General features: G+C 38.1%; 1 protein-coding gene across 2 annotated transcripts; it reads right to left on the reverse strand.

Annotated features, from left to right (window-relative positions):
- Positions 1 to 24,334: 24,334 nt before the first annotated feature.
- On the reverse strand, positions 24,335 to 28,196 carry LOC145165390 (uncharacterized). 2 transcript variants are annotated; one of them, XM_079084119.1, is made up of 8 exons: positions 27,883 to 28,196; positions 26,391 to 27,467; positions 26,212 to 26,302; positions 25,966 to 26,123; positions 25,820 to 25,871; positions 25,659 to 25,735; positions 25,493 to 25,586; positions 24,335 to 25,193 (listed from the first exon to the last, which is right to left on the reverse strand). In XM_079084119.1, the coding sequence occupies exons 1-8, from the start codon at positions 27,892 to 27,894 to the stop codon at positions 24,607 to 24,609; spliced, it is 2,148 nt and encodes a 715-aa protein (XP_078940245.1). In that variant the 5' UTR covers positions 27,895 to 28,196; the 3' UTR covers positions 24,335 to 24,606. The 2 variants fall into 2 exon arrangements, with proteins under 2 accessions (XP_078940245.1, XP_078940246.1); XM_079084120.1 differs by having other exon boundaries at positions 26,391 to 27,490.
- Between the last annotated feature and the right edge of the window lie 43,893 nt (positions 28,197 to 72,089).

Consider the following 72,089-nt stretch of genomic DNA (forward strand, 5'->3'; position numbering starts at 1 on the left):
TAGTAACATGAAGAGGGTAGTGTTAGTTGCGGGTGCTAGGCGCATAAGTGGTTGGTCATCGGATGTTCAAGAGAATTGTATTTTCGCATGGGCTGTGTTCGGTTAGAGTTCGGTGGTACTGCAAGATTGGAAGTGGGAACGAGGATTCGTCAGCCAGAGTAAAGATTGAGACCTTCAATTGACAGCATGGGAGATGGATTGAGGTGTCAGATTGGACCAGATTTCAAGAGTACTCTTCAAGATTTCAGAGGATGGGCGATCTTAAGGTTTAATCAGTTATTAAACGCTAGCATTGGTAAGCACAGGTCGTCATCAGTGGGATATTAGAAAGCGAGACGGATTGGGAATCCTTCAATTCTCGCATGCCGTGAAGACTTAGTCGAATCTAAGTGGGGGAGAGACTTTTTATAAAGTTCTCCAACTGTGAGTTCTGGTTGCGCAAGGTGCAATCTCTTGGGCACCTTGTCAACCAGAAGGGTATTCTGGTCGATCCGGCCAAGATAGAGGCCGCGATGCAGTGGGAGATTCCGAGATCTCCAACTGAGATTCAGAGCTTCCCGGGTCTAGCGGGATATTACCGGAGATTTATACGGGATTTCTCCGAGATTGAGGTTCCTTTGACCCGACTGACCAAGAAGTCGGTGGCCTTTCGTTGGGGGCCTGAGCAGCAAGCAACCTTCGAGACTCTCAGACAGCGGTTGTGCGAGGCATCGATTCTCACCCGGCCAGAGGGTGTAGATGATTTCGTGGTTTACTGTGACGCTTTGATCACGGGCATGGGTACGGTACTGATACAATGGGATCACGTGATAGCAGGTTTCAGGAACCAGGTTAGAGTTCTGGTTAGGACTCAAGTTCAGTTATGTGTTAGGTCGAGTGCGTGTTCGACCCAGTATGGAAAGTGTTGTAAGACTACGGGGGGTAGCCGTAGCATTCACTAGTAGTCAGATAGTTTGGAAAGTGTTGTAAGACTACGGGGGTAGCCGTAGCATTCACTAGCAGTCAGATAGTTTGGAAAGTGTTGTAAGACTACGGGGTAGCCGTAGCATTCACTAGTAGTCAGATAGTTTGGAAAGTGTTGTAAGACTACGGGGGTAGCCGTAGCATTCACTAGTGGTCAGTTAGTATGGAAAGTGGTGTAAGACTACGGGGGTAGCCGTAGCATTCACTAGTGGTCAGTTAGCATGGAAAGTGTTGTAAGTCTGCGGGTGTAGCCGTAGCATTCACTAGCAGCCAGATAGCGATAGAGTGTTGTGAGTCTGCGGGTGTAGCCGTAGCATTCACTAGGTTGGTAGATAGCATGAGTGCGTTGTTAGGACGCGAAAGAAACAATAGTACACACCAGTTCGGGTGCAGCAGTGAGGATATGGAAATCCACGGATTGGATTTTGGGATTACCCAATGGATTAGATCTGGTTGAGCCAACGATACGACAGTTGGAACGTCACTGCAGTTATGAGATCAGGGAAGCAATGTATTGCTTAGGTTCGTGTATGATATAAGGCTACCACTGGTCAGGTAGCAATCACTTTCAGTGTTGGATTTGATGATGACAGGATTCGATGCATGGACCCGATCGTTTAGATCAGGAGGTTGTTAGAGCCATAACGGTAAGATAACTAATGGTAACCATTGACAAACAAGGATATCGTTCAGAAGTCGCGTGGAGCGACTGCGTGTGGGTCTTCTGACTCCGCAACCGGGTCGGGGCCCAGTATTTCAGATGATTGGCGATAGAATTGAGACCAGTCAGGTCTCGTTAGATTCTGGAAAGCAGCCATGTGGCAACATACTGCTTCAGGCAGTTCAGCGTTCGGGCAGTTTCAGCATTTGGGCAGTACTAGTATTTGCATTCTAGGTTGCAAATTCGGGCGGAATAGCAGATTGTTTGGGTCATGCAAATGACTGGCAAGGATAATTGGGTCTGTGATCTCAGTTGTCTAGTGGGGACCACAAGTTATCAGAAGTTGAGTAGACAGTTGATGGATAAACAGACTGGATTCGTCGATGATGATTCAGTATGAGTGGCCTGTCAGGGAATCAGACCATCTCGAGACAGTAGATTCAGACGAAGTAGATGCGATCCTGTTGTGAGGAATTCATTCATATGAGGATATTAGGGCTTTGCGAAGATTGGTCACAGCTACCCTGGGAAGGCTAGGATGTGCCCAAGACGGTGATCATGTTACTAGAAGTGGTTTGGCATATAAGAAATAGTAAGGAGTGATTTCGAGGACGAAATCTAATTTAAGTGGGGGAGAGTTGTAACACCCGTTTATTTATTAGTTAAATAAATAAATTAATGAACGAATGGTAGCCTAAAATAAATAATTATATATGCAGGGTGTTGGGTTCGAGGAGTTAATTGCCACTTTTTTTTTAGAAGTCGGGGGTTAAAAGGGTGAGTTTGGGACTCATTTTATGAATATTTATGAAGACAGGGGCTTTGTGGTAATTATCGAGAATTATTTTAAAAAGAAATGAGGTGGAAGGGCTGAAAATGTCATAACTGAGAATTAGGGGTTAAAAAGATAAATTATGGATTGATTTTGAAAAGGATTTGTTGAGAGAGGGGTTGTTTAGTAAAATTTGGACTTAAATTGTAAAGGAATTGAAGGGGCAGAGTTTAAATGGAAATTTATAGACTCTTAAAAAAAGGATTTATGGAGGAGGGGCCGGGACTGCCATTATGGCGAACTTAGAAGTGGGATCGGGTATAAAGCCTAGCATGTGCCGGTTACCACCAAAAAACCCTAACCCTAATATGAGGGCAGCCGTCACCCACCCTTATACCTCCCTCCAGCCGCCACCATTCACCCCCTTCGCCGGCGCCGCCGCTGTGTCGTCTCCGATCAGCATCCGACGACAACGCCTTCAGATCTCCATTCATCTCCTCCTTCTCCTTTCTTTAGTCGCAACCACGTGAGGGTTCACCCGCCGCCAGCCACCTAGCAACCGGAGCGCCGCCACCATTGCCGATGTGCCAACGACGCCACAGCTCCTCCTGTTCCGTCACCGGCGATACAACGATCCATGGTTGTCGTTGCTGCCGTTCGTGGTTATGGAGAGCGAACCTCTCCCATTTTTCCCCTTCCTTTTTTGCTCCGACGAAATGCGCCGCTGTAGCGCTGCTGCTCCGGTCATCGTTTGCCGCTCCGTGTCCGTGTAAGGAGGCTCCAGACGAGTTGGCCGTGAAGAACCACCATGGCCGCCGGCCATGGTGGCTGCTGCCGCCTTCCTATGGTGCTGTCGCCGCCCTTCACCGCCAGGTGGGTGGTTGGTTTCTATTTCCGAGCAAAGGACGTGAATATTCATGTGTTTCAGTGTTTGGGCGTGTGTAAGTTGGCCGGAGTCCTCGGAAAAAGGCATCACCACCACCATAGGGTGGTGGCTACCGCCATGCGCCACCGCCAACCACCATTAGGTGGTTGTGTGTGTGTGTGTGTGAGATTAGCTTAGTGGGTGTGTATGTGTTAATTGATTATTTTTTTTGTAAGATGTAATTAGAAATTGAGATAATAAAAGAAATTGAAAACCACCACCTTAGGGTGGTCGCTGCCGCCTCCTGCCGCCACTGGCCGCCGTGTCGGGTGGCGGTGTGCCTCGTTGTATTGTGACTCGTTGGTAATATTTGGACAAGGGACATAAACCCTAATGGGCCTAATAAACCCTAATGGGCCCAATGAAGCCCTAATTGACATTAAAGCCCAAACAAGCGTCTAATGGGCTTAATGGACCCTAATGGATCTAAAGACTTAGCTAATGGGCCTATTGGGCTAAGATGGGTTGGAAACCCTAATAAGGGCTTGGAAAGCCCTAATGCCATGAAACCCTAATTTGGGGTTTATCGGGATCGCATCAGGATTAATTAATGAACTCAGAATATTAATTAATAATCATTTGCAATCAACCTAAGTCAACATTGGACTTAATGGATTAAGTCCTTAATGGATTAAGTCCTTAGTGGGTTAAGTCCTTAATGGGTTAAGTAGGAAACTTAACCATAATCGTCATTTTATGTGAAACCCTAATTTCACTTGGGTTTATTATTGGGCCTTTCAGTTGGGCCTTGATGATTGGATTACTAATGGGCCATCCAAGAATAACCATATGGACTAGAATACGTTGATGGGCTTAGGGTAAGGCCCATATGAGGGTTTGGGCCCAAGTTGGAAAATTAGGCCATAGATGGGCCATAGTTGGGCCTTAATGAGTATGTGATATTAGGCCATTAGAATGTTGAATGTTGGACTGGACTAAATGGTTGGGCCTTGTGGTAAGACCTTGTAAGGGTTTGGGCCCAATTTGGAAAATTGGGCCATATGATGGGCTTTGACTCATAGTTGACTTTTGGGCCTATGGATTGGGCCTTGGGCTTGAATAAAGCCAAGCATGGGGTAATGTAGTAATGACCCAAGTACGTACTTATGATTATGTAGTGGAACCCAATTATTAATTGGGTGATGTTTGATATTGACAGTTCGAGAATCTGTCATCCAGCAGCTGGGGTTGAGTCTGCGGGACTTCAGCAGTGTGGGATTGTGTCTACGGGACTTCAGCAGTGTGAGGTGAGTTACCTTCCAGTAGGGGTGGGTCTAAGGCCACAATGTCGGCCCACCAACAGGGGTAGTTGGTAGATAATTGCCTTTGTGATAATTATCTTGGTATGCTTATGTGATATGCTTATGAGATATGCTTATGAGATATGCTTATGAGATATGCTATGTGTGTCAGTGGTAGTAGCAGGGAATAGTTCTTCCCTGACTCGGTCGTTAGGATCGAAGGGTAGGTCAGTACCCCAGATATGCCTGACTGTATGATTATATCCTGTTAATAAATGATAGTGGTAGGGGGTGAAATAGTCCCCGGTTACCGGTTGAAAGATACCGATGTCGGATACCAGTTGAAAGATACCGATGGTATTATGTGGTATGTGGTATGATGGGGGAACTCACTAAGCTTCGTGCTTACGGCTTACAGTTTTCGTTTCAGGTACTCGTTTTCAAAGGAAAGGAGTCGGCTTGATTGCAGCGCATCACACTATGTTTTCCGCACATGAGATCTTTGGGATTACACTCTGATATGGTTTTATGATAAAATGCTTTGATTATTGACACTTTGGTTTTGACATGAGATATGAATATGAATGTTTTATTAGTGATGGTTTTATATTATAACTTAATCAAAACGAAATTTTTGGCCTTGAATTTTGGGATGTTACATATAGAACAAACGCGTGGTCGGCTGCCTACTTTTCATTTGGACTGGACTTGCTTTCGTTGCAATGGATCAATAATTGTATTGCCCTAAATAACATATTGAAAGAACCCCTTTCTATACTTTCATATTTCTGAAAGACCCAAACTTTCATACTTGACAATATAGGTATTCTAAAACATGCTACATGCATATTAATAAAACAATATTTTATATTGATAAAGCTGTTACATACTACTGGATACAAACCCACTATTTCATAGTGTTATATATTACATAACTCCCCAGGATACTATAGTTTTATACATATGGGAGTGCAAAATACAATAGTTTCAAACTATTCGAAAATCTTCTATCAAAACAATAGTTTCAAACTATTCAAAAATCTTCTACCAGTATATCACTATACTGGATGCTTATCTCCTGCAAATTAGTTAAACATTGAGAGGGGTAAGCGGTGACGCTTAGTGAGTTCAATAATAGATACAATATAACGTTATGCCATATATATACTTCACTATGGCAGAGGCAAGGAGGATCAAGGAACAACAAAGGCATATGTGAATCATGTAACAAACTTTCCATATCAATCATTGATTTGATTCAAAGATATACAATCAATGAGACATAACAATTTCCATACTTGATATACATCAATAAAGCTTTGGCCCAAATGGCACAGAAGACATACAACTTCGGATTAACCTTTTGGTAGATTTTAGGTTTATAGCCCTGTCTAACCTTCTGCCAATACCACAGAATAGAAATCATTCTCTTACGGAGACATGTTCTACATGGCCAGAGGCTATGTACCAGTACCAATATGAATCTAAGTCCTTTCACTGATCACATGGTCAAAGGTATTACTTTGCTATTAAACATAGCGAATAAAAATTAACACTGGAAAATAAACCGGAATAATAACACTGAAAAGCACATAGCACATATAACACATAACATACAATTGTTCCTATATATTAAACTCACCGAGAAATAACCGGGGGTCAAAATAGTAATTCGGGCAGCACTTCGGCTCCAAATATGACTTTCTTCGTTGAAAACCGGGAGTTTTCTTGAAAACCGGGCTCTAAGAAGGTAGAGCTTTGAAACCGAAAAGATAAATTTTTCGGGCTTCTCAGGAATCTCGGGGTGCGCTTCGGGCTTTGGAATAAGTATTGGGGCTTCGGGGGAAGTCGGAATGTAAGAAAATGTTGAAAAGGGGTGAAAAAGACCAAAATTCAAACATCTAACCGGGAGGTCTCGCTCCCCTTATATAGGTGCGAGCCTCGGATCCGAAGCGAGGAGAGGGGGGCATGTGTGCGAGGCTCGGAACACGCGGCAGCAGGGCGAAGCTTCGGTCGGAGAGCTGGCTGCTTCAGATTGGGCCTCCTCCTCGGTCGAATCAGGAGCTTACACGCGTGTCGGATCACGTGGGTGCATGCGAGGATCACGTGGCTTCCTTCGGACACCTGTGCGACACGCGTCGCTTCTCGGACCTGCCACGCAGCAGCTTCGGACACATGGCCAGCTCCGAGCGAGGGTGACGTGGCAATCACTATTCATGCGATTTTTCTCGAAAATTGTGCCAAATCTTGTAAAATCCATAACTTTCTCATAGAGTTTCGCTTTTGACGTTCTTTATATGCACGCGTAGAGAAAATTATGCTCTACAACTTTCGTTTAGACTTTGTCTGAAAATTTTGACTTTATTTTTATATTATTATTTTTAACAGACCGGGACTGGTAAATCCGTTAAAAATTCATAACTTCTTCATCCGACGTCCGTTTTCGTCAGACTTTTTACCGTTGTACTACTAATGACGAGACCTTCGATTCTCGTTTAGGTTGTGTCGGCTAAAAATCACTCGATCTAAAATTCGAGTTTTTAGCTGTCTACTGCTAAGCTGAAACTTGTAAAAATCATAACTTCCTCATACGAAGTTCTCGGTTTAACGAATACTACGACTTTCATTTAGATCACTAAGGCTAAAAATTAGTTTATCAAAAACTCACTTTTTACGTCATTCGGCACCGTGACGGTTTTATCGCGGATCTTCGATTGGTCATAACTTCTTCGTTACAACTCGGATTTCGATGAGGTTTTCGCCTATATGTTTCTAACGAGATTATCTACAACTTTCAACAATAAAATTTTACTTATTTCAAATTTTATATTTTCGCTAAATTTCACTATTTAGCTTTTAATTGGAATCTCATAAGACTTCCAATAATTTATGAGTGATTCTAAACATAGTTTTACCTTATTTCTAGTAAAAACTATCTGTTAGAACTCAATACTCAATATCACATAATATTTCATAATATTATTTATATAAAACACGATCTCAAAACGTGTATGTTACAAATACCTCCTCCTTTTGAGAATTTCGTCCCCGAAATTACATCGATTAAAATAAATGGGGGTATTTCGCTCTTATCTCATTCTTATTTTCCCAAGTATAGTTCGGGCCTCGATGGTGTTTCCACTTGACAAGCACCAACTCTACTTCTTTATTATGTAGCTTAGTCGTTCTTTCGTTTACGATCTCTTCAGGCTCTTCTACATAAGTTAACTTATTATCCAGTTTCACCTCGGATAATGGAACTGCTTCATCATAGATGCTCAAGCATTTACGCAGATAACTTACATGGAAGAGATCATGAATACCTACCAAATCTTCAGGCAATACCAAGCGGTATGCTTGTTTACCAATCCTCTAGAGGATTTTGAAAGGACCAACAAATCTAGGACTTAGTTTTCCTTTCTTTCCAAATCGCATAAGACCTTTCCATGGGGATACCTTCAACATTACGAAATCCCCCACCTGGAATTCTATTGGTAGCCTCCTCTTTTCCGTATAGGACTTTTGTCGATCCTGGGCGGCTTTCATTCTTTCTCGTACAATTTGAATCTTGTCGGTGGTGTCTTGAATCATTTCAGGGCCTCCAAGGATTTTCTGTCCTATTTCACGCCAACATAATGGAGTACGACACTTGCGACCATATAATGCCTCATATGGTGGCATTTTAATTGAAGCGTGGTAACTATTATTATACGAGAATTCGACAAGAGGTAAGTATTTATCCCAGTTACCACCGAACTCCAAGACAAATGCACGAAGCACATCTTCTACAGTTTGGATTGTTCTCTCCGTCTGACCATCTGTATGGGGATGATAGGCTGTGCTGAGAGCAACTCGAGATCCCAATTCACGTTGCATACTCGCCCAAAAGTGAGAAGTGAAGTGAGTATCACGATCGGAAACGATCTTTAGTGGCACACCATGTCTTGCAACAATTTCATCCAAGTATACTTGTGCGTATTTCTCCATTGGAGCCGTTTCACGCATGACAAGAAAATGAGCGCTTTTAGTCAGGCGGTCGATGATTACCCAAATGTTATCATGCTGCCTAGCAGTCTTAGGCAATTTGGTAATAAAATCCATGGACAGTTCTTCCCATTTCCATACAGGTACACTAAGGCTTTCTGGGGTTCCGTAAGGCTTTTGGTGCTCTGTTTTGACTTGTAAGCATACTAAGCATTCTTGTACATATCTTCCAATGTCTCTCTTTAATCCAGGCCACCAATAATCAGCTCTTACATCATAGTACATTTTACTTGTACCATGATGTATTGACAGTTTAGACTTATGGGCTTCATCTAAAATTTTCTTTCTTAATCCACCAATCATCGGAATCCATAGCCGATTCTTGAATACCTTCATTCCTCGTGGATCATCAAGTAAAACATCGGTGTAATGTACCATTCCTTCTTTCTTCACATTTTCTGGCTTTAAGGCCTCTACTTGCCATTTCTATAGTTCATCTAGAATAGTGAACTTTACTGTGGTGTGAGTAATAGCATAACACATACTATCACGATAAACCTTTCTGCTAAGTGCATCGGCAACTACATTAGCCTTTCCAGGATGATATAGGATTTCACAGTCATAGTCTTTGATCAGCTCCATGGCTCGTTGTTGTCTCATATTCAGAGTTTGCTGACTGAATATATACTTGAGACTCTTGTGGTCAGTATACAATTGACATTTTGTACCAAAGAGGTAATGTCTTCAAAGTTTTAGGGCAAATACCACTGCAGCGAGTTCGAGATCATGAGTGGGATAATTCTTTTCATAATCTTTCAGTTGTCTTGAGGCATAGACTATCACTTTACCACGTTGCATCAACACACAACCGAGTCCTAATCTTGAAGCATCACTATATACAGAGAAATCATCATCACCTTCTGGAAGTGATAAGATCGGAGCATGAGTAAAGAGATCTTTTAAAGTCGAGAAAGCTTTTTCTTGGGCTTCACCCCATTCGAACTTCACTTCCTTTCGTGTAAGACTCGTGAGAGGTACGGCTATACGAGAAAAGTCTTTAATAAATCTCCGGTAATATCCCGCGAGACCCAAGAAACTACGAATTTCGGAAGCATTACGGGGCACTTCCCAATTTTGAATAGCTTCAATTTTAGTAGGATCTACGGATACATCGTCACCGGAAATAACATGGCTGAGAAATCGAACTTGGCGAAGCCAAAATTCACATTTCGAGAATTTAGCATAAAGTTTCTCCTTTCGAAGAAGTTCTAATACCGCACGAATATGAATGGCATGATCAACTTCAGATTTGGAATAGATTAGAATATCGTCTATGAATACGATGACAGATTTATCGAGCATTGGGCGGTATACCCGATTCATCATATCCATGAATATAGCAGGAGCATTCGTTAAACCAAACGGCATAACAAGGAATTCATAATGCCCATATCGAGTACGAAAAGCAGTCTTCGGTACATCCTGCTCGTGAACTTTCAACTGATGATAGCCAGACCTTAGATCAATCTTTGAGAAATACTTAACACCCTGAAGTTGATCGAACAAATCGTCGATGTGAGGTAGTGGATACTTGTTCTTGATAGTCACCTTATTCAGCTCACGATAATCAATGCACATCCGCATCGATCCGTCCTTCTTCTTGACAAACAATACCGGAGCACCCCAGGGAGAGGTACTTGGTCGGATAAAGCCTTTGTCAAGTAATTCCTGCAGTTGGATCATCATTTCTTTCATCTCAGCTGGTGCAAGATGATAAGGAGTCTTAGCAATCGGAGCAGCACCAGGCACAAGGTCAATTCGAAATTCTACTTGCCTGTCTGGAGGAAGTCCAGGCAATTCTTCGGGAAAAACATCTGGATATTCCTTAGCAATGGGAACATCATTCACCGTTTTCTTATCTTCTTTTGAGACATCGACCGTGTAGGCCAGATAGATAGAACACCCTTTCTATATGAATTTACGGGCTTTGAGGAAAGATATTATTTTTAAGGTTCCTTGTTCACCATAGACATAGATAGGATTCTCCCCTTCAATGGGAATACGTACTATCTTTTCATAACACAAGAGGTCTGCGTGGTTCTTTGACAACCAATCCATGCCGAGAATAATGTCAAAGTTGGGCAAGGAGATAGGAATTAGATTAGCAAGAAAATTGTAGCCTTCAATTTCTATAACATAATTCCTATAGACTTTATCGGCAAGTAATGATATACTTCCAGCAGTCTCTACGTGAAAAGGTTGCGCAAGTGCATAGCAAGCAATTTGAAAAGAATGCGCAAATTCATAAGACACAGAAGAATCTGAGGCACCAGAATCAAATAAGATGTGAGCAGGTCTAAAGTTAACAAGAAATGTACCCGTAACAACATTGGGGTCCTCGCGTGCCTCTTCTGTGGTGATCTGGAATGCACGACCCTTAGCTTTTGGAACCTCCTCCTTTTTAGTTGGAGTACCCCTTGATTGTTGAACAGAAGCTTGACTTTTTGTCGGTTGTTGAACAGAAGCTTGACTTCCCGTCATCTGACTAGTAAGAGTGGGGCAAAAACGCTTCTTGTGGCCAGTAATACCACATGCAAAACAAGTAACATCCTTTCTTGGGCAAGCTGGCTTTATATGACCCTTTTCTCCACATCCAAAACAAACAATGGATTTCTTGTCTATTTTGCATGGGCCCGGATGATTCCTACCACAAACACGACATGAAGGCGATTGAATAGAAAAAGATTGTGATCTACTGCGTCCACGAGAGGCATTTTGAGTTTGCACTTGATTACCAGGCTCAGTCCGAACGGATTGAGCTGGTAGAAAAGAAGGAACCGGAACAGTTCTTTCAGTACGTGGATGCTTTGGAGCAGTAAGAGTGGCACCATGTATCTCTAAGTCATGCTCACGCCTTCGAGCATACTCAACAGCTTTATCGAATGATAGAACCTCCCGATTGGCAACGAAATCATGGATTTCGTGCCGTAGTCCCTCCATGAACAACTGAATTTTTTCGTCTTCAGTTGGGATATAATTTGTAGCAAACCTTGCTCTTTGATTAAACTGAGTTTCATACTCATTCACAGTCATTCCTCCCTGTTTAAGCTCGAGGAATTCTTTCTCCAACCTCCTCCTCATGTCTAGAGGACAGTACTATTGGGTTTTGAGCATTCTAACACTCCTATGGTGTACATGCAACCCTATAAACCTTGGATCTATGTTTTCTCTATTATACATGCAAATATTAACTATTCCAAGGTTTCATCCTAACTAGCATATTATGAAGCACCTATACTACAAAGTTCTAGTTAGATGACATACCTTTTGATGTAGCTTGATGTCTTCAAGCTTTAAGAGCTTAGCCCCAATAGTATGGAAGCCTCAAATGGACTCACAAATCACCAGAACACCTTGGAAGAACTTGAGAGAATATGTATGCACACTAAAATCGGCCCACTCTTATTTTCACACACTTGTGCCAATTTTGTGAGCCAAGGACCCCTTTATATATTATGGAGGATTAGGGTTACATCCATGTAAACCCTAATACCCATGACCTTTCATTTACATAGGATCCATGGGTTAAAAGCTCCATGGACCATCCATGAAAGCTTAGCCCAACCTAAATGAACTTGGCCCATTCCATATATATAAGAGTCCATATTTAATTAGTTCTTTTTGATCACTTAATTAATTCTAAATTAATTCTTGATCAATACTAATTAAATAATATGATTCCATATTAATATATTAGAACTTATAATATATTAATATAAATCATAAATATACTATTCTCAAAAGACTATCCATATAAATTATGCATGTGAAGTGCAACCCAAATGGACCATGTCGGGTCGGGTCAAGTACATACCAAATATAGTTATGGACTTAGACATTAATCCAACAGTCTCCCACTTGGATAAGTCTAAAACTATTATTGAGTATGACTTCAAAACCTAACTGGCAGTCATAGCTCTTAAAGCCGCTGTCGAACTCTGACCTTGTCAATGACTTGTCCATTAGATAAGGGATCATATATTCCTCCATTCTAGATATCATATGGACTGAGACATGGATTATAATCATTCTCTCTGTCCATTTGTTGTTTCCCGATTTTCGATTTATGATGACTGACTGATTGAACAAATCAAATCAGTCCTGGCTTGGCCAAGCACTCACATGTGTCATCGCTAAATCATCGAGGGGCCCACAGATATCGCTTTTATCCCGAAGGTAAAAGGAATGGATAAACCTCGACTCATATGGCTTGTTCTACTACTTGTTGAATCATACACAAAGGCACGTTTTATAACATCGAGTTACCAAATGCGTTTTCGTGCAATCAATGTATAACCAACTCATAGTAACAACTCATATCTCTAGGTTTGAAGAATATAAGATATTATCGTCTCATGATCACTCGTGATAAAATCCATGAAGTGATTCAAATGAGCGCGGGTTGAATCCAATACTCAGAACTTATGAGCACTCATGAGTGTTGTAGCACCACTTTGTCCACCAACTTGGACCTCTACAAACCAACCCATGACAGTCTTGATTCATATCTACTTCCAACATATGACCGACTGTGGATGGTTTGAATAACTTAATCATTCAGGAAGAGCGACTTAGTTATTCTGGAAGTCAAAACATGCAAAGTGAAACACAAGAATAAATGAATCAAATATGGTATCAAACCCTATGGATATAAATAAACACTTTTATTTATCACCATACTGATTACACATTATTCATTGTTTCGGTTTTATCAACTTTATACTTGAATTAAAAACACTAGTTGTCCCATGCTCCAAGCATGTACACTATGTTTTTCTTAAACAATAGCTTTGCCATACACCAAGTATGCACTCTATGTTTGTCTATGATCCTTACTTTGTGAAATAAACCAATTGAACATACTTTCAATGATTCTAATTTCACACTCCCAAATCCTTATCGAAAAATGTGAGAAATTTCAAATTCCTATCATTTATCGAAATCTGTTTAGATTTTAAACTTATATGCACTGACCCTCCTGTAATGAATATGTACAAAGTCACAAAGACTTGTCAACAGTCATTATAAGGTATTCCAATGGAGATCAACTCCATGGAAACTAAGTCTCATATTCAAAGTACATTGCTTTGGACATTCTTCTTGCATTAAGTTTTCTAATCTTACACAGATAACTTCCACCTATGGAGACAACTCCATATTCTCATTTTGACTATCACTTCTGATAAGAGATGCCTCTTTTCAGAATATGTCAATATGGTCCTTCCAAAATTAGCACTATACTTCCAACTGTCCCTGAGCAACCAATCTTTGGTAAACCTCAGATTGTCCTCGACAATTGCTTAATCATTTTAGTCATATCCAATTCTAGACCTTTTCCCTTCTTAATGCCTCTGGGCATTTGGAAAAATTTAGAAATGACAAATATTATAGCACATGCAATCGATCCTGTACCCAAAGCAAATGGTACACGATTCATGATGTCTCACATAAAGACATGATTCTAGACCAGTCTTTTGCTACAATATTTTTATTTGCCATGTTTTCAAAATTTGACTATGAAGAGGGATGCCGTAATCATAATCGAATTTTGAGAACGCAATATATAGAATTTCCTTAAGTTGAACCAATCCAACATGAAATTCATATATATATTCTTGACTAAAGATGATTAAGGTCTCAATCTAAGCCTTTAGAATTGAAATGAAGTATATCCTCTCCCTTAATTATAGCAAAACAACTTTTTCAATCCCTGCAGCCTCACGAATTGAAACTTTTGTTTTCTATAATTAACATTGCTAACTTGCAACACTAACAATAATTATCATGCTCCCACTAACATGATGATTATTAGCATAACACTTATGCTCCCACTAGCTTTGACATGTACTCAGAAATCAGCTGGACTTCTAGAAATCAATACTTTATTGACTTTCTTACCAAAGTTCAGATTTCTGATACGAGATGCTTTGATAAAACTTTATCAAAATCATACACCTTTCCTTAGATAGCAAGCATGTGTGTCTAAACAATTTCAGAACTATGAAAAGGGATGCCGTAATCATAGTCTCAATTGTTTAGACCTTTTGCCATCTGCTTCAAATCTACTTGGTGGAAGTGTTTCCTCACCATCATTTTCATGAATCGGAGAGAAACCTTATGACCCTTAGATTTTATGGTGTATGTGTTCTTATCCATGTGAATCGTCAAAACCATAGTCACAAGACAAGGATAATGACAAATCCAAACTCATATGGACTGAACTTATGCAATCTTAACTTCTTGCCACCTGGCAGTACAGGGCCTGCCATTGCTTCCAAGTTGTTATGCAACCAATTGAGAACTTTTAGAACTCCTATGCAAAGCCAACTTTTACTGGAATGGGCACAGAATATGTCAACACGATAGGTTATAAACCTCAAGTCTTGTGCTAGTGAAGAACCTCAGGTTTTATTCTTGATTAGTTCTTGAAATTCTTTTTAGGATCTTTAAGACTCCCACTATCCTCTTGACATATAATACTATTTTGCCAAATATTCAAGAGATAGTGCGGATTCTTTATCAAGACAAACACTTCACACAATTGGCCTTAGTGGGTCATTGTTTTATCCAAAACATCACAACTTACCAATTTCAAATGTACAAGAGTAGGAAACTTTTACTCTTACATTTGACAAGTGTTTTAAACCTTTCTTTAAGATATGTCACTCAAGTTACAATCTTGGAGTATGACTCTAAGAATTGTTTTGGAACGAAGTATGACTCATCTTCCTGATCTAACCATTTCAACAATTCATGACTCCTCTTCTTAGTCATAATAATGCACTAAGATGACCTTTAGAGGACTAATTGTGATATGATTTCTAAATCATTAAGATGATCACAAACATGATACTAAAGTACTCTCCCATCTTTTCAGATTTGAGAAACTTTTATCTTTCTGCCTAATTTGATTCTTCCCATTCGTTCTGCCATACATTGAGACTTTTCCAATGTTTCAGAATTATACTTAAACTTGTAAGTATAACCATATTTACTAAACTTTAGTAAATCAAATAGTCTTAACGAGCTTTGTGGTGGACATGACCAGTGCACAAGAATGTGTACTCGATCCCTTTAGTCCTTCACTTGACTCACACATCCATGTGAACAAGTAATTAGTCTTGATTTTCCAATGCTTGAAAGTTCTCATTCATCATACTATTCAACTTGCATGATTACAAGTTTCGGTCCAATTGAAACTGGGCGATGAGGAACTTTCCTGATTTGGTAAATTTAGACACTACCACAAATGAAAGAATCAAATCCATTTTCCAATATTGGTGTCAGTGGAATCATATAAGCAACAATTTTCCACAAATGCCATTGTAAGGATACTTCAAATAAATAAAATTAAACAATTTTCTTTTATTTTAAAACTTTGCGGAAAAACTTATCCTTACAATCCACATGGAAAATTGTTGTTATCTATTCCTTAGCAATATATCATAACTTCTTAAGCAACTGCTCAAAATTCTGATGCGATCGAAATACACCTTCGCAATCAGAATCAGCATATACTTCCTTTAAGATTTCTCTCTATTCTTTGATTCTTAAAACATCAACATGTGACTCAGTCACATCATGTAATGAGGATCTCAGATTAGAACTTAACAGAGTTAGATAATGGGCTCTACCTGATGTAGAGTCAAACTTATTGACTTTAACATCCTTAGGTAAATTTGGCAGCTTTGCAATCAACGCCCCATCCTTTGGCAAAATAAACATATGGACCCTTTGGTAATGGGACTATCTCAGACTTAGCCTTTCTCTTTACCATTTGGTCAACCGGGTTGACTATGGCCAATCCCTTTCCATTGGGAAGAGAATGCTTTTTTCTGGATTTCCAGTGTCACCATTGTCACTGTCCATAAAGTTTTTTGGAAGTTGATCTTCTAATCAAATTTGCTTTACTATCGTTCCAAATCATTGCTGATTCAGCAGCACCAAGCAAATAGATATGATCATTAAGGTTCATGTCATAGTCTGTTTCATAGTAGTCCCAAAGGAACTCACTATGTGACTTAGAAAGTGATTGAACATCCAACTTTCTCAATACTTTGACACCCAACTCTCCCGGCTTGTCAATATGTGACTTCATCTCTAAGATGTGATCACACATAGACCTTGCTTGCCATTAGGGCTTGAGTGACCTTGAACTTGTGGGTTAGGGAGAATAATTGGAGGAGGTGGAGGAAGAGAAGTATGACTTCCATGAGCCAAACTCGGGAAGTCATATTCATTAGGAAAGCTTGGTTTGGGAAGATCATTGTTGTCTAAACCAGACATCAACAATGAAAGAAATTCATGTAAAGTTGATTTAAGTCCTTAATATAACACCCAATATGATATATTAAGGCTAGGACCCAACAAACTATTTTATAACTTGGAAGAGGGATGCCGTAATCCAAGCTATAAAATATTTGAAGGTAGGTGAATGACGATTCACCAATTTCCACCAAGATAAACGAAATGTATTATTAGGTTTTAATTGGTTTTGAAACTCCTAGATTCTTTTGAGATTCATTGAACTTTTCAATGGCATGTTTCAATCTCGAGTGTGCCCTTCAGGTTTTGTGACTGGGATGACGAGGATCACAAAACAAGGTGTGAAGTAACCATGCAAATATACTTGGTACCCTTAATATTTACCCCTCAATAGATGTGTCGGTTAACCACACACGCTCCAACGATACTATGATAAACATTAAGTTACACTTTGCCTACCTTGTTAAGTCCAGGTTAGTGTGTCGGTTAACCACACACGCTCCACTAACAGCTTAAACAAAGTGCAAAGTGTAATTTCATGGATTAGCACCTTATTCACATTTTCCTAAGTAACTAAGATTGGGAATTTATAAGTGTTTAGTTACTTAGTATTTATCATTATACTTATAATGAAGGGAGAATTATAGTCCTTGTCCTACCTGTTCGGCTAACGACCCTCCACCGGTCAAGGAAGCGGTGAGTGAGAGTGGACACCCATTAAACTGCCATTTTATAGGCAGTAACCTTATACCCCCCTTATAGACCGGCTTCGTGAATGAGGCCTACTAATGGTAAGACGACTTGCTCTTATACATATAATATATTAAAATTTAATATTATAATAGTATAAGGGTGTATGTTAGACATTTAAAATACTTGGTGGTTTAATCTATTAATTAAACTAGACTTTTAATTTAATTAAACTCAAACCATATATTTATGGATTAATAATACTCTTTTAATTAAACGCTTTAATTAACTATTAATAAAGTCCATAAGAGTTAATTGAATTATTCAATAAAAAACATCATAATTCCAATTATTAAATTCAAAATTAAAACCATTTAATTAATTGTTTAAGTTATGAACCCAAGAGTTTTAGAATTCAATTCTTTTTTTTTATCATAAAAAAACTTTTTCCAAATTCCAAAACTTGAGGGCAAATTTTGTAACTCTTGAAAACTTTTGGATTCCATAACTTATGGAGTTAAATACTTGTTTTATGATGAAACTTTTCATGTTCCATAACTTAAGAACAAGTTATGGAATTCTTTAAAACATTAAGACCAAGTTTTGTAACTCCATAAAAAACTTTGAATCAATTTTTTTAAAAACCTTTTCATATCCATAACTTATGGAGGTTTCAAAAAACTCTTTAGATCAAACTTTTAAAACTAATAAAATAATCATATCATTTTATCTTTTACTAAATTTGACCTAATTCAACTCATATAGCAAATGATTCAAATTTTACAAATAATTAGTTTTTCACAAAAACAAGTAATTATCTTAAAATTTGACAAACGTCATGTTTTTTTTCTTTTTTTTCCAACTTTGAAAATAAAACATTTGCATCAATATAACAGAAAACAACCCATGGCTCTGATACCACTGTTGGGTTTTGAGCATTCTAACACTCCTATGGTGTACATGCAACCCTATAAACCTTGTATCTATGTTTTCTCTATTATACATGCAAATATTAACTATTCCAAGGTTTCATCCTAACTAGCATATTATGAAGCACCTATACTACAAAGTTCTAGTTAGATGACATACCTTTTGATGTAGCTTGATATCTTCAAGCTTTAAGAGCTTAGCCCCAATAGTGTGGAAGCATCAAATGGAATCACAAATCACCAAAACACCTTGGAAGAACTTGAGAGAATATGTATGCACACTAAAATCGGCCCACTCTTATTTTCACACACTTGTGCCAATTTTGTGAGCCAATGACCCATTTATATATTATGGAGGATTAGGGTTACATCCATGTAAACCCTAATACCCATGACCTTTCATTTACATAGGATCCATGGGTTAAAAGCTCCATGGACCATCCATGAAAGCTTAGCCCAACCTAAATGAACTTGGCCCATTCCATATATATAAGAGTCCATATTTAATTAGTTCTTTTTGATCACTTAATTAATTCTAAATTAATTCTTGATCAATACTAATTAAATAATATGATTCCATATTAATATATTAGAACTTATAATATATTAATATAAATCATAAATATACTATTCTCAAAAGACTATCCATATAAATTGTGCCGGTGAAGTGCAACCCAAATGGACCATGCCGGGTCGGGTCAAGTACATACCAAATATAGTTATGGACTTAGACATTAATCCAACAAGTACTTCTCTAGCACACGAGTTTTGAACATTTCCCAGGATAAATTCTCCTGGTCAAACCCGCTGAGAGCTTCATAGGTTGCTTCCCACCAGACCAAGGCTTCTCCGATGAGCATTGCAGAAGTATAGTTAGCCTTGTCTTCATCATCCACATGAGAAATACGAAACACTTTCTCCGTGTTCTGGATCCAAGTAAGAAAAACAATTGGATTAAGAACACCAGAAAATTCTGTAGCACCGCTACTTTTGAAATCCTTGAACGAGGGACGCTTCACCTCTCCTCTCGAAGATTCTCCAGTGGCTTTCTCTTTTCCTTTATCACCACTCTTTTTGTGTTCTTCGAGAGTCTGTCGAATAACGCCGGTAAGTTTACCTAAGAGTCGCTCCTCACGAGGAGATACTGGAGTATTCACTTCCTCAGGTTGAGGACCTTCACCAACCTCGGGGGTATGGCTACTAACCTGTTCAGCCATTGCTCTGCAATAGGGAGTAATTTTGTATTTTAGAATATTAGGGTTTACTATTACCTAATACTTTTATATATATATATATATATATATATATATATATATATATATATATATATATATATATATATATATATATTTCCTATGGTTTCTATCCCTATACTTACAATGATTAAATTCAGATATTGAACTTCCAATAGTTTAAGTCTAAATACCAATCCGTGGAATTTAGTTCACTTAAACCACTGCTCTGATACCATGATTGAAAGAACCCCTTTCTATACTTTCATATTTCTGAAAGACCCAAACTTTCATACTTGACAATATAGTTATTCCAAAACATGCTACATGCATATTCATAAAACAATATTTTATATTGATAAAGTTGTTACAAACTACTGGATACAAACCCACTATTTCATAGTGTTATATATTACATAACTCCCAGGATACTATAGTTTTATACATATGGGAGTGCAAAATACAATAGTTTCAAACTATTCGAAAATCTTCTATCAAAACAATAGTTTCAAACTATTCAAAAATCTTCTACCAGTATATCACTATACTGGATGCTTATCTCCTGCAAATTAGTTAAACATTGAGAGGGGTAAGCGGTGACGCTTAGTGAGTTCAATAATAGATACAATATAACGTTATGCCATATATATACTTCACTATGGCAGAGGCAAGGAGGATCAAGGAACAACAAAGGCATATGTGAATCATGTAACAAACTTTCCATATCAATCATTGATTTGATTCAAAGATATACAATCAATGAGACATAACAATTTCCATACTTGATATACATCAATAAAGCTTTGGCCCAAATGGCACAGAAGACATACAACTTCGGATTAACCTTTTGGTAGATTTCAGGCTTATAGCCCTGTCTAACCTTCTGCCAATACCATAGAATAGAAATCATTCTCTTACGGAGACATGTTCTACATGGCCAGAGGCTATGTACCAGTACCAATATGAATCTAAGTCCTTTCACTGATCACATGGTCAAAGGTATTACTTTGCTATTAAACATAGCGAATAAAAATTAACACGGGAAAATAAACCGGAATAATAACACTGAAAAGCACATAGTACATATAACACATAACATACAATTGTTCCTATATATTAAACTCACCGAGAAATAGCCGGGGGTCAAAATAGTAATTCGGGCAGCACTTCGGCTCTAAATATGACTTTCTTTGTTGAAAACCGGGAGTTTTCTTGAAAACCGGGCTCTGCGAAGGTAGAGCTTCGAAACCGAAAAGATAAATTTTTCGGGCTTCTCGGGAATCTCGGGGCGCGCTTCGGGCTTTGGAATAAGTACCGGGGCTTCGGGGGAAGTCGGAATGTAAGAAAATGTTGAAAAGGGGTGAAAAAGACCAAAATTCAAACATCTAACCGGGAGGTCTCGCACCCCTTATATAGGTGCGAGCCTCGGATCCGAAGCGAGGAGAGGGGGGCATGTGTGCGAGGCTCGGAACACGTGGCAGCAGGGCGAAGCTTCGGTCGGAGAGCTGGCTGCTTCGGATTGGGCCTCCTCCTCGGTCGAATCAGGAGCTTACACGCGGATCGGATCACGTGGGTGCATGCGAGGATCACGTGGCTTCCTTCGGACACCTGTGCGACACGCGTCGCTTCTCGGACCTGCCACGCAGCAGCTTCGGACATGTGGCCAGCTCCGAGCGAGGGTGACGTGGCAATCACTATTCATGCGATTTTTCTCGAAAATTGTGCCAAATCTTGTAAAATCCATAACTTTCTCATACGAGCTCCGCTTTTGACGTTCTTTATATGCACGCGTAGAGAAAATTATGCTCTACAACTTTCGTTTAGACTTCGTCGGAAAATTTTGACTTTATTTTTATATTATTATTTTTAACAGACCGGGACTGGTAAATCCGTTAAAAATTCATAACTTCTTCATCCGACGTCCGTTTTCGTCAGACTTTTTACCGTTGTACTACTAATGACGAGACCTTCGATTCTCGTTTAGGTTGTGTCAGCTAAAAATCACTCGATCTAAAATTCGAGTTTTTAGTTGTCTACTGCTAAGCTGAAACTTGTAAAAATCATAACTTCCTCATACGAAGTCAGATTTTGGCGTTCTTTTTTATCGAACTTCTCGGTTTAACAAATACTACGACTTTCATTTAGATCACTAAGGCTAAAAAGTAGTTTATCAAAAACTCACTTTTTACGTCATTCGGCACCGTGCCGTTTTTATCGCGGATCTTCGATTGGTCATAACTTCTTCGTTACAACTCGGATTTCGATGAGGTTTTCGCCTATATGTTTCTAATGAGATTATCTACAACTTTCAACAATAAAATTTTACTTATTTCAAATTTTATATTTTCGCTAAATTTCACTATTTAGCTTTTAATTGGAATCTCATAAGACTTCCAATAATTTATGAGTGATTCTAAACATAGTTTTACCTTATTTCTAGTAAAAACTATCTGTTAGAACTCAATACTCAATATCACATAATATTTCATAATATTATTTATATAAAACACGATCTCAAAACGTGTATGTTACACATATACCCATAAGAGGCCTATAAAATCTGATGCCCATGAAAGTTTGCTACCCTGGGCCATGGCCCAGCTCACCCTGGGCTTGGGCCGGCCCTGATTAGGGGTGAGCATAGGCGGGTACCCGACCAATTTTAGTGGAACCGGAACCGGAACCGGCGGTTCCTAAAATTTTGGAACCAAAACCGGAACCGGTTACATCAGTTCCTAAAGTTTTGGAACCGCCGGAACCGGTTCCGGTTCCGGGTACCCGCTGTTAAAATCTTTCAAATTATTATAAGTCAAAAATCATGAAAGTTTTAGAATTTATCTATTTCGAGAGTTGGTAATCATTGTTTTGAAAAGTTTTAAAGTTGTTGGTGTTACCCTAAGCCCGAATACTTCAACCCATATATAGAGTTTTTATTCGAAACCATGTGCTAAAGTGGAAATGAATTAAAGCGCATTCTCCATTTATAGCAAAATAGTCTTCAAAGATTTGTTGCAGCAAGCAATGTGGGATAATATGCTTTTTCCATAGAATTCAATTTCCGGCAAATATAGAGCACATCAACAGAACATACCTTTTGTTGAATACTAAACTTAAGTGAATTGCAATACGATTTCATTGTATTTCTTATTAGTTATCAATAAATCTTGATACATTACTAAAAAAATTTAAATCAACGTCAATATTCTAAGAACTTGAGCTTTATTATTGGAATTATTTACTAATAGTTTTGTATTCCTATGTGAAATATATGTGTTTCGGTGTTTATTTTATGTGATTGGATTGAACAAAAAACTTTATAAACTTCATAATTCCTATTCAATGTTAACAATATATATATATATATATATATATATATATATATATATATATATATATATATATATATCAACGGTTCCAACGGTTACCCAGTGGGTAGCGGTTCCGAAAAAGTGAGCACCGGAACCGGAACCGCTTAAGGCGGTTCCACAACTTAAGGAACCGGAAGTTAAGGCGGATACGATTCCAGAACCGGTGGTTCCGAGGCGGTTCCGGTTCCGAAGGTGGGTACCCTGTTCCGTTGCTCACCCCTATTGACAATATGTGACTTCTACATGATGTTTACGTTTGTTGTGGCCGGTTGGGAAGATATCACATGATTCTAAAATTTTATCAGAAGCATTAGCAAATCCACATGCACTATTCTCGTTTCCACCATCGGGTAAATTTATGGTTATTTAAATAGATTTATCTTAGTTTGAAAAATAAATGATTTTTTTTGTTTTTTTACAGATAAATATTATCTTTGTGATGTTGTCTATGCAAACATTCGAGGTTTTATGGCACCGTATCGTAGTGTGAGGTATTGGCTTGGAGATTTCCGTCGAAAACGTGCATTAACGAATAAAGAATTAGGACAACCGTTTGAAAATAAAATAAAATCCAAAATTTTCAAATTTCGAAGAGGCATTAGACACTAATTTTGGAGAACCTGTTCCAATCCGGTTTCAACCTTAAAAAACCCAAATTTGTTATGTTCCATTAGATCATATCAAAACTTGTCATGTAATAACATATCGAAATTGGATAATCCGGTTTTTGTGTTCACCTCTACCTCTACTGTTACCTAACTTAACTAATCCGTTTTACCACTTGGATAATTTTGCAATGGGTTAATATAACAAAATGACAAACCAATGACTCTAAATTTGCTCTTATCACTCATCTTTTATTTTTATTCGTACTTAAAATGTCAATAAACCTTTTTTTTTCCTATATTTCAATACAACATTAGAATGAATTTCAACCCAATAAAATGATATCCAACCCCTTTATATGACGTCTACTTTTTCCGATATGATAGATTGTGTTAATTTATGTTCATGTAGTTGTTTATCCTAACTACACCCTATTGAGATTCAATAATTGCAATCTTAGAAAAATGCTACATAAAGTTGAAATGTACTCGTAATGAAACATATAAAACATGTTTATTAAATGAGTTGCTTGAAAAGCAAATTGAGAGTCATTGATAACCCCTTTGCAAAAGGCTTTCTGGAACATTGCATGCTGTAGATAAGATTTTGACTATAGGAAACTATCAACCGCATATGAATGAAGACAAAATTTTGCTTTTATTCTGATGTTTAAAATATTCCGTCCAACAAGGCTAAAGGGTAAAGCCCCGTTGTTAAACAACCTTGAGTTGGGTGTACTTTCAATCAACAAAGGAAACCCAAAAAAAAAAAAAAAAAAAAAAAGCACTCCAGTTTCCTTTTCCAGAAACCAGATTTCTGTTTAAATAATCTATACCACGTATACCTGTAGTCTTATAATCTTATAAACAAAAAAACATCTATGTACCAAAAAAAAACATAATTTAAGGTTTCACAGTCGGATGGGTAACCCATAATTGAGGTACGTTCTAATCCGCCCATCCCAGCCTGCTGCAACCACCACCAGACCCCACATATGTGGGGCCACAAAAGTACTCTGATACGCACTTTTCAAAAACCTGTACTCTGATTTACGCATTGATGGCGAAACACTTACTTGAGTAGAATCCGGAAGTGTTTCTGCGGGCCATGTTGGTGGGCCCTTCAACAACGACTCCAAGAAAAACCCACGATTTGTTGATGGTGATGGCATCCTTGGTGAATCTATTGTGCTTCTTGGAATAACAACATTATTGTGACTGTTACTGTTATTGTTATTGTTACTGTTATTGTTGTTAAATGTGAATCTTGGCGATGGAAGTGCGGCTGCTATGCTTTTGATCCCGCACCATGGTATCGCCATTGTTGTGTTTTGTGACAAGAAGTTTTCGAAAGATGAGTTGCTTTTTGGTTTTGTGAAGAGTTTGTCTGAGGTAATGTGGTTCCAGATGTACACGTTTGAATCATCGGCGGATGAGATTATGTGTTTTCCATCCGAGGTGAAACATGCCGACATTTGGCTTCCGGAACTTCTGTTCCCTGGTTAATACAAATTTCAAAATTCAAAATGATTCCAAATACGATATGACATGACAGAACAGACTGGACAGTGTTTTGGGTACGATATGACATGACAGAACAGGTTGTATTATGTTTTGGACTTCGGAATGAGACCGAGACTGATGTCGATACTCGATTGGACAAAAGTTATAAAAAGGTGGGACATGGATTTGGTATACGTGGCGATACCATGGTGCGGCATGACATGACATAACATAACATAACAGACTGTGTTTGTGCAAAAAGACGTGAATGCCCTTTTCATCCACGGAACGTACCTTTGAATTTACCTACGAGGTTGATCCCACAAAGGATTCTCACTTGGGAATCAGCCGATGAAACAATGACTTTCCGGGAGTCGATTGGGCAAAACTGGAAAATGGAAAAAATTTATAATATTATAAGCGAAAAATACAAAAAGAGGAGAATAAATAAATGATATACCTGAAATCCAGTTATTCTCTTTGGCCACTTTTTTTTACTCATTGACCATATTTGAGTATGCAATTGCATCCGATCATCTGCAACATAAGTTCATCAACTTATTACAATATTTTTTAAACTTACCAACATTAAAATCAAAATATTTAAAGTAAAATTTATACCAATGATATCATAGAAACTGCATTTTCCATCCAAGGTTCCCACAATGCTTCCCTGTAGTAAAACAAAATAAAAGATTTTACGTTTTTAGTCAATAAAAAACATAATTAAAAGAAACAAAAAATAATAAAAAAAAAACACAACAAACCTTTCCATCTGGATTATAACACACAGCAGTGATAATATCACCAAGATCAATCCAATCGATAACCTGACAACTATTCACATCCCAGATGCGTACTTTTCCATCTATGGATCCACTAATAAAATAATTATCATCCACAGGATTAAACTCCACACATGTCACTGCATCATAAAATCACACCAAGTAAAACATATGCACAATTAAAACTGATTTATCAAAAAAAAACATAAAAAAATTGCATTCACTCACCATAGTTGTTATGAGTAAAACTTTTCAGGCATTCGTTATGTCCAACTTTCCACATTCGAACAGTGTTATCCACAGAAGATGATAGAAGATACTGTATTAGTTTAACAAAGAAGTTTATTAGGAATTTTGCAGATTTTAAGTGTTTTCTAAATAAAGTGTTATAATTCTAAGTTACTAACCCCTTTTCTAGACCATGAAAGGGACAAGATTTCTCCACCATGTCCATGGAACTCATGAACAGGTTTCTCCAAGATTCTGAAGACTTTAGGTGGTAGAATAACGCAAGCCACTTCTGATGATTTTCTGAACCCTTTAATCTTTCGTGATTTTTCTTTATTGACAGGGGCTAATTCGGAAAGATGATTAGTTGAAAAGTAGAAAGATGAAGGATCGGTTTCTTGAATCTCATATATTCTTGGATCTTGATCTTCAAAAATCTTCCAAATCCGGATAATACAATCTTCACCAGCACTTGCTAAGTATCTACCATCATGACTGAATTTTATGATTGAGATGTAACCACTGTGTGCTGCAAATTCTTGTGTGGCATAAAGAGATGATAATTCTTTTGATTTCTTTTTATGTGTGTGTACAGGAACTGAACTGGTTTTTGAGTTTGTGTTATTGGGCTTCAAAGTTACTGATTCCTCATGTTTATCTGTGATTCTAGCCATGATACTTAGCTTTTGGAGCCAATTCTTCTTTACTTTCTTCCTCCTATCTAACAAATTAACAGTTTCACCTTCTTTCCGTGATGACCTATGAGAAGATGAACTAAAATTCCTTACTAAACCATCTTCATGGAAATCGAATGATCTTTTTATCAATATGTCTTCACCTGATTCATCCCAATTTCCAACTTTGACGCGATTTAAACCAGAAGGTATCAACTCCATGGCTGTATTTGACCAAATAGACAATGATGGCTGCCTACACAAAATACGATCTTGAAAGTCTGAATTTTGAGGCGAGACAAGAATTTTGTCTTCATTAATTTCGTGAATGAAATCATCTTCATACTCCTCTTCTCCTTCTCTGTTTACAAGCCATTTAGAATTTAAACCCATGAATCTCAGGAATTTATCACGACGAGAGTCAACACCTTCCATATTCCCAACCCAATAATCATAGTCAAAACCAGAGGTAGAACAGTCTTCTGGGGAGCAATCGGAGCCTGAGTCAGACATTGAAGCAAACGCCTCACGGGCGTCAAAAAATTCATCTTCGTTATCACTGTAACTACCCATCTTCGATTCCTAAAATTTCACCTTGTCAAAACCTAACCGACAAATGTCATTGAATTAATATAATTTAGCACGGAAGATTGTATCTTGAATAAACGGAATTTTGGTTTATGAAAGGTGAAACATCCGAACCCTAACGCCAACTTCAATATGGATTACTTTTCAAACAAACAAAGAATATGAAGATTAGATTTTGCTGGATAAACTAATTACCCAAAGATGGTATTTCTTATCAGCAGATGACAAACAAATCATCCAAAGATGGTATTTTCCAGATTAATTATTCAAATTTCCGATAAATTCATAATCCGAGTATGGAACATAGCAAATTCCATCATAGTTGTTGCATATTTGAACGAAAATCAGGATGAATACCAATCTGAACAAACAACCATATGAAATCTTAGATCATAGGAACAATTCTAACCTGTTTACTCATCAAAATTGAATCAGTTATGAAACCGACCCCAAAGTTGAAGATGTGTGAGTTTCAGTTCTTCAACGCTCTCTCTTAGATTCTCTGTAGATAAAGCCTAAGCGAATTGCATAAATATTATGAAAGGGACAAATTTTGACTTAAGGGGGTACGATCAAAATAAGGCAACTACTACTCGGGAAAGAGCGTTGTATGAAATGGGTAGGCCCGAATGAAGACATCGGGGTTGGGTTATCTATATCTCTCTCTACTCTCTATCTCTAGATTGCCTGTCTTGTAGTATAACTTTCTCTCTCTAGTGGGTGGAGCAACCATTGTTGAGAAAGAATACAAAGGAGTGAGAAAGACACGAAGGATTAGCGGGGCCTGCTTTGATGCGTCCGTTCAACCAACGGTTGCAACGATACCATCAATGTTTCCATGTATGTAATTTTGATAGTAATTAATTATACGCTTAGTCTTTATAAAAACAATTTAATGTAAATAATATTATAGTTAATTTTTAAAAATCGGATCCAACTTAATTAATAAAAAAATATTCAATCATAAGGTGTTTTAACTTTTAATATATTGTAGGGTTCATTTGATGTGGATTATCATGATCTAAACAGATCATCTCTTTTGTTATCCTCAAATGTTGTTAGATCTCCGGTCACCAACTTCTTGAGTTTTTGCTTCGTCGACTATCACACCAAGAAGAAGGGAGGGGATGGCGCAAGTAAAGAAGAAAGGTAGGAGATAGTTTAGGATTTAAATAATGAATTGTTACTATAAAATATGAAAACTGTGTTCATTACAGCGATAATATATGCTTTTCTTTTTTTTTTAAATTTAATTATCATCATACAATGAGTGAGATGGCAAACGGGCAACAAGCTGTGCCGCTAAGCCTTTTTGTATGGTAAAAACTAATTCTTTTAAAGACTGCATCCATAGATCTAGAGGATATAACATTGTTATGCATGATCCGTTGTACTCTATTAAGAAGCTCTATCGCATATGGCGCGAGGAAACCAAACGTATCAAATGCAAATGGTATGAACACGTGCTGATTTTCCATGCACGATTTCTCATGTTTGGTGATTTTGCATGTAGCAGCTTTTAAAGCAACATGTCCCGCCGTGAAACCCGCAGCCCTCAAGCCCACGAGAGGGGATACCTCTGTAAGGTCCACACATGCGTGTTTCCCTCCAACCCATCCAAAAATCAAAATGTCAGCTGGTCTGAGGGTTAACCTTCCTTCTGCCAGGTCAGTCAAGAAATTAACAGGTGCCTCTTTTTTAGCGGAAACCCCGACATGCGTAAATATGGCAAACAAAACATCTCTAACCATATTGTGCCTGTATTTGAACCTCGGGAGTTCTTTACAGTGAACTGCATGTTCTCCAAAAGAGTCCAAACATGTCTTACGACACACCGGGCATATCTCGTCAGCTGGGAATATTGGAATCATAAGTCGATATTTGAGGATAGTACAATACTCCACAGGAGACATATGTTGGCCAAGCCCATCTATAGGGATAGCTAAAAGAAATTTTTGAGCATGTGGTGCACGTAAGCACTAGAAAACCGCTTTTTGTCGAGTCGTCATGTCGAGATGCACTTCCATATCTTGGACAATTTTACGAAAAAGGGCACTCGCCAGTGTATTCTGGGATTTAGGGGGGTTGTGTCTTTAGTAGTAAAATTGTTAAGGTCAAAATCTGGAAACCTGTTACGAAGAGAAGCCAAGGCACAATCATAATCAGAATCCATAGCATATATGCCGCTATCCCGTAAAATGTGGTCTTGCAATACCCAAGATTGAAGCAACAAAAGCATATGAGGTAGCCTCTACTGCCGAGTATAAACCCAAACCTCCAAACCTAATGGGTAAGGAAGCAATTCGCCACTGTATGTCGCCAAAGAAAGGGCAACCACAAACCAAAATGTCCTCAATCGCCCCGCGCAACCCGTTGTCAAAGAACATTGTCGCCTCCTCCATGTGAACGGGTTGGCACGTCCTCAGCCCAAAGAAAAGTTTAGAAATACCCATACAAGGCCGAAGCAGAAGGAGCTCACTTTGGGGGTCAGACAATTGTGGAAGAAGTTGCATCGAATTCACAACGTTTTCGACTCTCTTTATGGCTAAGCTGCTAATGAAACTAGCATCTCTACTAACAGCTCCCCCAAGAAGTTTCACCCCCAAAGGCGGCCTCCTGATGCCAGCCGGGAATAGCCCCTCACGTAGCTTCCAACACTTTGGCCACCTCCTCCGAATCTCCAATAAGTGTGTCATCATCAAGGTACCATGCATGGAGAAGAAGCTTGCAATTGTCTATAATGTTATGCAAGAGCGGGTGCAACACAAGGGCAAAGAGAAGTGGTCCCAAGGGGTCTCCTTGCTGAACCCCAGTAGTGGACCAAATATGTGTGTTGCCTAGATACAACCTTGCTGCTTGACCATATAGGAATTTTACCCACAAGGATATAGAAGGACACCTCAACCTGACCTCATGAAGTAATGCGGATTTGTCAACAAGGTTAAAGGCATTAGAGAAATCCACGGTAAGCATGGAGAGGGATCCGCCATCGTGGCGCTCACTCAACAACCTATTGGCGCTATGTAATACAGATATATTAATAATAGCGGATGAGTCTTTCTATTCTTTAAGATATTAAAGGGATAGTTGTCTTTTAGTAAAAATTATTCGGGTGGGTAGATTTTGTCACCACCACCATCACTTTCGTCACCTCAACCACTAACGTCTCTTCGCCACCACCATAACCATCTCTGCCACCCACACCCCCTCCCCTCCCTTTTTCATCATCTCAATAGTAGCGAACAGTGGAATGGTCATTTTTCAATACATGTAATGCCTTATGTTTTTCCCTTTTTATTAAGTAGGGAAAGTGTTTAATAAATGATAAAAATAATGTAGCATTTGAGAATAAAACCTTAAGGCCATATAAATAAGTTAACTACATAAAAGGAGTTATATAAAAAGTTAGAGACTACTTAGTATTTAATATGATAAAATACATTTCATAAATAATTAAAAGTATACAAATGACTTTAAAAGGATCAAAGTACCTATGAAGGACTAAATTAGGGTTTTTTATACTTACAATGAATTTTAGTCTTAAGGACCATTAATCCCATTATGCCAAACTCGAGGAACCAAAGCTGCTAAAAGCCCATTTTTTTCATTAAACCTCGCGTGAACTCTTTCTCTCTTGGTTGCCATCTTGTTGGAAGACTAGAAACGATCTTTGGATCCCTAGCCTTTATCGACCCCCTTAATCTCCTTATAACCCTTGCAATACCTAACCTTAATCCCATTAAGTTTGGTGTGTATGTGTGTGTGCGTCAAAAGAATGGGAGAACCTAGGGAGGAAAGAAGTTATGACAACAGCGGGAGGTAGTGGATTGTTGGTGATCGGATTTTGCAGCAACATCAGTATGCCATCCTAATGCTCTCTAGCAACCTAACAACCATCATCAACCACCAGCGGCAATCTAGGTTGTCGGATTTCGCATCACACCACACCAAGTTGGTGGTTGTGGTTGTGTCGAGTTCCATCTTTAAAAGGGTCAAATTTTGGTTCTTTCCGATTAAGCTCTTGGAGACCACCATGAAGAGCTAGAAAGATAACCAAGAGCATCATGGAAAACTAGCTTTGTTATTCATCTTTTAGGCATGAAATCAATCATGTGAAACATTGTACTCTTAGTCTTAAACCATGTCTTATGACATTATTTAAATTATAATAGGTTGATAACTTTATCGCTAAAGTCTTATGATTAAGGATTTAATAGAAGGACTAAATGAACGTGTTGGAATATTAGAGTTGTAGATCGATAGATTCCAAACAGAAAAACAATATTTAATCAAGTAAAGAACACAAGAATGGATCAATGATGTCGAATGATTAATAACTCACACCTCAGAAGAGCTCGATGAAGAACTTCGACTGTAGAGGTATGTTAGGGTTACAATGCAAGTAATTAATGAGAACGATCAATTCCAAAGCTATACATGCATGCAATATTTATATTCTAACCCTAATGTTTATCCACGGTTGGACAGGCCCAAACCGGGTTAACTAAATGGACTTATAGCCGAGCCCACAGACGCAACACCAGACCCAACAATCTCCCCCTTTGCGTCAATTGAGGCGAGAGACTACTTCGGTTGAGTGACCTTGATCTTCTTTACAACTTTGAAGAGCCGAGGGATGAACGCAAGAAGCGTCTGACGAAACTGAATATACCACCGAAGCATATCAGTGAACAATTTCTTATCAGCATCACTGTTCTGATTACACCTATGTATGATCTCCAAAATGTGCTCCAAACAAGAAGTGGAAAATAGGTGTTTGTCAATCAGAGCGAACATGCATTTTTGACCTTCGCCCCTTGTGAACATAACAGTGTGACATTTTGGATCGATCTTCCCCTTAACCATTGCATTTACATCGCCTGCCTTTCCAATCGCTTTCACAGTGGTTCGCTTATGAATAGCAGCAACGATCTCCTGATCCATCTTCGCGACTTCATGAATATAACATACAAGCATCCGCTTGATGTGATCGATAATAGGCTGATACTCCTGTGGATTGGTCAGCAAAATATTATTAAGGAGTATCCAGTCGTGAGGGTTCAAGTTCGGTAGGTCAGCCAAGGAAATCATATGGACCGAGTTATCAGAGCCTCGAGTCACTTTGAATTTAATGTTAATAAATTTCCCTACCGAAGTGGGCTTCAAGACCTTGACCGTTGTGATTTTCTGAGTGCTCCAGGTCAGGTATTGTGGCTGAGCAAACTCAAGATAATACTCGAGCAAATCCCGATCTACCTTCGGGTCTGGAGAAGGAATGCCCACCGTCGACTCAAAACAATGAAAGATGAATGTCTTTCGGGTGATTGGCATGTCAAACTGTAAGTCCTTTGAGTTCTCAAGGCCGAAACGGGTTCAAGCCAATGAGTGCTCAGTGCATCAATAACCTCCCTGAGAAGCGATTCCATAGTCCATTCAGGAAACATGGACTTCTTCTGCTCTAGCAGTTCCTTCGCTTTCAATTCCTTCTCAATAAGTTCCTTCTCTTTCTGAACCTTCTCTCGAATCTCTTGATCAGTAGGCTTGATTTTCTGATCAAGTTTAGAAGCATTCCTTTCAGTATTTTCTTGCATATCATCATCATCATCATCATCATCATCATCTTCTCCAATCTTCTTCTTTATTCTGTCCCTCATACTGCCCGATGCTTCATTAACCTTCGGCTCAGTAGTGACGTTCGGTTTGGGAGGTGGATGAGGTTGACCTTTTCCCTGAGTAGCCTTATCTCCCCCTTGTTTCGGATGGACACCAGTCACCGGAACACCTTCGATACGACTCAACACATCCAATGCAGGTCGTAGTCTTTCAGTCAGGTGACGTCGGATGGAGATGGTCAGAATGGAGTCGTGAGCTTCCACTAGATGTAAGAGAATGGAGTGCACATCACCAACTGAGCTTTTAATCACCTTTCGCTCAGATTTTAAATCTTCAACCTCTTTGGTGGCATTCTTAAGCTTGAGATTCTGAAGCTTAAGCTGAGAGGTTCGCTTGTCAAGTTCATCCATAATTTTATTCTCAACTGCAAGCTTGGCTTCAAGTTGATTCAACCGATCACCGATTGAAGTATGAAGTTCTTGGTTAGCAGCCTCAATTGCTTTTCGAGCTTCCTCGAGATGTGTCTTTTCGGATGCCAGTGAACGCGTAAGATGATCAACCGAAGCGTTCACTGTTTCAGCATTCTTTTGTGCAACTGCTTGGAGGGAATCAAGAAAAATCTGTGCCTCTGAAACTAGTTTTTCGACTTTTGCGGTCGCTTCCTTGCAATCTTTAGTAAAAGCTTCAACAGCAAGAGAAGCTTTCTGACATGTGGAGGTGGAGGCTTCAGTGGCTTTGGCAGCATTGGAGATGGAGGCCTCATGATCTTTGACGACTAAGGAGAACAAAGCTTGAAGAGCAACCTCTGAATATGCACCAGTAGAAGATGACGAAAGCAGTTGATCAAGCTTTTTGGTTATAGCCTTGAGATGCTTTTTGGTAATCGGGGCGTCATCATCTTCATCGCTTTGTACACAATAAGGACTGAAATAAGTTGAATCAAATTCCATGTCCTCACCGCCAAGAACAGGTTCAGGTGATGCAGGTGGGGTTAAAGGAGTTGAGGTAACAGGAGGATCAGAACCGAATGGACTTGCCCCCGTATCAGATACGTTGACATGAACAGTTGGTTCGGGTGTAGTAGTGGTGGTGGTAGTTGTAGCTGTAGTGAATAGAGGGGTTGGAATGGGGATGGATGAAGCAGTTGTAGATGTGATAGGTGGAGGACAAGGAGCGATAGTAATATGAACCGAAATTGGAACAGAACGTGGAGGCGAGGTTCGGTTGCTATCATTAGTGGTTGAGAGAGGAGGCGAATTACCTCTAGATGGACTATCGGTTTCAGTAGCTTCATCATCAGTGGTCTGAGGATCTAGCTGGCCATCAGAAGGAACATACTCAGGATCACTTGTAGAAGGGGAAGGAGACTTCGATCGTCGAGCTTGCTTTTTGACCCTTCGTTTCTTTGGAGCAGTAGGCACAGCTTGCTCTGCCTTGCGTTTCTTCGGAGTTGAAACCTTGGAGGATTGACCCTCTTTGTCGCCTTTGGGATCAGCCTTCTTCCCTCGTTTTGTTGGCTTGTCCGCAACATCCAATGAACCCTGCATCTCTGGAGTGAGTTGGCGTGGACCAGAAGGGGTCAATTTCCTGTAATCAGCCATCACTTTACTTTCACTGGAGACACATCGGTACATCGATTCTGGAAGGGAACCGATAAATAGGAACTTAGTTGGATCAGTCACAATAAGTTTGACTGTATGAAAGGTCGCAATTGAAGACCGCAGAGCACCTTCCATTACAGGAATATGAAAATATTGAATCGCTCTGTTAGCGATCAAAGTCCAGAAACGGCCGCAAGAGATCTCTGAATGTTTCGTTGAGGAGTTGAGACTCTGCACCAATTGGGCCCAAAGAAGTGTTCCATAATCGAGATTGATTCCGTTATAGAGACCATAGAGAATGGTCAGGAACCCTTTGCTTGCCCCATTCGACCCTGCCACTCGTTCTGCTAAACCCTTGTAGAGAAGGGTAAGCAAACTGTTCCACTGTGGTGGCAAACAAGACTTCTTGAACTTTGTTACCGTTGTTAGAATGTCTGTGTAACCCATATCGTAGAGCATTTGAAATAGTTGGGTCGTAGTGATGAAGTCCGGTGAGATGACAGAGGCATCAACTGCAAGCCCTAGCAGCGAACAAAATCTTGCCTTGGAAATGGATGTCTTTTGATTGAAGATATCGAAGAAGATCCGTTCCTTGCGCTTGTCATATGCAGCAGTAAAGTATACCTAGGATAAAAGAGATATTGGAACGAATTCCACTTGAGTGAGTGCAATCACTAATGGAGAATACTTTAGGCACTCGACAACATGGAGCATGTAGGAATCATAGAGAAAAGGATCCAGTTGAACAATGAGGTTCTGATTGGGTTTGATCGTGAGCAACGATGATGACACAGTTTGATCTTGGACTGAGGATGATTCCGCCATTGTTACAGTGGGGAAGAAGATGAACAGTGTATAATCGTCGATGAGTTTGTGAGAGAGAGAGAGAGAGAGAAGAGTTGGTAAAGAAGTCCAAGAGGTTCGAGAAAATCTTTTATACCATCTCTAGGAGAGAGAAAAATCCGGTTGTGATGATGACTGAATCTCTGAAACGTCGCCTGAAAAAGCGCGATATGACAGCTTGTTATCCCTAGAAATGCGTCAGCAGGCGTGGGTATAGAAACCGTTTCAAATTCACGCGCCTTCTCGATCTTATCTCCTATTCAAATTTTGAACCGTTTCAAATTCACGCTGACTCACCCTCATTTAATTTAAAAAAAAATCAGCGTCAACATAAACAAGACACATCCATTCGCGTTGTGAAAATCAACTGTGACTTCTACATAATTAAGGAGATCACCATATCTGATAGAACTGAAAGCACATATCTGAAAATTGCAATTAGAACCACGAACAAGAATTTGGAAAATCATAAAGACTTTCGTGCAAGAGTGTGCCAATGATAAAGAAATAAAGCAAAATATTTGTGGGTTTTAGTGATGTCTATTGAGACATGAAACTGATGATCCCGGGCACGAATCTCTTCCTTCAAAGTCTAGAGAGACTGAGAAGTGTCTGTGTGGTTTCCCGTGAAATACGATCAAATGTTTGTAAAGAAACATTGAAAGGAATCTTTTCAATTATAGGCTTTATAGGGTGGCTTACCTGCAACCGAACCTTGATACTTGAAATAAGACCGAAAGTCGGGTGAAGTACTTGTGAAATCGATGTGGTTTGTTGAAAAAGTAGGTTGGAAAATATAATAAGTAACTGGAAAATAGTAAGAAATCTTCAAAAAAAAAAATTAAACTGGATCTTATAGGAAGAAACGTCCTGGTGTTAGACTGTTTCATAAAGATCACGCAAAAAGAAAAAGAGATTCCGTGAGGTGACAAGTAATAGCTTGAACATTAGAGCGTCCACCGTCAATGCATTCAAGGTGTTGGATTTTGGGTTTCACTTAGCATGTGGTAAGCGAAACTAAGATCATCAACACAGAGATTGTGTAACCATAAACCTCAGTGGTAATTGCTGAGCGTCTTAAGGGTTACTTTTATGAAGCGAAACTGAAATGGAGAATTGTGAGGTGGTTAAGGAACCGAAAGTACCTCTGCTATATTAGAAGGACAAAACAGAAAACTCTTAACTCATTATGAGAAGAGTTAGGTAGCTCGTGACTTCAGTGATTCAAGAAGCTTGATTTGGAAGAGACGATTGGTGTTTATCGAATCATCAAGGCTTCACTGAGAGTCATGGAGGCTTTGGTCTGCATACAGCAGCATGCTTCTAGAGACACTTAACTAGTGCAGTAAGAAGAAAATTATACATACCCCATCATCAGTGTGATTCGCATCGGTAAACTTGATATTTGACATTGATGTGTAGAAGAGAAACATTAGATAAAAACAAAAAGAAACATAGAAATATATTTTGAATTTATGGATTTTCTGAAAAATAATAATAAGAACAGAAAAGAAAATATTTTTGGATTTTTGGATTTTCTGAAAAATAATAAAAACAGAAAAGAAAATATAAACATTCGAAAGAGAAAGAAAGCTTTACAAGATTATACAACCGAAACCATTCCTTAGAAAAGATGAAGCGAAATAGACCGAGCGTTCGGTTCATTTCGGTTCTCAAAAATTTAAGAGCCGAAATAGACCGAGCGTTCGGTTCATTTCGGTTCCAAAAAAAAAATTTAAGACCCGAAATAGACCGAGCGTTCGGTTCATTTCGGTTCTCAAAAATTTAAGAGCCGAAATAGATCGAGCGTTCGATTCATTTCGGTTCCAAAAAAAATTTAAGACCCGAAATAGACCGAGCGTTCGGTTCATTTCGGTTCTCAAAAATTTTAAGAACTGAAATAGACCGAGCGTTCGGTTCATTTCGGTTCCCGAAAATTCAGGAGCCGAAATAGACCGAGCATGCGCTCTATTTCGCTTATTCATTTTTAATGATTAGAAGGAGGTTTCGGTGCTGACTCAGCTTCCATCATTCCCAATCCTTGGAGTATGTTATTAAAGCTCGCTTCTGGTAAGGCCTTGGTGAAGATGTCAGCCAGTTGATCTGAGGACCGAACGAAGTGAATTTCAACATTTCCATCTTCAACGTGGTCCTTGATGAAGTGATATCTCAGTGCGATGTGCTTTGTCTTGGAGTGTTGCACTGGATTGTGACATATTCGTATTGCACTTTCAGAGTCACGGTATAGAGGGATTTTCTTCATGCTTAAGCCATAATCTCTAAGTTGGCTTTGTATCCATACGACCTGTGATGTGCAGGATGCTGCAACAATATACTCAGCTTCGGCTGTAGAGAGAGATACGCACGTCTGTTTCTTTGACTGCCAGCTGACAAGTTTGCCATCTAGGAACTGGCATCCACTTGTTGTGCTCTTTCGGTCCAATCCACATCCACCAAGATCAGCGTCTGAGAAAGCTTGAATAAAGAAACCAGATTTTGCAGGATACCAAAGACCGAGAGACGAGGTTCGCTTTAAATACCGGAAGATGTTTTTCACTGCAATGATGTGCGGTTCTCTTGGATTAGCTTGAAACCTGGCACAATAACAGACAGAAAACATTATGTCTGGCCTACTAGCCGTTAGATACATTAAAGACCCTATCATTTGACGATAAAGAGTCATATCAACAGCTGGTTTCTCTAGAGATGGAGTCAGCTTCGTGCCAAATGTCATTGGAACCTTTACTTTGGAATCACTCGTCATGTCGAACTTCGTTAACAGAGTCTTCGTATATGCTTCCTGATTAATGAAGATGCCCTCTGGACCCTGTCTTATATTCAATCCAAGGAAAAAGTTAATTGGACCCATTGAGCTCATTTCAAATTTAGTCTCCATCAACTTCCTAAATTCAGCTGTTAAGCTAGGATTCGTGGAGCCGAAGATGATGTCATCGACATAAATCTGAACTATCATTAAGTGTTCGCCTTCTTTCTTGCGAAAGAAGGTTGGGTCAACCGAACCTTGCTTGAATTTTGACATTTTGTGAAAACGAGTAAGAGTTTCATACCATGCTCTCGGGGCTTGATTCAATCCATAGACTGCTTTATCCAGAATGTAGCAGTGATCAGGATACTTCTTGTTCACAAATCCGGGTCGTTGCTCGACATATACCGTTTCTTCTAGTTCTCTATTTAAGAAAAAGCACTTAACGTCCATTTGGAAAACTTCGAAGTTTTTGTGTGCAGCATATGCCAAAAAGATTCTTACAGATTCCAACCTTGCTACTGGAGCGAAGGTCTCTTCATATCCTATCCCTTCTTCTTGGCAATATCCTTTCACCACCAGTCTCGCTTTGTTACGAATAACATTTCCCTCTTTATCCAATTTGTTTCTAAATACCCATTTTAAGCCGACTACAGATACGTCCTTTGGTGTGGGAATCAGTCTCCAAACACGATTACGTTCAAACTCATGGAGTTCGTCTTGCATAGCTTGCACCCAATCAGAGTGATCAAGAGCAGCATTTACCGTCTTCGGTTCTACTTTAGAGACAAACGAATTAAACATGCAGAATTCTACTTGAGAGAATAAAGCAGTTTGCTTCGCTTTCATTTTTGAGCGTGTGAGAACAACCTCATATGATTCACCAATAATTTGTGTTTTAGGATGATCCTTTGTCCATTTTAAAAGAGGAGGGTAATTGGGATCATAGGTAGGATCCAGCTCAGCATTGACTTCTTCTTCCATTTCTGACATATCGCCTTCGTCATTTGTATTTTCATTCTCATTCTCCCCTTCAAATGGCAAACCGAAACCTATGTCAGATTCAGTGCTCTCCCCCTCAGATGGATCTTCATGGGTTGGGGCCTTTGTAGGATTCTCCCCCTGGAAAGGTATGTCATGTGGTCTTGGAGTAGACGAACCCTCCCCCTGGATTGTTGAGCTTTCTCTTGGAGGGCCATCAGTAACTGGATGATTACTTGCTACAGTAGGTGCGCTTTGAGACTGCTTCTCGGCTGGTTGATGAGGTTCGCTTTCCATGTTTTTAGCAGCTTCATCGATGATTTTCTTCAAGTTATCGATTTTGTTATCTGCTGCTTTCTCTTCTGAGTTGGTCGCCTTTTCTGGTTCATCAAAGAGTAGCATGTATTCATCAAACAGGTTGGCAATAGGAACCGAGACCTGACCTGATTTTGGAAAGATTTCCTCCGTTGGACTTTCTGTTGTTCATATTTTCTTCATATAATTGTTGTCAAAAGTTACATAATAGGTTTCTTCAATCTTCTTCGAGCGTTTAATTAGAACCCTATATGCTTTTGAAGTAAGCGAATAACCGAGAAAGATTCCTTCGTCTGCCTTAACATCAAACTTATTTCGGTTCTCTTTAGAGTTGAAAATGAAGCATCTTGAACCGAACACGTGGAAAAACTTCACATTTGGCTTTCGACCATTGAAGATTTCATATGGAGTGATGACGAATCTCTTGTTCAGGAAGGATCGGTTCTGAGTATAGCATGCGGCAGCAATTGCATCAGCCCAAAAGTATAGTGGAAGAGAGGCGAAGCTCAGCATAGTTCGGGCTGCTTCACATAAAGAACGGTTTCGCCTTTCAACGATCCCATTCTGCTGTGGAGTATAGGGAGCAGAGAAGTTGTGAGTTACTCCTTTTTCAGCCAGAAAGTCTTCGAAATCTTTATTCTTGAACTCAAGACCATTGTCACTTCTTATATTTCGTACAATCTTTCACAGCTGGACTTCCACTTGTTTGATAAATATCTTCAGCTTGGGTGTCGCCTCTGATTTCTGTTTAAGAAAGAAAACCCAGGTGAAGCGAGAAAAATCATCTACTATTATCAGTATAAATTTACTACCACCGAAGCTCTCAATAGCTGAAGGACCACATAAGTCGATGTGCAGTAGTTCGAGGGGTTTGATGATCTTTGTATTGATACGAGTTGGATGACTTTTTCGGCTTTGCTTGCCCATTTCGCATGCTGCGCACAGATGTTCCTTGTCAAATTTGAGAACAGGAAGTCCACGCACGTGATCACCAAGCACCAGTTTATTGATATCTTTGAAGTTCAAGTGTGATAGTGTTGCACCCCCAAACCAGAACGGCGGAAACGTTCGGGGGCGGAGGACTTTAGGTAAGTATCACACCACATGCAATATAGTAATAAAAGTACAAACAACCATTGTATTAATAAGTATAAGTTTTACATAAGTGTTTAAACATTACATATTCAAACACTAAAGTAGGTACAGCAGAAGACAAGAGTCGCGGTACGGTACTAGGTAGTCTTCTCAAGAGCTTCGGGAGTGTACCTGTCTACTGGATTCCTGAGAATACAAGTTATTTGGAAAGAGTAGATCAGCATTTAAGCTGGTGAGTTCATAAGTATTTTAGTTCTGTTAAGTATACCCTAAGTTCTTTGAATAAGTTCACTGGTTTCTCCAGGAAATCCTATATCTCCTGAGGTGATTAACTGATAACCTCAATAGTTTCCCTATGTAATTACCTAGTTTATACTGATTATACATAACACAATATCGAATTGACAGTTAAATGGGTGTATCTGCCCTAAGCCCACAACCAAACAAGGAACAGGAAGTAAGGCGGAAGTCACACATTTCACTTTCAATCGGACATTACTTATGTACAACTCTGATGTAATAACTAAGGAACTATAGAATTAACCACCAAAGGTCTTTTATGTTATACTAGTTTACAAAGATTGAATGACTAAGTTTCATTTGATACGTGGTTTAAACCCATAAATCGTTTCCTTTGAATAAGTGGTTTAATCCCATAAACCGTTTCATTTGTAAAAGTGGTTTAATCCCATAAAACGTTACATTTGTTAAAGCGTTCTTAGTTATATCTGTTCTTCAGTAAAAACCTTAGTATTAATCCTGGAGAGTATTGTATTATCCATAATACTGCCTTGTGGTTTTAAATGTTCAAAACCAGAAGTACAATACTTAGTTTCATGATACGTAGCTTTTACCGTAAGTAAAAACTACTGAAGGTATATCTGGTCGGGTTGTAATTAACTTTTCTTACTGTTATAAGAGAAGTATATTATTTTGTAATTCACTCGTTGTTTTATCCAAGTGAGTCCTATTAACCATACTAATATGACTGATATGCCTGCAGCGACGTTCTTCAGGCGTCGGAACTGGAATGATATTTGACACCCTAGGCCTGTCGGCCAAACTGTAGCGAACAGTAGAGGTGCGGGATTATCAGTCCCATATAGATCTATACACAAATTCACGCTCTCCCTACAAGAGATTCTGGCTAATAGTTCAGGACTTAAAAGGTCGTACTTAGATAAGTACACTGTGAAGGGTCTCATAAATTTATTGTTTCAACGAGATTTACGATGTATTATTATTACCCTGTGAATGCTAACTCTGGTACTTTGTATCGTACCCTTGGTTAATGCAAACCTGATATAATGTATTATTACCTCGTGTTTGCTAACTCGGGCACTCTGTATAGTACCCTTGCTAATGCAAACCCGGCAGAATGTATTATTACCTCGTGTTTGCTAACTCAGACACTCTGTATAGTAGCTTTGCTAATGCAAACCCGTCAGGATGTATTATTACCTCGTGTTTGCTAACTCGGGTACTCTGTATAGTACCTTTGCTAATGCAAACCCGGCATTACCTCATGTTTGCTAACTCTGGTACTCTGTATAGTACCTTTGCTAATGCAAACCCGGTATGATGTATCTTTACTTCTTTAATATGTTGTTCGTATATTAAAGGTATTATACATATCTTGTTATAGTTGAATGTATTTTGGTAATTTCCTTGGAAAGTATACAGCCGTGAATCATACTTGTATCTTTAGTTTTGAATCATAAATTATACCTATTATAATTTATATGTTCTATCTGATTAGCATGGTTTCTCATGGATGAACACCTTTGCTCAGCCTGATACAAAGGTGATGATACCAAAAGGAGTAACCTTTTGTACTCATATAGGTATAATATATATATATATATATATATATATATATATATATATATATAAATTAAGAAGGAAACGACCTTCGGACAAATAATACAACCCTAATTCCACATCCAAACAAGGAAAAGGATATAGGATAATTCATTAGTCCTAAGCTCTTCAAATCTTATTTATATATTTATACATATATAAACATGATTTTGGCATTTATACTTTGAAATAGCTTATAAAACATTTTTCAAAGAATTTAACGGAGTTTTACATGACTTTAAAGATTTAACATGGCTTCACGTTATTTTGGAAGTATTTGGTAATTCTTAAAAGCATACGGAAACATTTGTGTGATTATTATCACATACAGTTATTAACACAATTTAATATTGTGTTAAACTTGTATTCCCCCCCCTAAAAAGCATTTAAAAACCATTGAAAAAGGTAAATTATAGGGGTATGAACTCACTTTGATAAGCGGTGATTCGGGCAGCGTTTCGTTTCCCGGAAAAGAGTTTGTTTGACGAAAAACCGGCTCAAAACGGGCAGAGTTTCGAAAGGAGAGAGGATGAATTCTTGAGAATTCCGGGGCTCCGGGGCTTGCTTCGGGCTTTAGACACGATACCGGGGCCTTGGGGGGTCGTGAGGAAGTCGAGGGGGGTGAAAATGTGAATTTTGGGAAGTTTTGGGGTGAAAAAGTGTTCTTAGCCGAGGAGTCTCGCATGGCTTTTATAGGCCGAGGCCTCGATCCGAAGCATCTTAGTCATCAGCACACGCGTCGGACAGGAGGGTGGTACACGAGGCGAGGCTTCGGACATGGCAGCTTCTGAGTGGACCGGACTTCGGTCCAATAGGAGAAGGCCACGCATGCGAAGGGGTCATCCGAGGAGTGTCTCATGCGAAGGCTGTCGGTTGCTTAGTGGACCTCGGCTGCGGTCCAATCAGAAGGTGCCACACAAGGTTCGGTCCTATCAGAAGGTGACACGTGGAGGTCCGCACGTGATGATGACGTGTCCGAAGCCTTGCATGCGAAATTGCCCGGTTTTCAAGATTTTCTTGATTTTCGTGCCAAAAACTTGCGAAAATCATAACTTTCGCATACGAGCTCCGTTTTTGGCGTTCTTTATATGCACGCGCAGGTAAAATCATACTCTACGACTTTCGTTTAGACTTCGTCGGGTGGTTTTGATTTTATTTTTAATATTATTATTTTAAACAGATCGGGACGGGAATCCGTTAAAAAATCATAACTTCTTCTTCCGACGTCCGTTTTCGTCTGTCTTTTTACCGTTGTGCTACTTTTAACGAGACCTTTGAATATCATTTTAGTTGTGTCGGATAAATATCGATCGATTTATATTTCGAATTTTTAGCTGTCAACTGCTAAACCGAAACTTCGAAAAATCATAACTTCCTCATACGAAGTCAGATTTTGACGTTCTTTTCATGAACGTTCTCGGTTTAACATATTCTACAAGTTTCATTTAGATTGTTAAGGCTAAAAATCCTTTTATCGAAAATTCACTTTTTACACTGAACAGTGTTTTGCCGGTTTTGACGCGGATTTTCGATTGGTCATAACTTTTTCGTTATAACTCGGATTTCAGTGTTCTTTTTGTTTTTGGAAACCTTGTTACAAACTCTACCACTTGGTTCATCCCAATTGTGATTATTGATCAATTAATGTTTGACCAAAATTTGACTAGTGTCACATTATCCCCCCGTTAGAGGGAATTTCGTCCCGAAATTAAGTCTAAAGTGATACTGATGGACTAGGTCTAATCTTTCCTTTCCCAAGTGAATTCAGGTCCCTGATTTGTAATCCAGCGAACCTTCACTAACGAGATGAGACTTAGCGTGGTTCCTTAGATTTCCCTATCCATGGTTTTCATTGGTTCTACTACAGAGTGTAGACTTTTATTTAACTTGATTTCATTGAGTGAAATAACAAGTGTTTTATCGGATAGACACCTCTTTAGATTAGATATGTGAAAGATGGGATGAATGTTATTAAGTTTTTGGTGGTAGTTTAAGTTTTAAAAGTACAAGACCGATTTTGGTAAGAACCTCAAATGGTCCTATGTACTTTGAGTTTTGTATTTCACGCTTTCTCAAGCGCATCTTGTTCTTCCTGAGTGAGACCTTCACATGACAAGGTCATCAATCCTGGAATTCCAAGGGTTTTCTTTTATCGAAGTCGTAGCTTCTCTGGTTAACTTTGGAAGCTTTATGGCGCTTCCTGATTCGTATTTTGTTTTTGGTAGTTTCTCGGATGAATTCCAGATCAGCGAGGGTGCTGTGTGGAAATTGGATCTCTAGCTAGTTGCGTATTACCTACTTTAGTCCAGTGCAGATAGAATCTGCACTTGTGACCACAGAAGGTTTCAAATGAAGCAACTTGAACGCTAGTGTGATAATGGTCTCGACTAATTGGTAAATGGGTATCCCATTCTTTACCATAGCCGATCCCATAGAATCATGACTACTCTGGTTCCTAGAGATTTTTGAGTGACGGCCTGAACTGGGAGATGATTGTATTATCTCAGTGGAGATAACAGATATTGGCATACCGTGCACTCACACGTTCTAGTTATCTTCTCTACTTGTCACATTTTCAGGTTTCAAGGCTTCCTGTTGAGCCTCCTTACTTTGTGTGGAGAGATTTGAAAGGGTTATCATAGTCCGTGATTGGCACTATGACCTGGGTACTCTTTCCGACTTAGGGTGTCAGCTACTATATTGGCTTTTTCGAGATGATAACGAATTTCAAATTCGTAGTCATTTAGTAGCTCGACCCACTGTCGTGGTTTCATGTTGAATTCTACCTGGTAGAATACATGATGCTGGCTTTTGCTCCGAAGTTTATGATCAGACTCATACTTGGCTCATCCATCATCACCTCGTGTATACAAGTCGTATATAATTTAGATTTCACAAAACGTTCGGATGGGTGACTCTGCCCCAAGTCCACAACCAAACAAGGAACAGGAGATAGGGCGGAAGCACACATCCTTAATCTTGTTAAGTCTAACTTATATACCACCCTCGTGTATACACTTAGCAACGATAGATTAACTTAATGAGTTCTTAGTCTCTATTCTTGAACTTGACCTACGGTACAATGATTTTCCTATGAGATCTATTGAGGTACTTCGGTAGCTACTGACTTCTATGACTACTTCGGTGCTTTTCGTTTGAAGTTTCCTGTCTACTAAGTAGGCTAGAATGGCGTGGTACTCTTCGCATGGGTACTTCTGAAGTTTTGAAACAAGAGACAACCTAAGGGTTTTGTGTTATGGATTGAAAGAATTTCATCTTATGGCTGATTAAGGAAAAAGTTCTCTTATACAGCGTAAGAATTTTCACATGGTAAGGGCCAGGCCAAACCATGTCGAATGAGGATGTTAGAATTTTCTCGACGAAATAGATATTAAGTCATTCTAGGACGAATGATTACTAGGGTGATATCCTATGTACCTAAGTTTTCCGTGCTTCTGGTTTTATTCTGTTATTATCACTACGAACCCCTTTTGATTCGAACTTGGCGGGTACTACCAATACGACGGTCCTGATAATTTGAAATTATGAACTTTCATGAAACGATCCTTACTAGGTCTCTCTATAATCGCTTGGTGTATACAAGTCATGTATAATTAAGATTGGTAAGACTTTTGACTGAGCAACCCTGCCCTAAATCCACAACCAAACAAGGAACAGGAAATGAGGCGGGATTACTCACTCTAAGTCTACAAATGTCAATTATAAATGACCCTTATGTATACACTAAGTCATCATAGCTTACCTGTTAGGGTTTCAAATTTTATATAAGTTTTATGATTTAATTTGAACGGAAGAGTAATCATAACAATAGATAGTTATCGGGGTTTGGAAGCGTACCAAAATATAGCAGGGTTCTTTGATGCTTTCCCACGTATTGGGATCAAAATCCTCCTGCTCCCCCGTCGTTCTTCTCTGTTGGACAATCCCTCTTGTAATGTCCTATTTCACCACAAAGGTGACATATGGGAATGGTTCCAACATCGGTTGTTGAAGTGATGAACTCAACCGGAGTTCTACAGATGCGGGCGGTATGCCCCTTCATGTTGCATCTATTGCAATGCAGCTCTCGGCAAACTCCATGATGATGGTAGTTGCACTTGCTGCAGTGTGGGACGTTTCCTAAGTACAGCTTGGTAGGTGCTAGAATAACAGGGCTGATGGGGGTATTGACTGCCCCAGTTCGTTGCCCTCTGTTAGGTTCTTGAGTTGAACAACTCCCTTTTGTGTTCTCGAACTTTCGTTTAAGGATATTAGGCTTAAGGTTCGAGGTGTTCTTACAAGTAGGTGCTTGTGGCTGTACTTGGCCATCACCACGATCGGGGTTACCGATAGAATTACTACTAACATTTACATTGTTAGCATTATGGTGTGCCATGACAGCTGCTACAGCTGTTGTGACCGCAACTTGAAACGTAGTCGCATCTATATGAAGGATTGATGTTTCGCTGGTGGGTTGGTTACATTTCTTTGGAGGCATGATTCTGTTACATGATAAGAAAATGAGCTCATGAGCGACTATCGTGTCTCTAGATGTATTCTAACCATTTGTATCTATGTATTAATCTTTCGTTTTGTTATATTGTTCTCAATGATTCGACCTGCATCCGTATGATGCAGTCCTGGTAAGGAACAGAATTAAGTTTCTAGAATGGTTAGGAACCGAGTATCATCCGAACTAAGTTACCTTCATTTGGAGGATATCGTTTCCTAGTTTTCGAAAATATTCGAAAACAATTCATAACAGTGTCTACATAAAATAGACTTATGAATTTGGGAAGTAATCACTATCAATTAAGATTCCGTGATCTGATTTATTGTTATTAGCCATGACAGGAAAATAGGATAAGCTCAAAACCTAATGTGAGTAATGAAATCACTAACTCACTAGGTTGAACCGATTTACTAGTTATTACTTAGATGAAAAGGTGCTCGACCACTTCAAATGAATCATGCGTGGTTTTCCTTTGTTCTCTGTTCTATTCTGGGTGGTAATGCTTTGTTCTCTCCTGGTATCCATAGGGTGTCCTTCTCCTCTGTAGGTATTTTGAATTCCCGGGCTGTCTTACTTCCGATTCTGACACTGATCCTCATTACTTCATAATAAAGATTTTGAATCTTGGAAGTTCATGCGAATATCTCATTGGTGTCCTTAATAGGGTAAAGGCACTAAATGATTTCTATAGTTTGTTTACTTCTCCTATGTTTCTTTCTTGGGATTCTCTTACTAAAATTCTGTTGGATCCTCCTTGACTCTTCTATTGATTGCTGGAGTAACTATGTTTATCTAACGGGTTTATACGAGAATGGGAATGTCTAAAGAATCTATGAGAAAATTTTAATTTTTACGAAGGTGATCCTTCCTGGTCCTCTCGTAATCACATGGTGTGTACCGATTATATATAATCCAGATCAAATAGACCTTTGAATAGGTAATCCTACTCTAAAACCACATCCAAACAAGGAAAAGGAAGTAGAGTGAAAATCACCTATTCTAAGTCTATAAAATCTCGGCTATATATAACCTTAACATATCCACTTAGAAATTATAGACCTATCAGAAAAGATCTTTTTAACATTTCTCCAAAGGTATGTAACATACCTTCATGTTATTTTATTTATGAGTTTGATTCTTGGACTTCCAGATATAAGAACTTGACAAGTCTTCAGTTTTCTTGTTATAGCATCCTAAAATACTCTCATAGTATTTTAGTCTTTGGTTCTAGAATTCTTCTGGTGCTTAGGTAAGTTTTAGACCAGTTGCAACACTACAATCACTCCCCTAAACACATGTTGGTCATATCTCGGATGAATATAGTTGATCAGGCTATATTGATCCCAGATATGATTACGTCACTGTCTAGGTTTAACTGCAATGTCCAACATCTAAATACTTTAGTTTTGTTCTTCTTGTGATACTTATTCTGGTATATATACTCTGCATGTACTTATACTTTTATAAAATATTGATATATTTTTAAAGTATAACTCTTGGTCAGAGTGTTTTTATCCCAATGGGTTTATAGTTGTATATCTTTTATGACTGATATACTGAGTTCAATATAAACACTGCTCTGATACCAATCTGTCGCACCCCCAAACCAGAACGGCGGAAACGTTCGGGGGCGGAGGACTTTAGGTAAGTATCACAACACACGCAATATAGTAATCAAAGTACAAACAACCATTGTATTAATAAGTATAAGTTTTACATAAGTGTTTAAACATTGCATATTCAAACACTAAAGTAACAACAGAAGACAAGAGTCGTGGTACGGTACTAGGTAGTCTTCTCAAGAGCTTCGGGAGTGTACCTGTCTACTGGATTCCTGAGAATACAAGTTATTTGGAAAGAGTAGATCAGCATTTAAGCTGGTGAGTTCATAAGTATTTTAGTTCTGTTAAGTATACCCTAAGTTCTTTGAATAAGTTCACTGGTTTCTCCAGGAAATCCTATATCTCCTGAGGTGATTAACTGATAACCTCAATAGTTTCCCTCTGTAATTACCTAGTTTATACTGATTATACATAACACAATATCGAATTGACAGTTAAATGGGTGTATCTGCCCTAAGCCCACAACCAAACAAGGAACAGGAAGTAAGGCGGAAGTCACACATTTCACTTTCAATCGGACATTACTTATGTACAACTCTGATGTAATAACTAAGGAATTATAGAATTAACCACCAAAGGTCTTTTATGTTATACTAGTTTACAAAGATTGAATGACTAAGTTTCATTTGATAAGTGGTTTAAACCCATAAATCGTTTCCTTTGAATAAGTGGTTTAATCCTATAAACCGTTTCATTTGTAAAAGTGGTTTAATCCCATAAAACGTTTCATTTGTTAAAGTGTTCTTAGTTATATCTGTTCTTCAGTAAAAACCTTAGTATTAATCCTGGAGAGTATTGTATTATCCATAATACTGCCTTGTGGTTTTAAATGTTCAAAACCAGAAGTACAATACTTAGTTTCATGATACGTAGCTTTTACAGTAACTAAAAACTACTGAAGGTATATCTGGTCGGGTTGTAATTAACTTTTCATACTGTTATAAGAGAAGTATATTACTTTGTAATTCACTCGTTGTTTTATCCATGTGAGTCCTATTAACCATACTAATATGACTAATATGCCTGCGGCGACGTTCTTCAGGCGTCGGAACTGGAATGATATTTGACACCCTAGGCCTGCCGGCCAAACTGTAGCGAACAGTAGAGGTGCGGGATTATCAGTCCCATATAGATCTATACACAAATTCACGCTCTCCCTACAAGAGATTCTGGCTAATAGTTCAGGACTTAAAAGGTCGTACTTAGATAAGTACACCGTGAAGGGTCTCACAAATTTATTGTTTCAACGAGATTTACGATGTATTATTATTACCCTGTGAATGCTAACTCTGGTACTTTGTATCGTACCCTTGGTTAATGCAAACCCGATATAATGTATTATTACCTCGTGTTTGCTAACTCGGGCACTCTGTATAGTACCTTTGCTAATTCAAACCCGGCAGAATGTATTATTACCTCGTGTTTGCTAACTCGGGCACTCTGTATAGTAGCTTTGCTAATGCAAACCTGGCAGGATGTATTATTACCTCGTGTTTGCTAACTCGGGTACTCTGTATAGTACCTTTGCTAATGCAAACTCGGCATTACTTCATGTTTGCTAACTCTGGTACTCTGTATAGCACCTTTGCTAATGTAAACCCGATATGATGTATATTTACTTCTTTAATATGTTGTTCGTATATTAAAGGTATTATACATATCTTGTTATAGTTGAATGTATTTTGGTAATTTCCTTGGAAAGTATACAGTCGTGAATCATACTTGTATCTTTAGTTTTGAATCATAAATTATACCTATTATAATTTATATGTTCTATCTGATTAGCATGGTTTCTCATGGATGAACACCTTTCCTCAACCTGATACAAAGGTGATGATACCAAAAGGAGCAACCTTTTGTACTCATATATGTATAATGTATATATATATATATATATATATATATAATTAAGAAGGAAACGTCATTCAGACAAATAATACAACCCTAATTCCACATCCAAACAAGGAAAATGATATAGGATAATTCAATAGTCCTAAGCCCTTCAAATCTTATTTATATATTTATACATATATAAACATGATTTTGGCATTTATACTTTGAAATAGCTTATAAAACATTTTTCAAAGAATTTAACGGAGTTTTACATGACTTTAAAGATTTAACATGGCTTCACGTTATTTTGGAACTATTTGGTAATTCTTAAAAGCATACGGAAACATTTGTGTGATTATTATCACATACAGTTATTAACACAATTTAATATTGTGTTAAACTTGTATTCCCCCCCCCCTAAAAAGCATTTAAAAACTATTGAAAAGGTAAATTATAGGGGTATGAACTCACTTTGATAAGCGGTGATTCGGGCAGCGTTTCGTTTCCCAGAAAAGAGTTTGTTTGACGAAAAACCGGCTCAAAACGGGCAGAGTTTCGAAAGGAGAGAGGATGAATTCTCGAGAATTCCGGGGCTCCGGGGCTTGCTTCGGGCTTTAGACACGATACCGGGGCCTTGGGGGGTCGTGAGGAAGTCGAGGGGGTGAAAATGTGAATTTTGGGAAGTTTTGGGGTGAAAAAGTGTTCTTAGCCGAGGAGTCTCGCATGGCTTTTATAGGCCGAGGCCTCGGTCCGAAGCAGCTTAGTCATCAGCACAGGCATCGGACAGGAGGGTGGTACACGAGGCGAGGCTTCGGACATGGCAGCTTCTGAGTGGACCGGACTTTGGTCCAATAGGAGATGGCCACGCATGCGAAGGGGTCTTCCGAGGAGTGTCTCATGCGAAGGCTGTCGGCTGCTTAGTGGACCTCGGCTGCGGTCCAATCAGAAGGTGCCACGCAAGGTTCGGTCCTATCAGCAGGTGACACGTGGAGGTCCGCACGTGATGATGACGTGTCCGAAGCCTTGCATGCGAAATTGCCCGGTTTTCAAGATTTTTTTATTTTCGTGCCAAAAACTTGCGAAAATCACAACTTTCGCATACGAGCTCCGTTTTTGGCGTTCTTTATATGCACGCGTAGGTAAAATCATACTCTACGACTTTCATTTAGACTTCGTCGGCTGGTTTTGACTTTATTTTTAATATTATTATTTTAAACAGACCGGTACGGGAATCCGTTAAAAATTCATAACTTCTTCATCCGACGTCTGTTTTCGTCTGTCTTTTTAGCGTTGTGCTACTTTTGACGAGACCTTCGATTCTCGTTTAAGTTGCGTCGGCTAAATATCGATCGATTTATATTTCGAATTTTTAGCTGTCTACTGCTAAACCGAAACTTCGAAAAATCACAACTTCCTCATACGAAGTCAGATTTTGACGTTCTTTTCATGAACGTTCTCGGTTTAACATATTCTACAAGTTTCATTTAGATTGTTAAGGCTAAAAAGCCTTTTATCGAAAATTCACTTTTTACACTGAACAGTGTTTCGTCGGTTTTTACGCGGATTTTCGATTGGTCATAACTTCTTCGTTATAACTCGGATTTCAGTGTTCTTTATGTTTTTGGAAACCTTGTTACAAATTCTACCACTTGGTGCATCCCAATTATGATTATTGATCAATTAATTTTTGACCAAAATTTGACTGGTGTCACAGATAGCCTTCGGTGCCACAACCAGCTTTCATCTGAGTTCGCCTTTGACAGCAAACGTATAGCTGGTTTTCCTTTTATCGGGTGGAGATTTAGAAGAAACATCTCCCCTTTTCGCTCAGATTTTAGCAAAATTTTCTTCATTTGTTTTTCAGTTATTTCAGAACCCTCATCGTCAAATGAGACTTTCGAACCTGTTCCTAGCACTAGTTGAGAAACGCTGATGATGTTATGCTGCAATCCTTCCACGTAGGCTACCTTCGTATTGAGAATTCTCCGTTGGTGATCATCTCATACCCTTTGATCGTGCCTAAGAGTTGTTGCCGTATTTCACACATCCACCATCCTTAAGGGACCAAAACTCCCTAAGTTCTTCCCTTCTTCCAGTCATGTGACGAGAGCAGCCACTATGAATATACCATTCTTCGTCAAACTGCTCGTCACTTATAACCTGCAAAATTAAGCAGATTTAGGAACCCAAAGTCTCTTGGGTCCTTGTGAGTCTTTTACAGAATAGGGAATTGCAACTGAAAGATCAACCATATATGTTCTTTTTATTAATGTGGTTTCATTTTTTCGTTTTATGGTGTAAACTTTTATTTTATTTTTATCTTGTTTTAACCGGTGTGTGTTATTGTTAGTAGGTTTCTCAGTACAGGTTTTCTTGGAAGATCTAGGGGTAGCTGACTTTTTGGTGTTTTGGATTTCAGTGTCTGAGTACAGCTTTCCTTTTCCTTTGACGTCCTTCAAGGAGTTGGGTTTAGGATGAGAGTAAGGAGGATGAGATTTGGGACCGAAACTTGACTTTCGGTTCTGAGCTTTTGTGTTGGGACCGAAACCAGACCTTCGGTTTTTGGCGTAGTAGATGCTGGGACCAAAACTTGTCTTTTGGTTCTCGTGACCACAAGTATTAGGACTGATACGGGTCGTTCGGTTCGCCTGTCGGTACGATTGATGTTGATTGTTGGAATGAGACTTGGCCTGAGCTTCCTTTTTGAGAGTTGAAGCTTTTTCAGAGCGAACATAAGAGGGGTTTTGTGAGTGCCAAAACTGCTTTCTCTCGTTGAGATTTTTCATGTATCTTTTGTTCCTCTGTCGTTTTTTGTTCAGCAATTTGCTCTTGAGTCGAGTGAATGTTGGCCTTAGGCTTCGCTTTCTTCTCCTGAGCACTGGTTGTAGTTGATGAATCGCTAGTAGCTTTTAGTGGTTCCTCTGGTATGTCTTTTGTACCACTTGTGTTGGGTTTATCGAAGCTTGAGGGCTTGTTGAGGGGTTCGGGTATGTATCGTCCCTTGATTCTCCATGAGGTTTGCTCTGACAAACCGACTGTTTCGTCTGGATTATCGATGGGAGCTGACCAGAAGAAGTTATCACACCCTTCAGGGTTATCTTTGTCAACCATTGATTTTAGCTCTGCCGTTTGCTTCTTAGTTACGCCAGTCACTGCATACACTTGATTTGGAGTTGTTTGAACCTTCTGATAGACGATAGCCTTTTCTTTGAGCTTCTTTGATTTGTCCTTTGACACCCGAGCGTATTCAACCGAAGTTTCAGATATGAGGGATTTCTTTGGTTCGGTTCCGCTTTTAATGAATTCTGAACAATCGACAACGTCTTCTATAGAGATTTCACTCATCTCACTTTCCTCATCAAATTCAAAAGTGGTTTCTAAATTGATTTTATTTTCTGAACTCAATTTGGTGTTGGATGAGTCAAATTTCTGTATAGTCTCGGTCTTTATTTTCAATTTATCATTCTCGTCCAGCAAATTCTTAAGCATGCACTTATGCTCTTTAGACTCTATGAAAGATTCAATTTTGTCCAGTCCATATTTGTAAGTGACAGAGATTTCATCTGAGGACATTATAGATTCACATTTAGCAATGATTTCGTCCTCCTTAAATTCAAGGAAGGGCAAAATCATTTTATGAATCTGTTTTCCTATCTCACAATCTAAATGTAACTGAGTGATATTAGTTTATAGACGTTTAGCAATCAAACAGAAAACATTACGTTGTTTCAAAAATTTCAAATTGTCTCTTTGCAAATAAATAAGTTCATCCCTAGCCCTACTCAACTCTAACTCCTTCTGCTGAATCCATATTCTTCTCTCCTCACTATTGGAAGACTCCCTGCTAAGTTGGTCAGTTATGTTAGAATTGGCTAAGCGTGTTTGCATAAGACAACCACTTAAATTGGAAAACTTGGATTTTAAATCATTTAAGTCTTTTTCATAGTTTATTATTGGTACTTTATGAGATTCTAGGATAGTTTGTACCTTCTTGATCAACTGATCATAGTCGCTGATCTTTTCACTCATGGGCTTGGCTGCGAAACATCTGTCTTCCATGACCTTCGCTTCCTCATGCTTACTTTCGGTTGTAACCATTAAGCATCTCCCAGCCGACTCAGCAACTCCTTCTCTCGCTACATATGCTCTTCCATGTGAGGGTCTGCGTACCTCTTCATCCTCAGAATCTGTAGACCAAACTTCCACTCCACCAAACTCATCATCAACAACGTTTTCCTGCACAATCAAAGCATTCATGGAAACGTTAGCAGTTTTCTTCTTCTTTATCTCCTCCAGCTTTCTCATGTAGTAAGTCTCGTCATCTTCACCCTCCTTTTTCTCAGCCATCTTTCTCAGCATACAATCCTTGGTAAAGTGGTTCTTGCCATGACAATAGTTGCAATCGTAGCCAGAGTCTCCCACAAGTTTACTCTCCTTCTTCTCATCGTCCTTCTGGGTGGTGTTCTTCGGTTCTTCCTTCACCTTTTCAGAACTATAGTTTCCCTTCCAGTTTCGGTTCTTATTGACTGGGAATTTTCTGCAAGCAAACTTCTTTGGGTTTGTGACCATCATTGCATATTCTTCGTTGGATAGATCACACTCAGACAAATCAGATTCCTCCTCCTCGTTTGCTACATTCTTGCTTTTAGAAACGAGGGCCAGTGAACCCACACCCGAAACTACTTTTGCTTCCTTCGTTACCACGCTTTCATGAGATTTTAGAATACCCATTAGTTTCGCCAGTGAATATGATTTAAATTGCTCATGAGCCTTCACAGTCGAAACTACCGCCATCCATTCGGGCCTTAATCCATTCATGAAGGTAACCTTTTGTTCAATCACCTTCCTTTCAATGACATGCTTCATCATCTTGCTGAGCAGATGATTGAATCGCTCGAATGTCTGAACAAGCTTCTCTTCAGGTTTCTGTACAAAAGCACCAAACTCAGAGAGCAAAAGGGTTGGGATTGAGTGCTCTAGATCGTCATCTGTTGAGTACAATTCTTTCAACCTATCCCATATTTCTTTAGCTATTGTGCATGAACTTACCAGACGAAAGGTATCGGACTGTAATGCGAACCAGATCATCCTCATGGCTTTGACGTTACATAACACCTTATCTTTTTCGTCTTGAGGCATCTTATCTTGGTCCGCCAGGAGTTGGTTATACTCTTTTTGAGTCTTGACTGTTCGATTTGTTCCAGAGTGAACAAACGGACCCAATGTTATTGCTTCCCAGATCAAGTAACCATTGTCTTCAGATCCAACTACATAATCTTCGAAGTGATGCGCCCACACTTCATAATCTTGAGTGTAGAGTATGGGAATCCTCGTAGTTGATCCTATGTTGTTGGAGATGTTGATTGGATTGCTTTGAGAGTCATCGTGAGACATGATGAACGTATTCTGTTAGAATCAGACTTGTAACGTTGAACTTAGGGTTTTATCAAACACTAGAGATACCGTCGACAGGAAGAAGACAACGTCTTTATATTGATAAAAGCAGAAACCCTAAAGGATTTTTCAAACAGAAGAGATGCGTATGTATTACACAGTCTCCTACTCTGATACCAATTGTTGGAATATTAGAGTTGTAGATCGATAGATTCCAAACAGAAAAACAATATTTAATCAAGTAAAGAACACAAGAATGGATCAATGATGTCGAATGATTAATAACTCACACCTCAGAAGAGCTCGATGAAGAACTTCGACTGTAGAGGTGTGCTAGGGTTACAATGCAAGTAATTAATGAGAATGATCAATTCCAAAGCTATACATGCATGCAATATTTATATTCTAACCCTAATGTTTATCCACGGTTGGACAGGCCCAAACCGGGTTAACTAAATGGACTTATAGCCGAGCCCACAGACGCAACACCAGACCCAACAGAACTCAAGTATAAGATGAAGTACGATATCAACTATTTTTTCCCTACTTTGGATAAGTCATATAATATCGAATTAGTGTCCATTGGGTATGAGGTATGTATCACGACTCACGAGTAGATACAAAGAGTCTATTTTACCCCTTCTATAGACTCCGAGATGTGTTTCCAACATCAAATTAGGCTTAATATTTCTTTCCCTATATTGGTGAAAAAGCTTGACATATTGTAGGTGTCATCTTGCAAAAATCATATAAAATCCTAAGGGAATCCAAATGGTATAAGACCAGGGGCATTGGAAAGGCGTGTGTGTAGTTCCATTCCTCTATGGACCACTACATTTAATTGCAATTCTAAGTAGGGTTATGGTTTGTAGTTAGTTATGAGTGTCTACTTGATTTTCATCTTTGAACTGTACAACTTGTAGTTGCAATCAGACGTCATCTTGTAAAATTCATATCTAATGCTAAAAAGATAAAAAAAATCCTTCGGGTCACGATCTATAGTTAGGTATGAGTGTCTACTTGATTTCATATTTAGACTCAATGTTGTAAAACTATGCCAATTCGGGCGAGTGCTCCGACTCGACCTCTTACTAACACGATATAAACAAACTCGGCCAAATAACTTGGAATTCGGTTAAGCTCGGTCAAAATCACTCCAACTCGGTCAGACTCGGTTAAATGATCAAAATTGACTTAAAAAGAGAAAAAAAAATAAGATTTTCAATAATAATGTGTATTTTTATACTTTATTTAACATACTAACCATAAAACTCAAGTAAGATACTGAATAAACTAATTATATATGCTTTACTCCCTCTCATTCTCATCTTCAATATCTTCATGATTAAAATCTTTACTTTTTGAACTACTTTATATCATTCAAACATGTACCTTTTTGTTGATATTTCACTTACTATGTTATGAATTTTATAAACTTTTGATTTTTCATATATATAATTTCCCTAAAATTAATTTCTTTATAAAATACCATATCTGAGTACTCCCTGAGTACTCCCCTCATAGGTCGAGTACTCGTTACTCCTCAGTCGACCGATCGAGTATCGTATAGCGAGTTCTGCAACATTGTTTGGACCTCATGGCTATTTATCACCTCTTGTGGGGTGGGAGATGCAATCTTTAAAGACATGTTCCAAGTAAGTTGATCGATTGCAGTCGTAAACTCATAAAAATCATAGAAAATGTAGAAATAGTATAAGAGTGCGTGCTTTATACTACTAAACGACTGAGTACCAATTTCAACATAATTGTGGACTATGCATGTTTAAGTGTAACTTGTTCATTATATTTTCATGTTATAGGATCATATGGTCAAGGCATGAGCTTTAGGGGAATTGGTCGAAACAAACTGGCTAAGACAAGTCCATCAGGGGAATTGTTCAGGGCTATTGATTTGTTTAGAGTCAATCTAAATTTTATAATCGATTTCACCATAACTGGGGACTATTACACACATGGGCAAGTGTACTCAGTCGTTTAGTAGTATAGTGTAACGACCGCGATTTCGGGCTAGACGTTTAAGAGATAATGGTTATGAGTATCCTATTTATTGACTAATTAAATCCTCGAATTGGATAATTGTTCGTCGTATGCGTTACGGGTTATATAAATATTTATTTATTATGCACGTTATGTGGACAAATATTATGAATATATAATATTTGCATAAAATCTTATTATCGTTGAACAATAAATTAACATTTTACATAGAATATTATATATAATAAATAGTCTTAGCGAAAGTTGTAGTAATCATAATTGCGAAGCCGTGAGCATAAAGAACGCCTAAAATTCTGATTTCATATGAAGAAGCTGTGATTTTTCAAAGTTTCGCGTTCGACACGATACAATGTGTGCGTTATAAAATATGAAACAAAAATAGGTTTCTCGTTAGCCAAAACAATTTAAACAAAAGTTGATGTCCTCGTAGATACGAACAGAGCTCGTATGAAGAAGTTATGAATTTCGCAACGTTATTTACAGTGTAACCTTTACTGACTGTAAAATGAAAATTTGAATGTTAATTAGCCGACGATGTCTAAATCAAAGTTGTAGTATTCGTCGATACGAAACCAGGGATATAATGAATGTAAAAAACGGAGCTCATATGCGAAAGTTATGATTTATCAAAGAATGCAAAAAATATCTCATAAGAGCTCCACACCCGGCAAGACATGTGGCACCACCAGGAGTGCGATACGTGTCAAGCCCAGAAGAATCCCTTCCTCCCTACGATTGAAGACATGGCCTGATAGAAAGAAGACGCATAGTAGGGCACAACGCGCCTTTTAAAAAATCTATAAATAGGCCTCGAATTTAGCTCATTTTCACTTAAATCTCCTCCAAACTCTCTCAAACTTTTCCCGCACCCGAGGCCCGAATTTGGTAGTTCTTAAGTGTGAGTAGCGAAGCTTGGAGCATCAGAGAGCCCGACGAAATAGAGCTTTCGGTATCGAAGTTCTGCCCGCACAATTTTTAGTTTTTCGCTAAAAAAACCTGTAAGTTGAGTTATACTTACTATGTTTTAAATGTAACTTATATTTATGTTCATATTCATTATTATGAAATTATAAATAAGATTTATCAGTAATACCAGTCGTTATAATGATTTATCTACTTACAGGAGTGATGTCTAGGCTAGATCTGTGAGGTGTTTAAAATGTATTTTCCAAACGATACATCTTTTTACCAAACAGATCCTACCTCTAGAGTGATCTTACCTAGTCATTTCTTATATGATAGAACTAGGTATTTCTGGTAGGATGTCAAGTCCACCAAGAAAATTGTAACATATTGATTTTTCATAACAAATTTTTCATTTTTATCTATTCAATTAAATCAGAGTATAATTACATTATATGGAAAACATGATGCCAATGCGCATATGTACAGTCAAAATATCCCTGGTTTCGCACAAAGCTTAGTGATTTCCCCAATATACCATATGTTACAATATATATACATGCATACAAACAATGAATCATGACATTTCGCTGATCCACCAATAATATATGTATCTTAGACTTACGGCCTACCTGTCATCTCGTCTTCAACACGAGTATGTGTGTGTCTAGACTTACGGATTACCTACCATTTCTTCGTCTACACGAGTCTATAGGCTCCCGACCTGTCGTCGTTCCACCGTCAACCCCTTACTTAACCGTAACGAATAACTCAAATACAATAACATTTAAGCACAAAGGGACTATACTTTCGGCTCTACTCAATAACTCTAGTATGATAACATTAAGCACATAGAGACTATACTTTCGGCTCTACTCAACTATCAATTATGTCCTAACATACATGGATATATATTATAATACATAGTATAGTGAGATAAATCGCCTGATTGAGGTGGGAGATCCTCGGGAAGCTAGCTTCTAGGCTAATGCTTCAGCTTATCCCTTTTAAACAACCTAAGTACGAATATTACTGTGCTTCAATATTCGCTTGTATTTATACTATTTCCTAGATTCCTCAACAATCCCAATAAATACATCGACATCCATCAAATAAGGAACAACCAAGTAAGATCATATTGGATGTAAGGTCCGTTTGGTATACAAAGTATACTGTTTGGAAAAACCACTTTAAACACCTCACTAAATCTAGCCTAGACATCATTCCCGTAAGTAGATCAGTCAGTATTATGACTGGAATCACTGATAAATCTTATTTATACATTCATAATAACGATTATGAATATAAATATAAGTTACACTTAAATCATAGTAAGTGCAACTTAACTTATAGAAATTTCTAGTGAACAGCAGAAAAAGTCGCAGGCAGAACCTCGATACCGAGCACTTCTTTCTGCCTGGCTCTATGCCGCCTCATAACCTCAGAGCCTTCCGACCATGAAATCGACTTATGGACTCTCAAAACATCACCTCTTATGTTATTGTTCAACATATCCTTAGGTTGAAATTACGACAACTTTTATAATATTTATGCCGACCAAGTACGCGTCGAGAATCCGCATTTTAGTCAAAATCTTCCACATCGACGTGTTGCGTATGGATCATGCACACATCACGCACACTTCGTTTCACACCTGAATTTTCTTCTTCAAATCCAATCCAACTTTTTATCCATTCTTCTGTTTCTTCCGGCAAATTTAAATATCTGCAAAATTTCAATTTCAAACATTATAAATACCTTTTATATATAATTACATCAAAACACAACATAAATGTACTCGATATCGCACAAAATATTTGTGTAAAATAAGCGATATCAGGTAATAAGGTCAAGACAAGCCCTTTGGGGGAATTAACCTGTCAAAGTAGTTGAGACAAGTTTTTCGAGGGAATCAGCGAGTCCCGAGAGTTTGTGCCAACAATATATATTTATATGTTATATGTATATGGTCTCGTTTGATTGTACATCTAACTGAATGTGCTGACTGATGAAAAATGATCATTTTACCCTGCTACTCTATATAGTGATGGATGAAGTTGCTGAATAATTATAAAAATATACAGATTGTCATACAAAATGTAAATTACACACAAATCATGTAAAAATCCAAATAAAAATTGTCATATAAAATGTAAATTAAAAATAAATAATTTAATATCCAAATAAAAACATAATGAAATTTAAAATAACATAATAATTTAATGTAAAGTAGGTGAAAGTAGTTGATTTGCAATTTGATTACGCAAAACACGCATATATTGAACGACTTTTGGACCCCATTATATGCCTTGTATGTTTTCTCTATCCATTCCTCCACCTTGGACATCAGGAGTAACCATAGTGTTCTCCTCAAAATGTGTAAACAAGTCATCTTGTATATTGTATTTCCTTATAAGATTATGGACCGCAACACAAGCAATGACTATGTCTCTTTGCACTGTAAAAAAGGATAAGAAGTCATTTGTTTTAAGATTGGGAATCTCGCCTTCAATACACCATAAGCACACTCAATAACATTTCTAAGTTGTTCATGAGCATGATTGAACCTTTCTTCTCTAGTTAAATGGTTGCTTCTTTGAAAATCGGCTAATCAAAACCTAGTATTGCGGTATGGAGCCATAAACCCGCGAGTGTTTGTATATGCGGCGTCACAAAGGTAATATTTATCTGCAAATGAATGTGACATATATTATATAAAGAAGATAGATAATAAAATTTATATAAAGATTACAAACCTGGTGGAGGAAATGGAAATCCAGAAGTCGGATTGAATGCAACTTCTTTTAAAACTCTTGAATCATGTGCTATACCCTCCCATCCAGCCCAAAAAAAGGTGAATATCATATCAAAATCACAAATTCCTATTACATTTTGAAAACATTCACCTTTTCCTCTTCCCCTATAGCAAGTTTGTTGATCAACGGGCACAACCGCATGTACAAGAGTTCCATATAATGCACCTATTGCTCCAGAAAAAATCTCTTTTAATCGTCTATGTCGTTCCGAGTTATGTCTTGTTGGATTAGGAGTTGTTGGTACCATAATTTTTGTTTCAAAACACATCATTGCAGTTAGGACCTCGTGAAAACATTGATGAATCGTTTGTGTGGAGTGTCGAAATCTTCTCTTAACCGCATGTAAACGTTCATTATGTCCTATAACATGTAAGAACATAGTCATCTTCTCTTCAATGCTTATTGTCCTACTAGCTTGCAACCATTTTTTGGGTAAAATGGTTGCATAATAATACAAATGCCTCTTGTGTAAGACGCGTCATATCGTAACATTGTGTAGCGTCTCCGTGCATCAAATCTTGCGCATACGCATACCCACTTGAATCGTTATCTCTTATTTTATGAATTCTGATTAGCCTTTGCTGGTTTGACCTCAACCAATATAACACAAGTAAAAGAAAAGCTACAACTTCACCATCAGAAACCATACTTGACCTGTTATAAACAATTACAGATAACATGTTAAAGTAAAAAAAAAGTTCATGCACCAAAAAACTAGTAAATAACAAAAGTCATCTTCAATATCCAATAACATAGCATCCAAAGTAACAAAAGTCATCCAATAAAAAACTAGTAAAAATCATCCAAAGTAGCATCCAAAAAGTCATCAAACATAGCATCCAAAAGTCATGCAAATAACAAAAGTCATGCAACAAAAAACTAGTAGGCGAAAGTCATCAAATGTAACCAAACTTCCTACCCGCACCCATCACCCACGACTCACAACTAGTAGGCGAAAGTCGTAACCAAACTTTCTAAACATCGGCACTTTCACCAAATAGAAAAAGAGCGTTCTTGTGTCTTTCATCTTCTTCTCCCCATTCCATTTTCTTCAATTTATCCATACATGCATCAACATCCCTATCTATTTCACTTTTTTCAATTCTTTCATTTTTTTCCACCAATGACCTTGCAAGCTTGACAATCTCCTCATCAACTTCTAGTGCCCTTGCATCTCTTTTTTTTTCCACCAACTCTTTTGTTTCCACCAACTTCCTTATTTTTTGAATGCCTCGAAGATTCTTCACTTGCACCTACGTGTTCTGTTGCGGTTTCCATTGGAACATCATCATCAAACTCATGGGCACTAAACTCTTCTACATTACGAGGGAGTGTAGAAGATGGCCCCCAACTTTGAAAGCCAGTCGAGGTCGACCCTTCAAATAGTTGGGTGCAAAGATCAGGGAACAATAGTGGCTTAGTTTTCAATGACAACAGGAACTTGTTCAAATGTTTAAAAATTTTATAAATATTAGTATTTGTTATAAAAATAATCATACTAGTATTTGTTATAAAAATATTACCTTCCCATCTTCCTTCTATTGTTCATCGGTCATATTAAATTTATTCTTTATAGGATCATATATATTGCCGATTTTGTTTTTCAGTTTCACCCAAGCAACATACATTGATTTGTAGTATTCAAAGTGGTTTCTTATTTGCTTCTGATTAACCTCTTTACCGTGTTCGTTTATCAATTTTTCGCGTGTTGTCTTCCATGAACTTGCCTTAAGCCCAGAACCATCATAGCCATTAGTGGTTAGTTCATGGATACATGCATCAAGAAAAGTTTTGTCCACACACTCGTTCCAAACCAACATCCTAAAACATAAATATTTAACTAATTTAAATCATCACAAAGGTATAAACCAACATCCTAAAACATAAATATTTAAACTAATTAATCATAAATTTTATCAAGATCAAGATAAACACCGAAATTGCTCCCAATTCACAAAAATAATAAGCTAACATAACTATTTAAACATAAAACAATTTTATACCAATGAAATCAACATCATCCTAAATAATAATAGCACAATTAAGGTCAACAGTGTCAACATATACCCAAACAATTTCATAACATTTGGATTTTGATTTCATAACATTAGAACAAACAAGATTTCTGATTTCATAGCTTATAAACAAAAAAGAATTTTGATTCCATAACTTATACACAAACAATTTCAGATTTCATAATATTAGAGCAAAAAAGTATTCCGATTTCATAGCTTATACACAAAGAACTTCAAATTTCATAACATCAAAGCAGAAACAGATTATGATTTTATAGCTTATACATAAACATTTTCTGATTTAAAAAATTATTAACAAAAAAGGAGAAGATTAGCTTACCTGTTTGATGAATTTATGTACGGAGGTCGGAAATAGGGAGGGCGGAGGTCCGACTGGTGACGTGGCGACGAGATGGCGGCGACCGGCGAGCTCTCTTTGGCCTCGATGGGGAGCTGTGGATGGAGGCAACGTTTTTTGGGTCTGCGTTTTTTTAGGTCACGAGGGAACAAAGAGTAAGGGAAAATGACTTAAAAAGGTAATGAAGTTTCGAAAATGTACAAAAAAGACCATTGTTGTTTTTTTAGTACACAAAATACCATTGAACCGACTATTGTAGGTAACTATCAGGTTACCTGGTTATTAAATGTTTAAAACATACCATTGTTGTTTTTTTAGTACAAAAAAATACCATTAAAGTTACTATTTGTACACAGAATACCAACGAAATGTTTATGTGTTCAAATAAAACCTTGTGGTAACCGGTTACTTCAGGTAAACGGAAAAATGACTTAAAAGTGTAACGAAGTTTCCAAAATGTTCAAAAAATACCACACTTTTTGTTAACTTCGTTGTTATCGGATTATGTAGAACACAGTCATCGGAGATCATGCACCGTCATATCAGTTCACAACAGTTGTGCAATCTCATTCATTCCTTCACTCGGTCGTTCTTATAGTAACATGAGAAGTAAGTGGGTAATAACCTTAGTTAAACGTTCTTACTTGCAGATCGCATTATATGCCTCAAACCTAAAACATATATAAGTTACATAGATACACATATTATACATCAATGTTAGTCGTTCATTAGTGTTGCGGCACAAGAGAGACACAAAGGAGAAACGAGTGTGACGTTATGTCATGAGAATTCCTAAATGTGGATGTAGATAGTAGGAGTTGCGCTTAATTCTTCGTGACTAGTGAGATACGAATGATTAGGTACACTTAGTATTATGTGGCTGATTTGATGACGATTTGTAGTCAACATAGAGAGAGAGTAATATGTGTTGGAGCGCTTGAACGAATTACATCCTAATTGATGGATTCTTAGTTATGTGTTTTTTTGTGATTGTATTTATATACAAACTGATCGAGTGAGGGAATGAAAGAGAGTGCACAACTATCACACCCCCAAACCAGAACGGCGGAAACGTTCGGGGGCGGAGGACGTCATGTACAGTATCATAATAATGCATAATAGTAAAACAAGCAACAACATCATCCATTGCATAATAATATAATTTTAATACAAGTGTGTTCTGTATAGTTTATAAGACACCAAAAATAAGAGATGAGTCTTGAACGTGCTCCATCTTCTCAAAACCTGGTCATCGGTACCTGTCTACTGGTGACCTGAGAATACAAGTTATTTTGAAAGTGTAGATCAGCATTAAAGCGGGTGAGTTCATAAGTATTTTAATGTCATTACTTGTATAAGTTTGATGAAAGTGTTTGTAAATGTTCATTGTAAAAGTTTGTAAGTGTTTGATGTAAATGTTTGTAAACTTCCTAGAAAATCCTATATTTTCTACTAAAGTAGTCTTCTACCAAGACCCAACTGTTCTTTTGTAAAAGTGAGTGTTTTCCCAAAGTATGACTATCATTACCAAAATATAGTTTTCATTACCGTTTATGTGAGAAGATCACAATGTGAATGAAATGGGAAAATTAAAGAAGTACTGTAGCTTTATATATAAGTAACTACCAATGTACTAACTACCTTAAACCTGTTCGTTTAATTAAGGTAAAATGTGATGAGATTATAACCATACTTGATTAACTAGTAAAACACGATGATCGAGACGTCGAAATGGTATGACATTCGTTACCCGTAGAACTGCAGGTCCCACTGTAGCTAGCAGCAAGGTGTAGGATGGTCAATCCCGTATAGATCTATACACAAATTCACGCTCTCCCTCCAGGAGACTCTAGTTACAAAACGTGACACGCCAGTATATTGCCACGCCATGAAGTAGTGGCTCACATAAATGTTATCTTGTTATTGTATTAGTGTAGTATGTTCGTTCTGTTTCTAGTATATAGTATGTTCTCTCTGTTCTAGTGTATAATATGTTCTCACTGTTTCCCATTATAGTATGTTTGAACTGACTCATGTATGAACTGACTCTTGTATGTCTCATTGTTCTAGAAATAGTAAGTAGTGACTTCCTAAACTATACCAATTATAGTTTACTAGTAAAGTTGTTTGAATGACTGATTATGTTTGAACACCTTTGCTACCCAAAGGTATTGAACTAAAAGGAAGAACTTTTATATCTATATACATATACATAATATATAACTAAGATTCAAACGACATTCGGACAAACAACCGAATACCCTAAGTCCACAACCAAACAAGGAACATGAAATAAGGCGAGTTATCAGTCCTAAGCCCTTTCAACCTTATTTATATAACTATATCCATATACACATGATTTTGACAATATATAAGTTTAAAAGAGTTTGATAAAGAATTTAACATATAAAAGAGTTTTAACCATTTGAATGGCTATAAATGACTTGATGTCAGTTTATAAAAAGGTTTTTGAAACAGTTTGATAACACAGTTTTGAAGAATAAGAAATCTACTTGATTGGGTAGTTATTAATCACATGTGATTGATATAATAACTATAATGTTTTCTACTTGTATTCCCCCCATGAAAGCATTTAAAATCATTTCAAAGATAAGTTAGGGGTATGAACTCATCTGTAGTGAGTGATACGAATGTAAGTTCGATATAGGATGCTAAGTGTCAAGTGAAGCCTCGAACACAAACGGATCCTATTAAGCATATAATGATACATATATGTATATAATTAGTGTACACACAACTAATCATGTAAGGAAAACACCTTAGGAACTAGGAAACACCTAGATTTATGTGTTATAAGTTCATAGGATTGCATATAAGGGGTTTATGGCCACACTAGTGTGTGTACGGCCAAGAGGTATACGGCCACATGTGTGTACGGCCATGGAGTGTACGGCCGTACACTCCTTGAAGAACATTCCAAGAAGGTGGTTTACGGCCCTATCTAGCATCCTCTAAGTGTCCATGATCTTATGTTGCAACATAACATGAGTTTGAGGCCTAAACATGCACCAAACAAGGGGTGTACGGCCATATGAAGGGTGTATGGCCGTACACTCTTTGTGTTCATGCATTAGATGATGTTTTAAGGCTAGGAATCATGTAATCATCAAGCCTAGCTAGAAGATAGAAGAAAGACTCACACTTTTGAAGGCTTCTAATGAGTTCACGGCCCAAGAACAAGTAGGTGTTCTTGGTGAATGTGAAGAAAACTTGAAGATCTAACCAAAAGACGAATTTCATGGATGAAATCAAAGGGTGATACTAGATCAAGCTATGTATCAAGAAATCAACGGAAGAAATACTTACATTCTTGAAGATCGAGGTGAAAAAGTTGATGATAGTTGAGAGAGAAATCTGATTTCTTGTCTTGGATGAGTGAGAAATGAATAGAAATGAAGGTATAACTCATATCTAGACATGAGTTTACGGCCCTAATGGGTGTACGGCCGTACACCAATGTGTACACACTACTAGAAAAATATTCTTTTACAACGCACAATTTATGATACGCATCGATTTACGATACACAAAAGTGTGTGACCTAAAAATAATGTCACCTCTCTGTAAATTTTAAGGATTTAGGACGCGCATTTTTGCGTGCCCTTAAATTAGTGTCTAAAAAAACACGGAGGGTGCTTATAATAAAATGTGTGCCGTCTGAAGATGTCGCTTTATAAATTTTAATGGAAACGCGCGTTCCATCCTTTAATAGCGGGGGGAAATGAAATCCTAAAAAATTAAAAAGCCCGCCTCCTTTTTTCTTCCTTTCCCTCTTGCTCTAATTATCGACACTCCTTCCTTCCCCCTCACGACATTGGACATTAACTGCCGCCTACTTCTTCCCTCGCACTTCGACCATCGTTACTTGCCATTCCCGGTCGCCGACGTCGATCAAGGCAAGCACGCCACCAGCCGACAACCTTCACTCTCTCCTTCTCCTTTTCTCTGTAACCCTAATCCGCCTCCACCACTACCGAATCTACCTCAACTCACCTCTGACCTCAGATCATCTCTTTCCGATCACTGCTAATAAACCTATTTTGTGTTTAATTTGGGAGCAAATCGCGATTTTGTACACCGGAAGCCTAGATGACAGGTCCGACGCGGCGGCGTCGCTTGTCTCGCTTGCGAAAAAGGTACGCGTCTTTTCTACTTCTACCCCTTCTAAAGCCTATCTTGGAATTAAAGCTCACTATGTAATGTTTCTTTCATTACAGGTGCTTGAAAGTGATGCTTTTTATGTCCCTTCATTAACTGGTTTAGTTGTATTAAAGCCTTCTGAAGATTACACAGTAATAGAACTAGCTGGAATAGACAGACCTGGACTATTATCAGAAGTATCTGCAATTATCACAAATCTTGGATGTAATGTAGTCAATGCTGAAATATGGACTCATAATAAAAGTTTGGACTCCTTTCTATTTGGTAAGATCTAATCAACATTTACTTCATCTTGTCTGGCTATCTTTCTCATTTAATTTTGAACAGATTCTAGGAAGAAAGGATTACTTGATTGGAATACACGATTTGTAATCTTGATGGCATTTAGTGGCTCAGGGACTCCTATATCTCCATAGGTTTTCAAGGCTGAAGATTATCCATAGAGATCTGAAAGCAAGTAACATCTTGCTAGATGACTACCTGAAGCCAAAAATATCAGGTTTTAAGTTATTTGGGATGGATGAGTCTGAAGCAAATACAAGTCGAGTTGTTGGAACACGGTGAGTCCATAACTTATCTTTTGTCAATATGAGTCCCTAACCAATAATAACAATCGGGTATTGATTGGATATATTGATATACAATTGTTATATGCCCCTAGAGTATATGTTAGAAGGCTCTGTTTCAACAAAGACGGATGTGTTTGGTTTTGGTGTTTTGTTGCTTGAAATTGTAAGCAATAAGATGAATGATGTGGAACACCCACTCAACCTTACCTTCTAGGTCTTGTAAGTTATTTGAGTTTCTTCATCATTTTGATTAACATCTCTATATATATGATGGATAAATGTATCAGGCATGGGAACTGTGGAATGAAGGCAAAGGTTGGCAGAGGTTTGGAGTTGATGGATCCAGTTGGCGGAAATAAGAAAGTTTTGGAAAACAATAACCAAGAGTAGCTACAGGTCTGAAAAGTAGTGAATAGCATAAAAGTATGCAGCATGTCATTTTGATTAACATCTCTATATTATGTCTTTGTTGTCTAGACTTTTGATATTTTGATGCATCTTGTTTTGGCTCCAACCTTGTGCTTATGAGAAATTAGGGTTTTTTTTGGTAGTTCATCATTAAGATTATCGTTTTCTCTCCTAAATTTGATTTCATTAAACCCTAATTTTTTTTTCTTATCACATTATTATTGTTGACATTCTTCAGCATCAAGTAAATTGTTGTTTAACCACTGAAGAATAGTTTCATGTAGTTTCATGATATTTTGAAATTACTACACATTTGAGCTATAAACTCGTAACACCACCAAAATCCAAACCAAATGATTGGTTTTGGTATCATCAGTATGTGGTGTGGTTTTGAAAGGAATAGTATAGTTTGTGTGTTTGGTTTATTATTATTATTATTATTATTATTATTATTATTATTATTATTATTATTATTATTATAAGAGTGAGTAGTAGCAAATCATTTTTTTGTTTAATAAGGTTTAAATGGAATAAAAGAAGGTAAGGTAGGTATGATAATAGAAGGTAGTGAGTATTATTTGTCCCATTGAATTGATAGTGATAGTGATAGTGATAGTTGTTGGGTTTTGAGCATTCTAACACTCCTAAGTGTACATGCAACCCTAAATACCTTGGATCTATGTTTTCTCTATTATACATGCAAATATGAATATTCCAAGGTATTACCCTAACTAGCATACAATCTTTGATACTTGGGTAATAAAATAGATAGAATACATACCTTGTTGATGTAGCTTGACTCCATGAAGCTCGAGAGCCTAGTGCCCCAAGTGTGACACCTCAAATGGTTCACACAACATCATCAACACTTGGAATAACCATGAGAAGAAGACACTCATGCTCAAATCGGCTAGCCCTCATATATGTTTCACTAGCGCCCATTTCTTGAGCTAAAGGGGTCCTTATATAGTGTGCATATTAGGGTTACACCATGTAACCCATGACTTTACCCATTCCTTATGCTCTATGGGTTTTAACCTCCATGGAGTATCCATGGGTCACCACATGGGTTAAACCAAACATAAGGAATCATGGATCATAAACCCACATATATAAGAATGAATGATTTACACAATCAATCCCCATATATTTAATTAGTCTCTTTTGATCACTAAATTAAGTCCAAATTAATTCTTGATCAATACTAATTAAATAACATGATTTCATATAAATATATTAGAACTTATAATATATTAATATGTCACAAATGTCTTCTCCTCACAAACGGTCTATCCAAATGTTCTGATGCCACGCAACCCAAATGGACCATGCCGAGTCGGGTCAAGTACATACCAATTATAGTTATGGACTTAGACACTAATCCAACAGTCTCCCACTTGGATAAGTCTAAAACTATTATTGCGTATGACTTCAAGAACCAACTGGAAATCGTAGCTCTCAAAAGCCGCTGTTGAACTCTGACGTTGTAACTGAACTCTGATCTCGTCAATGACTTGATCATTAGATAAGGGATCATATATTCCTCCATTCTAGATATCATATGAACTGAGACATGGATTATCAATCATTCTCTCAGTCCATTTGTTGTTTCCCGATTTCCGATTCATGACGACTGACTGATTGAACATATCAAATCAGTCCTAGCTTGGCCAAGCACTCACATGTATCATCATTAAATCATCGAGGGGCCTACAGATATCGCTTTTATCCCGAAGGTAAAAGGAATGGATAAACTTCGAATCATATGGCTTGTTCTACTACTTGTTGAATCATACACAAAGGCACGTTTTACAACATCGAGTTACCAATGCGTTTTCACGCAATCAATGTACAACCAACTCATAGTAACAACTCATATCTCTAGGTTTGAAGAATATAAGATATTATCGTCTCATGATCACTCGTGATAAAATCCATGAAGTGAGTCAAATGAGCGTGGGTTGAATCCAGTACTCAGAACTTATGAGCACTCATGAGTGTTGTAGTACTGCTTTGTCCAACATCTTAGACCTCTACAAGCCAACCCATGACAGTCTTGATTCATATCTACTTCCAACATATGACCGAATGTGGATGGTTTGAATAACTTAGTCATTCAGGAGGAACAACCTAGTTATTCTGGAAGTCAAAACATGCAAAGTGAAACAAAAGAATAATCGAATCCAATATGGTCTCGGAACTTATGAATATAAATAAAACATCTTTTATTTATCACCATATTGATTACATATCATTCATTGTATACTGTTTCAAACTATCAACTTTATACTTGAATTAAAACAATAGCTGTCCCATGCTCCAAGCATGTACACTATGTTTTCTAAACACTAGTCATGTCATACACCAAGTATGCACACTATGTTTGTCTAAACATTAGTTATGCCATACATCAAGTATGCACACTAAGTTTGTCTATGATCTTTACTCTGTGAAATAGATCGATTGAACATAATTCCAATGATTCTCATTTCACAATCCCAAATCTTTACCGCAAATGCAAGAATTCCAAATCCTGCCATTTACCAAAATCTGTTAGATTATAAACTTATATGCATTGATCCTCTTGTAATGATTATGCATAAACTCACAAAGACTTGTCAACAGACATTACAGAGTATTCCAATGGAGATCAACTCCATGGAAATATCCTTCTTGCATTAAGTTTTTTTTAATCTTACACAGATTGAATAATTTCCACCTGTGGAAACATTTCCATATTCTCATTTTGACTATCACTTCTGAACAAGAGTTGCCTCTTTTCAGAATATGTCAATATGGTCCTTCCAATGTTAACACTATACTTCCAATTGTCCCTGAGCAAGCAATCTTTGGTAAACCTTAGATTGTCCTCGACAATTGCTTAATCATTTTAGTCATTTCCAATTCTAGAA

This window comes from Lactuca virosa, chromosome 3 (genome assembly GCF_052849685.1).
Source record: "Lactuca virosa cultivar CGN04683 chromosome 3, Lactuca_virosa_CGN04683_v6, whole genome shotgun sequence".
Lineage (NCBI taxonomy): Eukaryota > Viridiplantae > Streptophyta > Magnoliopsida > Asterales > Asteraceae > Lactuca > Lactuca virosa.

What these genes read in the sequence shown, in the direction of transcription:
- LOC145165390 (XM_079084119.1), bottom strand. An exon ending in TTTCATGGTCTAGAAAAGGG is followed by an intron (nt 26,303 to 26,390) that starts GTTAGTAACTTA and finishes AAACTAATACAG; the next exon opens with TATCTTCTATCATCTTCTGT. An exon ending in CCTCGTAGGTAAATTCAAAG is followed by an intron (nt 25,194 to 25,492) that starts GTACGTTCCGTG and finishes TGTATTAACCAG; the next exon opens with GGAACAGAAGTTCCGGAAGC.